Source organism: Lactuca serriola, chromosome 8 (assembly GCF_051521515.1).
Source record: "Lactuca serriola cultivar US96UC23 chromosome 8, Lser_US96UC23_V15, whole genome shotgun sequence".
NCBI lineage: Eukaryota > Viridiplantae > Streptophyta > Magnoliopsida > Asterales > Asteraceae > Lactuca > Lactuca serriola.
Window position 1 is genome coordinate 309,536,387 of NC_136415.1, and position 72,089 is coordinate 309,608,475.

General features: G+C 33.9%; 1 long non-coding RNA gene and 1 pseudogene across 2 annotated transcripts; one reads left to right on the forward strand and one right to left on the reverse strand.

Annotated features, from left to right (window-relative positions):
• Window positions 1-40,822: 40,822 nt before the first annotated feature.
• Window positions 40,823-42,414, reverse strand: LOC145065672 (uncharacterized). Of its 2 annotated transcripts, XR_013688508.1 has the most exons (3): window positions 42,183-42,414; window positions 41,341-42,102; window positions 40,823-41,247 (listed from the first exon to the last, which is right to left on the reverse strand). It is a non-coding gene; the product is annotated as an uncharacterized LOC145065672 (long non-coding RNA). The 2 variants fall into 2 exon arrangements; XR_013688507.1 differs by lacking the exon at window positions 42,183-42,414 and having other exon boundaries at window positions 41,341-42,176.
• A 7,606-nt stretch (window positions 42,415-50,020) lies between these two features.
• On the forward strand, window positions 50,021-51,467 carry LOC145068241 (uncharacterized; annotated as a pseudogene).
• Window positions 51,468-72,089: the final 20,622 nt, after the last annotated feature.

The following is a 72,089-nucleotide window of genomic DNA, read 5'->3' on the forward strand; positions in this document are numbered from 1 at the left end:
CTCTACTAATTTATCATTTCCATTGGTATATAAGGTAGTCAAAAGAACATTCCATAAAAAATTTCTTGGGTATCGTTAGTTTGTTACTAGTGTAATTCCACATACTCATAACAAGTTTGTTAATAGTTTATGCAGGTGATGCAGGGGCATTCTTGCTCTAAACATGATAAAACTGGATACTCAACGCATGTAATTCCTTCTCTACTTCTCCTCCCGGTTCTCTCGCGTAGTGGTAATCATGTCATCCTATTTTAGCGAGTCTTTTTTTGCAGAAAAATACCCTGATGCCCAAGTGGATGTACGGAGATAAGATTCAACATCAACAACATCTCTCTAAGTTCCACTAACTTATGATCTAACAAGTCGCGAAACCTTGCAGGAACTTGCCTCTCGATGTCCAACTCCATGTCTAAAGTGCTATTGATTGATTGCGGAATCACAAAGCTAGTGTCCATATTTTTGTTTGCTATATTTAAAATGGCCTTGGGAGGGGTACCTGGAACACTACTATTGTAACCAGAATTCATTGGATCCATAATTGCTTTTAAAGTGTGGGAATGACTCCAAATGCCGGAAAGGCCTCTGAATACCTTAATAAGTAGCTGCTTGTATAGTGCAATTAGTTCAGAAGGTACAATCCTACTGAATGACTTAAAGCCTCCAACGGTGATTTTTTCTCTCGAAATGCAAGGTAGAGATATCCAAGCTGCTGGTCAAAGTCAAGACAGTCTTCGGATCTCTAATCCAGTCCCTCAATCTAGCCGTATTTTTCAGCAATTTTTTCCTAGAATCGTTCTTCATTAGGTAACCCCATAATTGTGTCAGAACCATAGCAAACTTCTGACAAAATTGTCAACAAAAGGCACAACGGATGAATTCATCTACACAGTAGAAGTCAAAATGACAAATTGGCTTTATCAAATATTTTAAGTCATAGACTCCCTACTAAAATACCATGGGTGAATCGATGATTCCATATGTTGAACGAATCAAGCAGTTCCATTTCTGCTGATCATTATAAGAAGGATTGTTTATGTCTTACTATATAGGTCATCTTTAAAAACATCATATGACCAAAAGATGATCCATCTTTAGAAAAAAAACTTATCATTGTCCTTTTATCTTGATAAAATATTATTTATTTTAGTTAATGTGTTTATAAATCTTATTTCTATCAAGATAAATTGCCGAATCACAGTTTTCCTTATTCCAATCTTTTGGAAACCTAAAATCCGTTTAAAACAAACCGCCCAACCAAAGACGACCTTAATATACATTCAAGCACCTAACTCTCCTTCTCCAATAAGAGGTTTGTAAAACAGCGACAATTTATGTCAGTCATACGAATTACATAAAATAAAATACATGGAACAGATGGAAGCACATTGTTATTTCTTACATTTAGAAAGACGAAGAAATAGCAACGTACTTTGTATGTTTGTGTGTATTTATATGACAAAATGAGTATAATAGCCTAAAAGTTTATAAAATAGGGACAATTTATGTTAGTCATGAATTACATAATTTGTCCTGTGTCTTTGTTAGACATAAAAATACATAATTTGTCCAGGTTTAAAGATGAAGAAATAGCAACGTACTTTCAAAAACTTAATAAACCAAATGGAAGTCAATTGTTATTTCTTACACTTAGCGTCTGATTGAGAAAAGACGAAGAAATAGCAATATACTTTGTATGTTTGTGTGTATATATGACAAAATGAATATAATGGCTAAAAAGTTTTTAATGTGTCCCTGTTTAAAGATGAAGAAATAGCAACAGACTTTGAAAAACTTAGTGAAACAAATGGAAGTACATTGCTTTGATTACATAATATTTATTTCTTTGGATTTTTTATTATAGTTTTAGTAGACATGGAGTTCCAAGTATTTGAGTAGGAAATCAGGAGGTATATCATATATTTGTGTTCAAAATGTAGTAATGTTTATAGTCAAACAAAATCAATATTAATACAGACAAAAACCTACAAAATCACCTAAATGAGCATTTGTAATGTTAAGTGATCTTTTAATGTTTATGTTTTTTGTTTCCATTTTTAAGATGTTTTTGTTTTCACTTTAAGATGTCAAGTGATCCTTCAAAGTTTGAAGATGTAAAGTAATCTAGAAAATAAATCAAAGAATCATAACTAGGAATCCATTTCCAAAAAATATTGTACTAAAAACAATATGAAATTTATATACCTCCTTATTAAAATTACCTAGAAGTTTATTAGAAATTAATTTCGTATACCTACTAAAGCGTATAAAAAAGAACACAAAAATTACTAACCGTAATTTACAAGATGATAAAACCGGAATTGTGATATATGGTATGCATCTTGATTTCGAACACAAATATATGGTATACCTCCTGATTTCCAACTCAAATACTTGGAACTCCAAGTCTACTAAAACTGTAATAAAAAAATCCAAACAAATAAATATTATGTAATCAAAGCAATGTACTTCCATTTGTTTCACTAAGTTTTTGAAAGTCTATTGCTATTTCTTCATCTTTAAATAGGGACAAATCACAAACTTTGTAGCCATTATACTCATTTTGTTATATATACACACAAACATACAAAGTATATTGCTATTTCTTCATCTTTTCTCAATCAGGTGCTAAATGTAAGAAATAGCAATTTACTTCCATTTGTTTTATTATGTTTTTGAAAGTACGTTGATATTTCTTCATCTTTAAACAGGGACAAGTTATGTATTTTTATGTCTAACAAAGACATAAGGACAAATTATGTATTTGTATGTCAAACAAGGACCAATTATGTAATTCATGACTAACATAACTTGTCCCTGTTTTATAAACTTTTAGGCTATTATACTCATTTTGTCATATAAATACACACAAACACACAAAGTACGTTGCTATTTCATCGTCTTTCTCAATCAGGTGCTAAATATAAGAAATAACAATGTACTCTATCTGTTCCATGTATTTACTTTAAGTAATTCGTATAACTGACATTAATTGTCCCTGTTTTACAAGATTTTGATTGGAATAGGAGTTAGGTGCTTGAATGTATACTAAGGTCGTCTTTGGATGGGCGGTTTGTTTTAAACGGATTTTAGTTTTTTCAAAAGATTGGAATAAGGAAAACTGTGATGTAGGTATTTATCTAGATAGAAATAAGATTTATAAACACATTAACTAAAACAGATCTTATTTCTATCAAGATAAAAGGACAATGATAAGTTGTTTTCTAAAGATGGCCATATGTTGCTTCTAAAGATGACTTATACAAAGAGACAGAAACAATCCCTCTTACAACAATCAACAGAAATGGAACTGCTTGATTCGTTCAACATGTGAAATCATAGATTCACCCATAGTATTTTAGTAGGGATTCTATGACTTAAAATATTTGATAAAGCTAATTTGTCATTTTGACTTGTATTGTGTAGATGAATTCAACCGTTGTGCCTTTTTTGACAATTTTGTCAGAAGTTTGTTGTGGTTTGGACACAAGCATGGGGTTACCTAATGAAGGATTCGGGGAAAAATTTGCTGAAAAATACAGCCAGATTGAGGGAGTGAAATGGACAGCCGAGGACTGTCTTGACTTTGCCCAGCGGCTCAAAAATCTTTACCTTGCATTTCGAGAGAAAAAATCATCACTGGAGGCTTCTAAGTCATTCAGTAGGATTGTACCTTTTGAACCAATTTCATAGTTAAGCAACTACTTATTAAGGTATTCGGAGGCCTTTCTGACATTGGAGGCCATTCCCACACTTTAAAACCAATTATGGATCTAATGAATTCTGATTACACCAGTAGTGTTCCAAACACCCCTCCCGAGTCCACTTTAAATATAGCGAACTACAATATGGCCACCAGCTTTGTGATTCCACAATCAAAAATAGCACTTTGGACCTAGAGTTGGAGAAGCGAGTTCCTGCAAGGTTTCGGGGCTTGTTAGATCATAAGTTAGTGGATCTCAGAGATGTTGGTGATGTAGAATCTTATCTATGTACATCCAAATGGGCATCAAGTATTTTTCTGCAAACAGAAGACTTGCTAAAACAGGTTGACATGATTACCATTATGCGAGAGAACCGGGAGGAGAAGTAGAGAATGAGAGATTTTGATTATTAATGGTTCATACCTGTTTTGGGCTTAAGAAATTTTTTTGTAATTGTATGGTGCTCGGTTTGGGCTTAAGACAATTTTTTTTAATTGTATGGTGTTCGGTTTGGGCTTAAGACATGTTTAATATTAATATTACTATTACTATTACTATTATTTACCTCGATTTACTATTTATGAGTATATTCAGTTGATTCAAAAACAGTAATAAACAATGGATTAAAAATCAGTTAATAGAAGAATATGAAGTACCAAAAAAAATTTGACCTTCTTAATAAATGGACTACTCCTAGTATCAACCCTAAATTCATATATGAATTAGGAACTTTTGAATAATTAGGTTTTATCCAAACTGTTAAAACTACAGAAGATAATTTAACTATGAACGAAGATGACATGACAGTTCAGTTAATAACTCCACAAGATATTGATAGATATAAATATATTTATAATTACTTGTATATTGGTTTGGTACAAATTGCTTTTAAACCATTAACAGTACAGGAATTACCTGAAAGTTTTTTAGCAGTTCTTAGGGATGCTAGAAATAAAAATTGGAAACAATATTTAATGGGTATAACATAATCTGGTTTATCTCATGGACCGATATATTTTAATGTTTACCCAAATTTACAACTTTCTTTGTCTGATAAAAATATTTTTCAAGCTTTAACATTAGATGTCAAAACTCATGGTTATAATAATTTACCATGATCAGAAGTAATATGTATATGTTATTGTATATATTTTAAACCATTAAAAACTATGAATCCTAAATGTAAAAGATTTAATAAACCTATAAATAAAATGATTTTAATAGAAAGTAATTTTGATATGTCAAAAATTACAACTAGAAAAGCTATAAAATGGGATGAAATAAAATTTCCCCAACACTGGATTTTAGAAAATAATATACCACCCACATCTTTAATAAATAATAATATAGAAAGTATTATACAAACTTCTGATGGTGTCGTTACTATTGAGTTTAACAAAGAAACAGAGTATGAACACGACCTAATAAAACGAACAACATCTGCAAGATCTTCATATTCATACATATCACCACTAGATTATATGGTAAAAGTCCCCTCTACTCGTGCTTCTACTGATATTAGAAAGATAAACAATTTAAATATACATGATGAAATTGTGTATGAGGCGGAGGCATCTACTCCTTCTGAAATGAATTTTACAGTGCAATGGATTTAAAAGAAAAAATATATTTTAGCCCTGGTTCTCAGGCAAGAAAAATTATTTCAGAAGAATTTTATTCAACAAAATGGACATTTTTTAAAGAATGGTTATTTAAAAATTATTCTAAAGAGGAGTTACAAGAAATACAAAATAAATTTTATGAATATTTATCCTCTATAAATCAGATTATACATTTTAGTCCTTGGTTTACTTATACTTTTTTACATAATATTCACAACATGGAAAGAGATTATACTCTATCAGGAGACAAGATAATAACAAGTATATTTCCACCTCAAATCCCTTTTACAATCACATATAAGAAGGCTTTATGAAAACTTTCAATATAATCCCAGTATGTAAATTTCATCAGTATCTTCAAAGGAGGGAGTATAAACTCTTTTTCTTTGAGGGTGGTTATAATAAAGGTTGTGGAAATCCTACGACTTCAAGCAGTTCTTATAGAACTGGAAATTCGTCACAAGCAAATGATCAGTCTCTTCCAGTTCCTGGAAGCCCATCATATGAGGCGTTTAAAGCATTTTTAGATTAAAAATGGGCAAATACTCCTAGTTTCGCCCAAATCATCACAGATGGTGAAACAACGATAATTTTGAATACAAAGAATCATCTCATGAAGATAATATTATTATTTTAGAACATAAAGATATAATGATTTATTTTGAAAACAATTATGATCCCTGGTTTTTAATGACCAGATACTTGGATACAACGACATACGCTGGATATTCTTATAAACAAACATTATAATATGAGAATATTTTAAAAATAACCGGATCAGTTGAATTTTCTTATTTTACGTCTGGAGGTAATACCAGTGTTTACAATTTCAGCAAAGCCATTATCAAAAAGATCATATCACCTAGGGAATGGGGTTTAAGTACCCTCAAAGAAAAAGAGTTTATACTCCCTCCTTCGAAGATACTGATGAAATTTACTTACTAGGATTATATTGAAAGTTTTCATAAAGCCTTCTTATATGAGAACCCTCACAGAAAACATACTTGGTTCTTTAAAGTATGTGAAAAGGTTTATAACCAAAGTAAAGATATACCAAATTGGTTCACGAATTGGTGGATCTCATATGGCCCAAGTATAGATATTCTCCCTGAGGAACCATTCAGGAATTATATGGGGAATGGTTACCTGTCTCTCCAAGATACCGAAACCAAGCCATTCCTTTGAAATCAGAAGGATTGGAAGAAATATCTTCTATGCATTTTTTTCATGGAATTTTCTATTCCTTGGATTTGGAAATGGCCCTGTCATGTGGATTATACTCCCTCTAAATTTCCTTCTCTACAAAGGTCATACTTTACCAAATTCTGGCCTAAAATGCTTCATAAGAATCCAGAAACAAAAATTCTTAATGCCCAGGAAACAATTGATCATATCAATCAGCAAATTAAGAAATACCAAGACCAGAAAATTTTCTCGGAAATAGCCTCCTCAACTCCTCAAAAAGTTAATCTAACTAAAGAAGAAATGATCAAGTCATTTAGGTTATACTGTTCTGAATTGAAAGAAAACCTTAAACGGTTTACAAAACATGAAAACGTAAAACATGAAGGTTCAAGTGAAGATATTTCAGAAAATATGTCCGTTGATAACCAAAGCCAATCACAAGGTTTAGCTGGGGAATCCCAGCCAGATGATGATGAAATTCTAGATGGAGACCTCTCCATTGATTGCATGATTGATATGATTGAGGAGTCAATCACTCAAAGAAAGAATCTTTCCAAAACCAAAAGGACATCACCACAATAGACTCAAGGTGACAAGTGGGTGAACGAAAAGAAAAGAGGATGATATTCTTCAGGAATTATTGAAGACAAAGAATAATATTCATCAGATATTATTAAAGCCAGAAGAATCAAACAAAGAGTCATTTCTACTTTTCTTAAAGCTGTTTGCCAAATGCTAAATTTAATAATTTAGGTTTTGTTTGTTTTTGAGGCCTCCCGATCTATTTAAGAAGCCTCTTTCTTATGTTTTAGACAGGCTTGAAGCCATTTTATCTTTCTCTCTTGTAATCTTTCTGCAATAAATAGTTTGAAATAAGAGTGAAAGATAAAATGGCTTCAAGCCTATCTAAAACATAAGAAAGAGGCTTCATAAATAGATCGGGAGGCCTCAAAAACAAACAAAACCTAAATTATTACATTTAGCATTGGCAAACAGCTTTAAGAAAAGTAGAAATGACTCTTAGTTTGATTCTTCTGGATTTAATAATATCTGACGAATATTATTCTTTGTCTTCAATAATTCCTGAAGAATATCATCCTCTTTTATTTTGGTTCACCCACTTGTCACCTTGAGTCTATTGTGGTGATGTCCTTTTGGTTTTGGAAAGATTCTTTCTTTGAGTGATTGACTCCTCAATCATGTCAATCATGCAATCAATGGGGAGGTCTCCATCTGGAATTTGTTCATCATCTAGCTGGGATTCCCCCGCTAAACCTTATGATTGGCTTTGGTTATCAACAAACATATTATCTGAAATATCTTCATTTGAACCTTCATGTTTTACATTTTCATGTTTTGTAAACCGTTTAAGGTTTTTTCAATTCAGAACAGTATAACCTAAATGACTTTATCATTTCTTCTTTAGTTAGATTAACTTTTTGAGGAGTTGAGGAGGCTATTTCTGTTGAGGAGGCTATTTCCGAGAAATTTTTCTAGTCTTGGTATTTCTTAATTTGCTGATTGATATGATCAATTGTTTCCTGTGCATTAAGAATTTTTGTTTCTTGATTCTTATGAAGCATTTTAGGCCAGAATTTGGTGAAGTATGAGCTTTGTAGAGAAGGAAATTTAGAGGGAGTATAATCCACATGAGGGGGCCATTTCCAAATCCAAGGAATAGAAAATTCCATGAAAAAAATACAAAGAAGATATTTCTTCCAATCCTTCTGATTTCAAAGGAATGGCTTGGTTTCGGTATCTTGGAGAGACAGGTAACCATTCCCCATATAATTCCTGAATGGTTCCTCAGGGAGAATATCTACACTCGGGCCATATGAGATCCACCAATTCGTGAACCAAATTGGTATATCTTTACTTTGGTTATAAACCTTTTCACATACTTTAAAGAACCAAGTATGTTTTCTGTGAGGGTTCTCATATAAGAAGGCTTTATGAAAACTTTCAATATAATCCCAGTAAGTAAATTTCATCAATATCTTCGAAGAAGGGACTATAAAATCTTTTTCTTTGAGGGTACTTAAACCCCATTCCTCAGGTGATATGATCTTTTTGATAATGGCTTTGCTGAAATTGTAAACACTGGTATTACCTCCGGATGTAAAATAAGAAAATTCAACTGAACCGGTTATTTTTAAAATATTCTCATAATATAATCTTTGTTTATAAGAATATCCAACGTATGTCGTTGTATCCAAGTATCTGGTCATTAAAAATCATGGATCATCATTGTTTTCAAAATAAAACATTATATCTTTATGTTCTAAAATAATAATATTATCTTTATGAGATGATTCTTTGTATTCAAAATTATCGTTGATGGTTGCACCATCTGTGATCATTTGGGCGAAACTAGGAGTATTTTCCCCTTTTGATGCTAAAAATGCTTTAAACTCCTCATATAATGTACTTCCAGGAATTGAAAGAGACTGATCATTTGCTTTAGCTTGTGACGAATTTCCAGTTCTATAAGTACTGCATGAAGCCGTAGGATTTCCTCGACCTCTATTATAACGACCCCTGTATGAAGGATGGCCTCTTCCACGATTGGAATTCATCCTGTAGATTAGCATGTGGTTTCTGAGATTTTCTTATGAAAATACTTAAACATAATGTTATATCGTTGCATGTCATTTCTTGTTATTGGTCTATCTTTTTTATTTCGTTTGATAAACGATTCTAAGACCCTGATATGTTTACAATGAAGATTATTCTTTACTTGTAATCTTGAGTCACTTATAAGAATTTTACCTGAAAATGTCAATTTAAGAGAAATATAAGTTTGTCATCAAGATTCTTGAGCTGAATTCTTAATCCAATCAGCCTTAATTTAATTACTGTTCTCCTAAAATATGGTTCATTTGTTAAGTTGGTTGATTCAATTTCTGTTCATTAATTAAATTTTTTATATTAATGATATCATGAGATAATTGTCTTACCCGGTTACAACTCATTTAGAAATTCTCTAGTTAAAAATCCGGGAAGACTATTATCACCTCCTTTTTGTATTGAATTTTAAAATCAAAACATGCTAATGTAGCTTGCCACCTAGTAAACATTTATTTAGAAACATCATGTTTAAAGTCTTGATTAAACATGAATTTAGCTGCCTGACAATATGTTTTTATAATGAAATGTTGATTATATAAATCGTCTAGAAATTTAAGAATACATTTTACTAATGCCAAAATTTCTTTAGCAGTAGTAGAATAATTCTTTTGACTAGGAGTCCATTTTCCATAATGAAATCTGAGTAAGAATTCTTGCTTACTGTTAGTGTGAATTTGTTTTAAAATTCCTCCAAACCCTATTTCAGAGGCATCTGTTTCAACTATCTTTTCCCAATTAGGATTAGCCAAAGATAAACATGGTAGATTTTTTACTTTATCTTTGATTCCTTTAACTGCTTGGATATGATTATCAGTCCAAGCACCAGGGTTCTTTTTTAATCTGTCATATAGAATTGCACTATTGGTTGATAAATCTTCATAAAACGGTAATATATAATTAAGACTACCTAAAAACCTTTGTAGCTGAGTTTTATCTTTTATCTCATCTGGGAATTTTGCAGCAAAATCTATACTTCTTTGTATAGGGATGACTTGTCCCTTTTCAATATTATGACCTAAAAAATCTTACATTTGTTTGAAATAAAGACATTTTAGATTGTGATATTACTAGACCATTGTTTATTATTATTTTTTCAAAAGTATGCAAATAATCAAAACGATCTTGAATATTTTTCGAAAATACTAAAATATCATCTATACAAAACAATAATAAAATTGCTATAAGGATTAAAAATATCATTCATTATATTTTCAAATTCTAAAGGGACATTTTTTAGGCCGAATGGCATAACATTCCATTCGTATTGTCCAAAAGGAACATTAGAGGCAGTCTTATATCTATCTTTGTTATCAATCTGAATTTGCCAATATCCTGATTTTAAGTCGAATTTTGAAAATATCAAAGAGTCATGTAAACGATCTAATAAATCCTTTTTATTAGGAATAGGATATCTAATCCATTTTAAAACCTTATTAAGTGGTTTATAATTTATAACTAGTCTCGGTACTCCTTTTTCTTGTTCTTGATGTTTGTTAACATAAAATGCAATACATGACCATGGAGATTTAGAAGGTTGTATTAATTTTTTATCTAATAAGGAAGTTATTTCTTTTTTACATATATTTAAATATTCAAAATTCATTTGACATGGTCTTGCCTTGGTAGAAATTTGTTTTTCATTGAAATCTTCCTCATAGGGAAGCATAACTATGTGTTTTTTCCTTTCCCAAAAACCATTAGGATGATCATTACAAATGTTTAATGAAAATTGGTTTGTTAGAATTTTAATTTTTCCTGTAATTTAGGTTGTTCTAATTGTTCATCTATCTGAACAATCCTAATTTCTTCTTTAAGAAAATTTATTTGGTTTTTCTTTAAATTCAACTCATTGACCCAGATAGAATAAGGGTCAGAGACAAAATTTAATATAACAGGTTGATTTTTATAAGATCATATAATTTTATTTTTATCAATAATTAGTGGTAATATCATTTCCAAAAAAGGATTTCCTAGAATCATTGTATTACTAGTCATATTTTTACTTATTGTGAAATCAATAGGTATGCAAACCTTTTCTGTATAAAATTTTGTATCTGTTAATTTATATCTAATATCCAATTTAGAACCTGATACTTCCCTTAACGTATGTGTCGATTTTTGAAAATATTTAGTAGGTATTAATCCTTCTCGTATGCAATTTAGATATGCTCCGCTGTTTATTAGGGCAACAAATTTTCTTTGATGATTGTAAGTAATAAATAAATTAATTGTAACATGCCATTTTCTAGAGATTACTAGTTCCATAGACTGAAGAAAATTATTATCAGTATTATTGCTAGTACCAATATCTTGGTTGTTTTGTAGTTTTTCTAATTTATTAATCCGTTGATTGTTTACTAATTGATCATTTTTTATCTTAGATATATCATTTTTTAAAGTTTGAATTTCAACCTGTAAATCATGTACTGTAGGTATATTAGTAGAATTTTTATTTCTTCTTTCTTTTAACATATCATGTATATTTTTCATTAATTAAATCCCTTCTTCTTTTATACTTTGTTTTTTGGTATTTAAATTTTCTATTATTTTTTGTCTTATTTCTAGATCATTAATTTCTTTTAATAAGTTTGCAATATCATTACTGATTACATTGACGGTTAAATCTTCTTTAAATTGAGGCTGAATTAAGTATAATTGATCGTCTATGTCACATGAACATTGTTCTAAATTATCACAATTACATTCAACTTCTTTAGAATCCGACTCGTAATGAGAGTAGTAATCTATCATATTAATATCAGAATTATTGTCTGAGTTTGCCTCCTCGTCTAACAAATTATCTATTAAATTTATTAATTGAAGTTTTATATCCTCACTTATATCCATATTATTAATTTCTTTTATTTTTTTATTTCTGCATTTATTAGCATAATGACCGATTTTTCCACATGAAAAGCAAGTAGAAGGTTTTTTATTTTCCTTTTTAATAAATTTCTTTTTTATGTGTTTATCTTTTCTATTAAAATCATTATGTTTTCTTTTATAAACATTTTTCTTCTGTTGAAACTCTTTTTTCTGTTTCTTCTTATTTCTACTAGTCTCTATTCCGAACTGATCAAAAGATTCTCCTAATTGTCTTTTTTTTATTAAGATGTTGGGTTTTAATTTGATGGTTGAGTTTTATCTCACTAATAGGGCCAAACCTTCCTGTATACAAGTTTCTATTAATTTTCCATATGTATATTCTTCGTAAGGAATTGTATTATCTATTCTTAGTTGGTTTTTAACTCTTTCATCAAAAAGATTTGGCAAACCATCTATGAATTTGGATTTCCAATAAACACTATTACAATCATTAAGCTCCATTACTCTGCTTAAAAAAGTATCCTTATACCACCGAAAGGATGTAAGAGTTTTACAAAATAATCCATTTAATAAAGTATGAATGTTTTCAGAATTATCTGACCATCATCCTGTAAAATGTTCTCTTATAGTACAAGTAAGAGTATAAACCACATTGGGAGTAGTTATTCCATTTTCTGTTTTAACTGTATTAAGAATAGCTTGTTGAGTTTTTTCATCGATATAGTTATCCCACCAACCTTTTAATTGGCCAGTAAATCTAGCAATTAAGGAAAAGTCATGTTTTAGCCCGCTTTTGTAGCCACAGTGCTGTTTTAGGGTGTTTTACTCATTGACTCGCCTAACCCACCTGACTCTTTTTTTTTTTAAATTTAAATAACTTTAAAGTTTACTCATATCCCGTTATGGTCCTGTATGGTTATGGAAAAAAAAGAGTCTGGAGAAAAAGGCAAATTCATGTTTTAGCCCGCTTCTGTAGCCACAGTGCTGTTTTAGGGTGTTTTACTCATTGACTCGCCTAACCCACCTGACTCTTTTGTTTAAAAATTTAAATATCTTTAAAGTTTACTCATATCCCATTATGGTCCTACATGGTTATGGTAACAGAGCCATGGAACACTATGTGATATTACCTCGATTTACTGTTTATGAGTATATTCAGTAGATTCAAAAACAGTAGTAAACAATTGATTAAAAATCAATTAGCAGAAGAATATGAAGTACCAAAAAATTTAGACCTTCTTAATAAATGGACTATTCCTAGTATCAACCCTAAATTCATATATGAATTAGGAACTTTTGAAGAATGTAAGCCCCTAATTTGCCTGTGTATCAATCAGATACGTTTGATGGTGCAGAATCTCAATCAAACGGATGATGTCAGATCAAATAGAAGAGAATGAGAAGAAGAATAATATGAATCTCTGTATAAATTGATTAGAATTAAAGTTCCAGATACAAAAGATTCACACACACAAAATGCTCTCTAGTTTCTCTCTTCTCTCGTTCATCAATCTCTACTACTCATCCTAACACCTATATATATACTAGGGAATATGGGCTTGGTGAACATGGGCCGTAAATGGGTTTATGGCCGTAAACACAGCCGTAAACACCTTACGGCCGTAAGCACCAAGTTGTTTACGGTCCAAGACACAAAAATACATTTTTCTAGAAAAATAAAGTATAAACCATATTTTTTACCCAACAATCTCCCCCTTGGTTTATAACTTTCTTTTCTTAATTGACCCAACAAGCTCCCCTAAAAAGTAGATGGCTTTTCTTGTTAATCTTTAATGGGAGCTTTGGCTTCAGCTTTAATCTTCGAATTCTTCACAACTTCAAGATGTACTTGATGAATCTTCAATGAATCACTTCATCTTGAGCACTTGAGCTTTTCTTCAAGATTTGACTCTTAACGCACATTGGGTGAGGAGGCTTCTTGTACTGATTCTTGAAAGATGGCGCTTTCAGCTTGAGAATCTTCGGAGAGAACATCAGAGAGAACAAGTCTTCTGGATCACTTTAGCAAGTACAACAATAAAAACAGACCGATTAAGGAGGCTTCAATGCAATCCGTCACATAATCTTCAATTTCAGCTTCACCTTGCTTCTAGCGTTGAAAGATTGAATTTCAAAGAATAATCCTCATTTCTTGTTCCTTCGAATGAGAATTCTTCTATGATCACGGATGAAGCATTGGCTTAGAAATCTTCAACACAAACTCCATGAGTCTTATCTATACCTGAATTCACTTTTCAAGACAAAACAAAACTAAAAAAAAAAACTTAGAACAAAAAGTAAAACAGAAATAACACTATTTTTTATTTTGATTTTTTTTTTATTTTTGTTTGATTTTTTTTTTTAATTTTAATTCTCCCCTAATATTTAAATTAGAAGAACACTATGAACAAACTTAACAAAAACAAAAATAATAGCTAACTTTAAGAGTGATTTGGGATCAAAGTTTTTAACCAGCCTTTATCCGTTTATCAGTACCTTCTATCTTCACATCTTTGTCTGGTCGATCGCCGGTATTATGGTCCACTTAAACACGAAAAATTGTGACAATTTTTAGGACATACCAATAATTGTAAGACAAAGTGATCCTAAGTTCCTATAAACTATTTCTTAAGGACCATTCAGCTAACGACGACCAAAAATATTGTTGTCCACCTAAATTGAGCAGCGAGATCTACAGACAATTTGTATGTGTTCAATTTTAATTGTACTAGAACGTGTTTCCCACTTCCTGATATGCCCCAGCCATCAAGGACTTCGAGAATACTCCTTACACCGGGTGAGCAGACAATTATTAAGAGATAAGATAGATTTAGAATGCATATGCTATACATCCGGGTCGGATCTCTTCCAATCACGTAAAGGATGAAACATATGACTAACTGAAGTTTTAGAGGGATTGAGAAGAGAACGTTGCATTTACTGTGTACCAGGTCGGATTTTGAGTCACGCAAAGGAGACAGTATATGGCTAACATATAGAAAGAATTGCATAGATAGAAGATGCAGAGAGATAGAGTTGCATATGTTACAGTCTAGGTCGGATCTTTCGATCACGCAAAGGAAGCAACATATGTCTAACAGAAAGAAAGAAAGAAAATAACCTTCTACAGACCTAGCTTATTAGAATTCCCCAGTCACCCCATCCAACCGGAATTAAGGAAAAAATCCGCACATCGAGGAAAAGTGAATCCACAGTTCTAGATACGGGTTCATTAGTGTGACCGGTAGATTCTCATGTATATCTCCCTGCTCAACCTATCCGAGCGTCATATTGTCAGGCTAAACGGATCTAACTAGGTCAATGTTTATCAGTCCTTGAATTTCTTAAATTTTAACTCCTCCTAGTCAAGTCCATTTAAAATCTTTCATGCCTACCAGCGCATCGAACACAAAGCCTAGACAATTCAGATTCAATCCCTTACACAGATTCATATTGCCTGTTATCACATGATTATATCACTTCCCAAAACATCTCCTGCAAGCACATTCCATTAACACCATATTTTTTATTTTCTGATTTTCTAATGTTTTGGATTTTTTTTTAAATTAAAATTTTCAAATTTTTGTTTTGTTTTTATTTCTCCCCCTAAATTTGTGCATAGGAGAGAAACAAAAGTAAATGCGCAAATTTAAACTATCCTAAAACAAAAATTAGTCTATAAAGCGAATCAGCTTAAGAAAAACTCAGGAGTATAGAGAAGAAAATTCAAACCGTAAGTCACCGATTGAATTTGCAACTAGAAGGTCTGAGAACAGCACGCGTAATCTCAGAACAGATCCAAAAATTCTTCACATCTTTAAGTACTAACCCCATGAGTGATCCCTTCCTTTCTTCCCTTCCCGCAAAGGACACATACTCTCAAGTAATGTTCTGAGTGTTGTACAGTTAAGAGATGTCCCCAATCATATGCCAGGAGCAGCCACTACCAACAAATCAAAGTCTGATGATATGCCTCCATAGTTGCTCCGACACAGAGCGGGATCAGTTGGTCTTTGGAACCCAGTCCATCTTGAAACTGGGTCGACCTTTGTCATCAACGCACGATACCCTCTCCCATGACATATCCTGCTTGTCACAAATAGAAGACGATGAAATATTAGAGTCATTAGAAGATTTAGGAGATTGAGCCTTTGGTACCCATTGGTAGTTGGGTTTAACCCATTTCTTTTTCGATATGATGGGTGCCTCGACACTTGATTTGGAACTTGAAGCCGATCTTCGAGATGACTTTGAATTAGCCGGTCTTTGTTTCACTGGAGCATCTCTTGGATTTGGCTTTTTAGCATGCATTCCCTTCTTGCCATTGGGATTCAGATTCTTTTCCTTGTGGGTTTGACTCTTGGCCTTCTGCGCGTTTCAGTCACCATTGTCCGAATGTGACCTGGAAGGGTTTCTTTTGAAGTATCTCCCACTTGACGCGTTTTGCCATCCTTGTGTGCAGTAGGGAACGTATGCGCGATTTGGACAGTTTCGGGCAATGTGTCCAGGAGTTCCACAGTGAAAACATGTCTTTTTTCTTCACTGTGAAGTTGTTTCTTCCTGCCTCTGGTGGCGTATCCTTGTCTTGTCTCTTATTGTTCCCACAAGCACAATTGCAACAGACACTCTGTATCACTAGAATTGGTGGCCTGTATTTCTCAACGACAGGTTTGTTAGGAGTAACAGAATTCAAAGCAACAGATTCTGAGTTCAAGGAGCCATTGGTTTGTTCAGTAGTGTTCTCCTTATTCTCATCTTCTGCTACTTTACCTGCACACGAAGTAGAAACATTAATATTTTCAACATTAATAAATCCTCCTGAAACAAAACCAGATGGCTTATCATAAACCATGAATGGTTCGTTGGCAATCTCCTCTTTAGACAAAGGTTGATATTGATATGTATGATTAAAAAGAGGAGGTACATTATCATATCCTAAACCCTTTTGTTGGTTTTGTTTGAACTGCAGGCAATGGTCAATCATATTGGAAACTACCTCGCTTGATACATCAAACTTTTTAAAATCAAAATTGGCAGTTTCAAATTTCCCTTTTAATGTATCAATCTCAGTAAGTAACTCAGCATTCTGTCTCTTGATGTAGTCATAATTTTCACATTTATTACTATAGTCTTCATAAAGTTTCCTAAAGTCCTTAGTTTTTGCTTCTAATTCAGCCTTCAGGGGTTTCTGTCCTTTCCTGAGTTGATATCCTTCATATCTTAGGTCCTCAACTTCTCTTTTTAATAAATCAATTTGTTCACTAAAAAGTTTAATCGTAGCTTCACATGATTGAGAGCATGAAACTTCATTGACCGAGATGTTTGCAGAACTCATTGTATTTCCACACTTCAAAGCATCAAGCTCTTCAATTACATCAGCAATACTAAGACGATAGAGATCTTTTGTCTTCTTGATGATAGCCACGTTCATATCCCACGATTTTTGAAGTGAATTCAATAGCTTTTTGTTTATCTCAGATTTCGACAAGAAGATCCCAGCTATATTCATCTCAGTAGTGAGTGTGGTAAATCGTTGCAACTGAGTTTCGAAGGTTTCTCCAGGGATATAATCGAAATGTTGAAATTTTGTCTTAACATATCTTGACGACTCTCTTTCATGTTTTCAACTCCTCGTAGACCTTAAAAGCCATTAAAAAGCACAACTAGAAGCTAAAATAAAACTTAAAAGTCAAATTTAAAAAGTCAAACTCAAAAGTCAAACTTGAAAAATTCAAACTCAAAAGTCAAACCAAAAAGCTAAATTTGAAAATTTAAAAGTTAAACGAAAAAGTCAAAGTTTAAAGTCAAAGATCAAACTTGGAAGTCAAAGTCAAAATTTAAGGTCAAAAGTTAAAAAATAAAAGTCAAAAATTTAAATATAATTTTATTTATTAATTTTAATTTAATTTATTTTTATTTATTTATTATTATTTTTTTTTTGTTTATATAATTTTTTTTTTAAATTTTGGATGAAAAAAGAATTTAAAATTTAAAAGGAATTGAATTTTGGGTTAAAAGTGTCAAAATAGGAAAACTTGTTGCGAGAAAGATAGGTTATAGTTTAAATTTCGAAGGAAAGGAACAAGGATTCGGCTAGTTGAGTTGGATAAGGCGCTGATATGTTGAGCTGGAGGTTGCGGGTTCGATCCCCGGCACCCTCAAAATCGCGTCCTATTTTTTAAATGCGAAGTGAGGCTGCAATTGCAAGGACTCCTTCTGGCCGCGAACTTCGGACATGCTGCTGACCGCAACCTCGGACCGGCCGTAAACTCCGAGGCCGCAAGCTCAGACCATGAACTTCGGGCAGCAAACTCCGGACCATGAACCTCGGGCCGTGAACTCTGAAACCCTAGCCGCCGGCCGCAAACTCCGCCACACCCTCGCAGATTTCGACCAAAAACATCGACTTTGAAGCTCCAAAACTCGATCAAAAACCTTTTTTTATGAAAAACACGAAGAACAAATCCCCCTTATTTTTTAGAGATCTATCCAAAAACGCAAGAATATTTCGAAAATAAGATCAAATAATGTTCCAAATCTGACAAAATTGACTGATACAACCAAGCTCTAATACCGATTGTAAGCCCCTAATTTGCCTGTGTATCAATCAGATCCGTTTGATGGTGCGGAATCCCAATCAAACGGATGATGTCAGATTAAATAGAAGAGAAGGAGAAGAAGAATAATATGAATCTCTGTATGAATTGATTAGAATTAAAGTTCCAGATACAAAAGATTCACACACACAAAATGCTCTCTAGTTTCTCTCTTCTCTCATTCACCAATCTCTACTCCTCACCCTAACACCTATATATATACTAGAGAATATCGGCTTGGTGAACATGGGTCGTAAATGGGTTTACGATCGTAAACCTGTTTACGGCCATAAACACAGCCTTAAACACCAAGTTGTTTACGGTCCAAAACACAATAATACATTTTTCTAGAAAAGTAAAATATAAACCATATTTTTAACCCAACAAAGAATTAGGTTTTATCCAAACTGTTAAAAATTTAGACCGGTATATTTTAATGTTTACCCAAATTTACAGCTTTCTTTGTCTGAAAAAAAATATTTTTCAAGCTTTAACATTAAATGTCAAAACTCATGGTTATAATTACTTACTAGGATCAGAAGTAATATGTATATGTTATCGTATATATTTTAAACCATTAAAAACTATGAATCCTAAATGTAAGAGAGTTAATAAACCTATAAATGAAACGATTTTAATAGAAAGTAATTTTGATATGTCAAAAATTACAACTAGAAAAGCTATAAAATCAGATGAAATAAAATTTCCCCAACACTGGATTTTAGAAAATAATATACCACCCACATCTTTAATAAATAATAATATAGAAAGTTTTATACAAACTTCTGATGGTGTCGTTACTATTGAGTTTAACAAAGAAACAGAGCATGAACACGACCTTATAAAACGAACAAGATCTGCAAGGTCTTCACATCCATACATATCACCACTAGATTATAAGGTAGAAGTCCTCTCTACTCGTGCTTCTGTTGATATTAGAAAGATAAATAATTTAAATATACATTATGATATTATGTATAAGGCGGAGGCATCTACTCCTTCTGAAATGAATTTTACAGTTTAATAGATTTAAAAGAAAAAATAGATTTTAGCCCTGGTTCTCAAACAAGAAAAATTATTTCAAAAGAATTTTATTCAACTAAATGAACGTTTTTTAAAGAATGGTTATTTAAAAATTATTCTAAAGAGGAGTTATAAGAAATACAAAATAAATTTTATGAATATTTATCCTGTATGAATCAGATTATACATTTTATTCCTTGGTTTACTTATACTTTTTTACATAATATTCACAACATGGAAAGAGATTATACTGTATCAGGGGACAAGATAATAACAAGTATATTTCCACCTCAAATCACTTTTACAATCACAAATAATAATGTTACTATAAAATTTTCAGCTTATCAAAAGCTTTTTGAAGAAAAGAGTCTTACAGTAGAAGTAAATCATATTAACAGTATGATTCAACAATTAAATTTCCATAATTTACATTATATGATATTAGGAGAACAATTAATGGATTTACATAAAAAAATAGAAAAAATAAATAGTCAAAAAGATATAATAATACAGAAAAAAAAAACAAAGAAAAACAAATAAATGCTACTATTCAACCACCACCAAATATTACTGGTTATAAATTAAAAAATTACGATTATATGCTAGACATTGTACAAGAACAAATGAAAAAATTACATATTAATACCATAAATAAAGACTCGTATGATGACTCAGATATAAATGATGCCCAAATAAATAAATTTAATAATTACGACAGTAAATTTGCTAGGAAGCCAGTTCAAAGATTATATTATTATCCAAGACCAAGCCCTCAAGATGTCCTACACGAGGAACAAGAATATGAAATTAATAATAGTTACAGTGGTAAAAATGTTTATGAGTGGAATCTAGATGGATATACCGAAAGACAAATATATAATATGATTCATAGAATATTAATGTATAACACAATTGCTAAAAATACAGGAAATAGTGACAAACACTGGCCAATTAAAAGGCTGGTGAGACAACTATGTCGATGAAAAAACTCAACAAGCTATTCTTAATACAGTTAAAACAGAAAATGGAATAACTACTCCCATTCTGGTTTATACTCTTACTTGTACTATAATAGAATATTTTATAGGACGATGGTCAAACAATTCTGAAAACATTCGTACTTTATTAAATGGATTATTTCGTCAAATTCTTACATCCTTTCGGTGGTATAAGGATACTTTTTTAAGCAAAATAATGGAGCTTAATGATTGTAATAGTGTTTATTGGAAATCCAAATTCATAGATGGTTTGCCAAATCTTTTTGCTGAAAGAGTTAAAAACCAACTAAGAATAGATAATACAATTCCTTACGAAGAATATACATATGAAAAATTAATAGAAACTTGAATACAGGAAGGTTTGGCCCTATGTAGTGAGATAAAACTCAACCATCAAATTAAAACCCAACATCTTAATGAAAAAAAGACAATTACGAGAATTTTGTGATCAGTTCGGAATAGAGACTAGTAGAAATAAGAAGAAACAGAAAAAAGAGTTTCAACAGAAGAAAATTTTTTATAATAGAAAACATAATGATTTTAATAGAAAAGATAAACACATAAAAAAGAAATTATGCTAATAAATGCATAAATAAAAAAAAAATAAAAAAACAAATTAATAATATGGATATAAGTGAAGATATAAAACTTTAATTAATAAATTTAATAGATAATTCGTCAGACGAGGAGGAAAACTCAGACAATATTTCTGATATTAATAGGATAGATTACGACTCTCATTACGAGTCAGATTCTGAAGAAGTTGAATGTAATTATGATAATTTAGAACAATGTTCATGTAACATAGATCATCAATTATACTTAATTCAGTCTCAATTTAAAGAAGATTTAACCATAAATGCAATCAGTAATGATATTGCAAACTTATTAAAAGAAATTAATGATCCAGAAATAAGGCAAAAAATAATGGAAAATTTAAATACCAAAAAACAAAGTATAAAAGAAGAAGGGATTTATTCAATGAAAAATGTACATGATATGTTAAAAGAAAGGAGAAATAAAAATTCTATTAATATACCTATAGTACAGGATTTACAAGTTGAAATTCAATCTTTAAAACATGATATATCTATGATAAAAAAAAATGATCAATTAGTAACAATCAACGAATTAATAAATTAGAAAAACTACAAAACAACCAAGATATTGGTACTAGCAATAATACTGATAATAATTTTCTTTACTCTATGGAACTAGTAATCTCTAGAAAATGGAATGTTACAATTAATTTATTTATTACTTACAATTATCAAAGAAATTTTGTTGCCCCAATAGACAGCGGAGCAGATCTAAATTGCATACGAGAAGGATTAACACCTACTAAATATTTTCAAAAATCGACACATACGTTAAGGGAAGTATCAGGTTCTAAATTGGATATTAGATATAAATTAACAGATGCAAAATTTTATACAGAAAAGGTTTGCATACCAATTAATTTCACAATAATTAAAAATATGACTAGTAATACAATGATTCTAGGAAATCCTTTTTTGGAAATGATATTACCACTAATTATTGATAAAAATAAAATTATAGGATCTTCTAAAAATCAACCTGTTATATTAAATTTTGTCTCTGACCCTTATTCTATCTGGGTCAATGAGTTGAATTTAAAGAAAAACCAAATAAATTTTCTTAAAGAAGAAATTAGGACTGTTCAAATAGATGAACAATTAGAACAACCTAAATTACAGGAAAAAAGTAAACTTCTAACAAACCAATTTTCCTTAAACATTTGTAATGATCATCCTAATGCTTTTTTGGAAAGGAAAACACATATGGTTATGCTTCCCTATGAGGAAGATTTCAATGAAAAACAAATTTCTACCAAGGCAAGACCATGTCACATGAATTTTGAATATTTAAATATATGTAAAAAAGAAATAACTCCCTTATTAGCTAAAAAATTAATACAACTTTCTAAATCTCCATGGTCATGTACTGCATTTTATGTTAACAAACATTCAGAACAAGAAAGAGGAGTACCTAGACTAGTTATAAATTATAAGGGTTTTAAAATGGATTAGATATCCTATTCCTAATAAAAAAGATTTATTAGATCGTTTATATGACTCTTTGATATTTTCAAAATTCGATTTAAAATCAGGATATTAGCAAATTCAGATTGATAACAAAGATAGATATTAGACTGCCTCTAATGTTCGTTTTGGACAATACGAATGGAATGTTATGCCATTCCGCCTAAAAAATGCCCCTTCAGAATTTCAAAATATAATGAATGATATATTTAATCCTTATAGCAGTTTTATTATTGTTTTGTATAGATGATATTTTAGTATTTTCGAAAAATACTCAAGATCGTTTTGATCATTTGCATACTTTTGAAAAAATAATAATAAACAATGGTCTAGTAATATCACAATCTAAAATGTCTTTATTTCAAACAAAGGTAAGATTTTTAGGTCATAATATTGAAAAGGGACAAGTCATTCCTATACAAAGAAGTATAGATTTTGCTGCAAAATTCCAAGATGAGATAAAAGATAAAACTCAGCTACAAAGGTTTTTAGGTAGTCTGAATTATATATCACCTTTTTATAAAGATTTATCAACCGATAGTGCAATTCTATATGACAGATTAAAAAAGAACCCTGGTGCTTGGACTGATAATCATATCCAAGCAGTTAAAAGAATCAAAGATAAAGTCAAAAATCTACCATGTTTATCTTTGGCTAATCCTAATTGGGAAAAACTAGTTGAAACAGATGCCTCTGAAATAGGGTTTGGAGGAATTTTAAAACAAATTCACACTAACTGTAAGCAAGAATTCAAGTCAGATTTCATTATGGAAAATTGACTCCTAGTCAAAAGAATTATTCTATTACTGCTAAAGAAATTTTGGCATTAGTAAAATGTATTCTTAAATTTCAAGACGATTTATATAATCAACATTTCATTATAAAAACAGATTGTCAGGCAGCTAAATTCATGTTTAATAAAGACATTAAACATGATGTTTGTAAACAAAAGTTTACTAGGTGGCAAGCTACATTAGCATGTTTTGATTTTGAAATTCAATACAAAAAAAGAAGTGATAATAGTCTTCCCGATTTTTTAACTAGAGAATTTCTAAATGAGTTGTAACCGACTAAGACAATTATCTAATGATATCATTAATATAAAAAATTTAATTAATGAAGCAAAAGTTGAATCAACCAACTTAACAAATAAACCATATTTTAGGAGAACATTAATTAAATTAAGGCTGATTGGATTAAAATTCAACTCAAGAATCGTGAGAACAAACTTATATTACTCTTAAATTGACATTTTAAGGTAAAATTCTTATGAGTGACTCAAGATTACAATTAAAGAATAATCTTCATTGTAAACATATCAAGGTCTTAGAATCCTTTATCAAACGAAATAAAAAAGATAGACCAATAACAAGAATTGACATGCAACGATATAACATTATGTTCAAGTATCTTCATAAGAAAATCTCAGAAACCACATGCTAATTTACAGGATGAATTCCAATCGTGGAAGAGGCCATCCTTCATACAGGGGTGGTTATGATAGAGGTCGAGGAAATCCTACGGCTTCAAGCAGTTCTTATAGAATTGGAACTTCGTCACAAGCAAATGATCAGTCTCTTCCAGTTCCTGGAAGTCCATTAAATGAGGAGTTTAAAACATATTTAGAATCAAAAGGGGAAAATACTCATAGTTTCACCCAAATGGTCACAGATGGTGAAACCATCAACGATAATTTTGAATACAAAGAATCATCTCATAAAGATAATATTATTATTTTAGAACATAAAGGTATAATGTTTTATTTTGAACGCAATGATGATCCCTGGTTTTTAATGACCAGATACTTAGATACAACGACATATGCTGGATATTCTTATAAACAAACATTATAATATGAGAATATTTTAAAAATAACCGGATCAGTTGAATTTTCTTATTTTAGGTCTAGAGGTAATACCAGTGTTTACAATTTCAGCAAAGCCATTATCAAAAAGATCATATCACCTGAGGAATGGGGTTTAAGTACCCTCAAAGAAAAAGAGTTTATACTCCCCCTCCTTCGAAGACATTGATGAAATTTACTTACTGGGATTATAATGAAAGTTTTCATAAAGCCTTTTTATATGAGAACCCTCACAGAAAACATACTTGGTTCTTTAAAGTATGTGCAAAGGTTTATAACCAAAGTAAAGATATACCAAATTGGTTCACGAATTGGTGGATCTCATATGGCCCAAGTATAGATATTCTCCCTGAGGAACCATTCAGGAATTATATAGGGAATGGTTACCTGTCTCTCCAAGATACCGAAACCAAGCCATTCCTTTGAAATCAGAAGGATTGGAAGAAATATCTTCTATGCATTTTTTTCATGGAATTTTCTATTCCTTGGATTTGGAAATGGTTCCCTCATGTGGATTATATTCCCTGTAAATTTCCTTCTCTACAAAGGTCATACTTTACCAAATTCTGGCCTAAAATGCTTCATAAGAATCCAGAAACAAAAATTCTTAATGCCCAGGAAACAATTGATCATATCAATCAGCAAATTAAGAAATACCAAGACCAGAAAAATTTCTCGGAAATAGCCTCCTCAACAGAACTAGTCTCCTCAACTCCTCAAAAAGTTAATCTAACTAAAGAAGAAATGATCAAGTCATTTAGGTTATACTGTTCTGAATTGAAAGAAAACCTTAAACGGTTTACAGAACATGAAAATGTAAAACATGAAGGTTCAAGTGAAGATATTTCAGATAATATGTCTGTGGATAACCAAAGCCAATCACAAGGTTTAGCTGGGGAATCCCAGCCAGATGATGAACAAATTCCAGATGGAGACCTCTCCATTGGTTGCATGATTGACATGATTGAGGAGTCAATCACTCAAAGAAAGAATCTTTCCAAAACCAAAAGGACATCACCACAATAGACTCAAGGTGACAAGTGGGTGAACCAAAATAAAAGAGGATGATATTCTTCAGGAATTATTGAAGACAAAGAATAATATTCGTCAGACATTATTAAAGAAAGAAGAATCAAAGAAAGAGTCATTTCTACTTTTCTTAAAGCTGTTTGCCAATGCTAAATGTAATAATTTAGGTTTTGTTTGTTTTTCAGGCCTCCCGATCTATTTAAGAAGCCTATTTCTTATGTTTTAGACAGGCTTGAAGCCATTTTATCTTTCTCTCTTGTAATCTCCCCCATGTAAAAAATCTTTCTGCAATAAATAGTTTGAAATAAGTGTGGAGTATCAAAGTTTTACTATACAGCAATCTTGGATTCACCTTTCTGGTTAGTCTACTTTCCTATACTTCATTTTATTTTTAAGCCTAATGCAAGGCTAATTTGTTAATATCACATAGTATTCTTATGGAAGTAGTATTATGATCAGCAAATCATAATCAGATATGAGTAAAAAAAAGAGTGGAGAAAAAGACAAAGTCATGTTTTAGCCCGCTTTTGTAGCCACGGTGTTGTTTTAGGGCGTTTTACTCATTGACTCGCCTAACCCACCTGACTCTTTCGTTTAAAAATTTAAATAACTTTAAAGTTTACTCAGATCCCTTTATGGTCCTGTATGGTTATGGTATCATAACCATACAGGACCATAACGGGATATGAGTAAACTTTAAAGTTGTTTAAATTTTTAAACAAAAGAGTTAGGTGGGTTAGGCGAGTCAATGAGTAAAACGCCCTAAAACAGCACTGTGGACTCAAAAGCGGGCTAAAACATGACTTTGCCTTTTTCTCCAGACTTTTTTTTACTCATATCTGATTATGATTTGCTTATCATAATCCTGCTTCCATAAGAATACTATGTGATATTAACGAATTAGCCTTACATTAGGCTCAAAAATAAAATTAGGTATAGGAAAGTAGACTATCCAGAAAGGTGAATCCACGATTGTTGTATAGTAAAACTTTGATACTCCAAACTTATTTCAAACTAGTTATTGCAAAAAGATTTTTTACACGGGGAGATTACAAGAGAGAACGATAAAATGGCTTCAAGCCTGTCTAAAACAAAAAAAAAAAAAAAAAAAAAAAAAAAAAAAAAAAAGAGGCTTCTTAAATAGATCAGGAGACCTCAAAAACAAACAAAACCTAAATTATTACATTTAGCATTGGCAAACAGCTTTAAGAAAAGTAGAAATGACTCTTTGTTTGATTCTTCTGGATTTAATAATATCTGACGAATATTATTCTTTGTCTTCAATAATTCCTGAAGAATATCATCCTCTTTTATTTTGGTTCACCCACTTGTCACCTTGAGTCTATTGTGGTGATGTCCTTTTGGTTTTGGAAAGATTCTTTCTTTGAGTGATTGACTCCTCAATCATGTCAATCATGCAATCAATGGGGAGGTCTCCATCTGGAATTTGTTCATCATCTGGCTGGGATTCCCCCGCTAAACCTTGTGATTGGCTTTGGTTATCAACAAACATATTATCTCAAATATCTTCACTTGAACCTTCATGTTTTACATTTTCATGTTTTGTAAATCGTTTAAGGTTTTCTTTCAATTCAGAACAGTATAACCCAAATGACTTGATCATTTCTTCTTTAGTTAGATTAACTTTTTGAGGAGTTGAGGAGGCTATTTCCGAGAAATTTTTCTAGTCTTGGTATTTCTTAATTTGCTGATTGATATGATCAATTGTTTCCTGGGCATTAAGAATTTTTGTTTCTGGATTCTTATGAAGCATTTTAGGCCAGAATTTGGTAAAGTATGACCTTTGTAGAGAAGGAAATTTAGAGGGAGTATAATCCACATGAGGGGACCATTTCCAAATCCAAGCAATAAAAAATTCCATGAAAAAATGCATAGAAGATATTTCTTCCAATCCTTCTGATTTCAAAGGAATGGCTTGGTTTCGGTATCCTGGAGACACAGGAAACCATTCCCCATATAATTTCCTGAATGGTTCCTCAGAGAGAATATATATACTTGGGACATATGAGATCCACCAATTGGTGAACCAATTTGGTATATCTTTACTTTGGTTATAAACTTTTTCACATACTTTAAAGAACCAAGTACGTTTTCTGTGAGGGTTCTCATATAAAAAGGCTTTATGAAAACTTTCAATATAATCCCAGTATGTAAATTTCATCGGTATCTTCGAAGGAGGGAGTATAAACTCTTTTTCTTTGAGGGTACTAAAACCTCATTCCTCAGGTGATATGATCTTTTTGATAATGGCTTTGCTGAAATTGTAAACACTAGTATTACCTCCGGATGTAAAATGAGAAAATTCAACTGATCCGGTTATTTTTAAAATATTCTCATAATATAATCTTTTTTATAAGAATATCCAGCGTATGTCGATGTATCCAAGTATCTGGTCATTAAAAACCATGGATCATCATTGTTTTCAAAATAAAACATTATATCTTTATGTTCTAAAATAATAATATTATCTTTATGAGATGATTCTTTGTATTCAAAATTATCGTTGATGGTTTCACCATCTGTGACCATTTGGGTGAAACTAGGAGTACTTTCCCTTTTTTATTCTAAAAATGCTTTAAACGCCTCATATGATGGGCTTCCAGGAACTGGAAGAGACTGATCATTTGCTTGTGACGAATTTCCAGTTTTATAAGAATTGCTTGAAGTCGTAGGATTTACACGACCTCTATTATAACCACCCCTGTATGAATGATGGCCTCATCCAGGATCGGAATTCATCTTACAAATTAGCAAGTGGTTTCTTACTTAAACATAATGTTATATCGTTGCATGTCAATTCTTGTTATTGGTCTATCTTTTTTATTTCGTTTGATAAACGATTCTAAGACCCTGATATGTTTACAATGAAGATTATTCTTTACTTGTAATCTTGAGTCACTCATAAGAATTTTACCTGAAAATGTCAATTTAAGAGAAATATAAGTTTGTCATCAAGATTCTTGAGCTGAATTCTTAATCCAATCAGCCTTAATTTAATTACTGTTCTCCTAAAATATGGTTCATTTGTTAAGTTGGTTGATTCAATTTCTGTTCATTAATTAAATTTTTTATATTAATGATATCATGAGATAATTGTCTTAGCCGGTTACAACTCATTTAGAAATTCTCTAGTTAAAAATCCGGGAAGACTATTATCACTTTCTTTTTGTATTGAATTTTAAAATCAAAACATGCTAATGTAGCTTGCCACCTAGTAAACATTTATTTAGAAACATCATGTTTAAAGTCTTGATTAAACATGAATTTAGCTGCCTGACAATATGTTTTTATAATGAAATGTTGATTATATAAATCGTCTTGAAATTTAAGAATACATTTTACTAATGCCAAAATTTCTTTAGCAGTAGTAGAATAATTCTTTTGACTAGGAGTCCATTTTCCATAATGAAATCTGACTAAGAATTCTTGCTTACTGTTAGTGTGAATTTGTTTTAAAATTCCTCCAAACCCTATTTCAGAGGCATCTGTTTCAACTATCTTTTCCCAATTCGGATTAGCCAAAGATAAACATGGTAGATTTTTGACTTTATCTTTGATTCTTTTAACTGCTTGGATATGATTATCAGTCCAAGCACCAGGGTTCTTTTTTAATCTGTCATATAGAATTGCACTATTGGTTGATAAATCTTCATAAAACGGTAATATATAATTCAGACTACCTAAAAACCTTTGTAGCTGAGTTTTATCTTTTATCTCATCATGGAATTTTGCAGCAAAATCTATACTTCTTTGTATAGGAATGACTTGTCCCTTTTCAATATTATGACCTAAAAATCTTACCTTTGTTTGAAATAAAGACATTTTAGATTGTGATATTACTAGACCATTGTTTATTATTATTTTTTCAAAAGTATGCAAATGATCAAAACGATCTTGAGTATTTTTCGAAAATACTAAAATATCATCTATACAAAACAATAATAAAATTGCTATAAGGATTAAATATATCATTCATTATATTTTGAAATTCTGAAGGGGCTTTTTTTAGGCCGAATGGCATAACATTCCATTTGTATTGTCCAAAACGAACATTAGAGGCAGTCTTATATCTATCTTTGTTATCAATCTGAATTTGCTAATATCCTGATTTTAAGTCGAATTTTGAAAATATCAAAGAGTCATGTAAACGATCTAATAAATCTTTTTTATTAGGAATAGGATATCTAATCCATTTTAAAACCCTTATAATTTATAACAAGTCTCGATACTCCTCTTTCTTGTTCTGAATGTTTGTTAACATAAAATGCAGTACATGACCATGGAGATTTAGAAGGTTGTATTAATTTTTTAGCTAATAAGGAAGTTATTTCTTTTTTACATATATTTAAATATTCAAAATTCATTTGACACGGTCTTACCTTGGTAGAAATTTGTTTTTCATTGAAATCTTCGTCATATGGAAACATAACTATATGTTTTTTCCTTTCCCAAAAAGCAATAGGATGATCATTACAAATGTTTAAGAAAAATTGGTTTGTTAAAGTTTAATTTTTTCCTGTAATTTAGGTTGTTCTAATTGTTCATCTATCTGAACAGTCCTAATTTCTTCTTTAAGAAAATTTATTTGGTTTTTCTTTAAACTCAACTCATTGACCCAGATAGAATAAGGGTCAGAGACAAAATTTAATATAACAGGTTGATTTTTATAAGATCGTATAATTTTATTTTTATCAATAATTAGTGGTAATATCATTTCCAAAAAAGTATTTCCTAGAATCATTGTATTACTAGTCATATTTTTACTTATTGTGAAATCAATAGGTATGCAAACCTTTTCTTTATAAAATTTTGCATGTATTAATTTATATCTAATATCCAATTTAGAACTTGATACTTCCCTTAACGTATGTGTTGATTTTTGAAAATATTTAGTAGCTATTAATCCTTCTCGTATGCAATTTAGATCTGCTCTGCTGTCTATTAGGGCAACAAATTTTCTTTGATAGTTGTAAGTAATAAATAAATTAATTGTAACATGCCATTTTCTAAAGATTACTAGTTCCATAGACTGAAGAAAATAATTATCAGTATTATTGCTAGTACCAGTATCTTGGTTGTTTTGTAGTTTTTCTAATTTATTAATTCGTTGATTGTTTACTAATTGATCATTTTTTATCTTAGATATATCCTGTTTTAAAGATTGAATTTCAACCTGTAAATCCTGTACTGTAGGTATATTAGTAGAATTTTTATTTCTCCTTTCTTTTAACATATCATGTACATTTTTCATTGAATAAATTCCTTCTTTTATACTTTGTTTTTTGGTATTTAAATTTTCTATTATTTTTTGCCTTATTTCTGGATCATTAATTTCCTTTAATAAGTTTGCAATATCATTACTGATTACATTTATGGTTAAATCTTTAAATTGAGACTGAATTAAGTATAATTGATGATCTATGTTACATGAACATTGTTCTAAATTATAACAATTATATTCAACTTCTTCAGAATCTGACTCGTAATGAGAGTCGTAATCTATCATATTAATATCGGAATTATTGTCTGAGTTTTCCTCTTCGTCTGACGAATTATCTATTAAATTTATTAATTGAAGTTTTATATCCTCACTTATATCGATATTATTAATTTGTTTTTTATTTTTTATTTCTGCATTTATTAGCATAATGACCGGTTTTTCCACTTGAAAAGCAAGTAGGAGGTTTTTTATTTTCCTTTTTAATAAATTTCTTTTTTATGTGTTTATCTTTTCTATTAAAATCATTATGTTTTCTTTTATAAAAAATTTTATTCTGTTGAAACTCTTTTTTCTGTTTCTTCTTATTTCTACTAGTCTCTATTCCGAACTGTTCACAAAATTCTCCTAATTGTCTTTTTTCATTAAGATGTTGGGCTTTAATTTGATGGTTGAGTTTTATCTCACTAAATAGGGCCAAACCTTCCTATATACAACTTTCTATTAATTTTCCATATGTATATTCTTTGTAAGGAACTGTATTATCTATTATTAGTTGGTTTTTAACTCTTTTATTAAAAAGATTTGGCAAACCATCTATAAATTTGGATTTCCAATAAACACTATTACAATCATTAAACTTCATTACTCTGCTTAAAAAAGTATCCTTATACCACCGAAAGGATGTATGAGTTTTACAAAATAATCCATTTAATAAAGTACGAATGTTTTCAGAATTATCTGACCATCGTCCTGTAAAATGTTCTATTATAGTACAAGTAAGAGTATAAACCACATTGGGAGTAGTTATTCCATTTTCTGTTTTAACTGTATTAAGAATAGATTGTTGAGTTTTTTCATCGACATAGTTGTCCCACCAGCCTTTTAATTGGCCAGTAAATCTGGCAATTAAGGAAAAGTAATGTTTTAGCCCGCTTTTGTAGCCACAGTGCTGTTTTAGGGCGTTTTACTCATTGACTCGCCTAACCCGCCTGACTCTTTTGTTTAAAAATTTAAATAACTTTAAAGTTTACTCATATCCCGTTATGGTCCTGTATGGTTATGGAAAAAAGAAGAGTCTGGAGAAAAAGGCAAAGTCATGTTTTAGCCCGCTTTTGTAGCCACAGTGCTGTTTTAGGGCGTTTTACTCATTGACTCGCCTAACCCACCTGACTCTTTAATTTAAAAATTTAAATATCTTTAAAGTTCACTCATATCCCGTTATGGTCCTGTATGGTTATGGTAACAGAGCCATGTAACACTATGTGATATTACTTCGATTTACTGTTTATGAGTATATTCAGTAGATTCAAAAACAATAATAAACAATTGATTAAAAATCAATTAGCAGAAGAATATGAAATACCAAAAAATTTAGACCTTCTTAATAAATGGACTATTCCTAGTATCAACCCTAAATTCATATATGAATTAGGAACTTTTAAAGAATTAGGTTTTATCCAAACTGTTAAAAATTTAGACCGGTATATTTTAATGTTTACCCAAATTTACAGCTTTCTTTGTCTGATAAAAATACTTTTCAAGCTTTAACATTATATGTCAAAACTCATGGTTATAATTATTTACAAGGACCAAAAGTAATAAGTATATGTTATCATATATATTTTAAACCATTAAAAACTATGAAACCTAAATGTAAGAGAGAGTTAATAAACCTATATATAAAACAATTTTAATAGAAAGTAATTTTGATATGTCAAAAATTACAACTATAAAAGCTATAAAATGGGATGAAATAAAATTTCCCTAACACTGGATTTTAGAAAATAATATACCACCCACATCTTTAATAAATAATAATATATAAAGTATTATACAAACTTATGATGGTGTCGTTACTATTGAGTTTAACAAAGAAACAGAGTATGAACACAACCTAATAAAACGAACAAGATCTACAAGATCTTCACATCCATACATATCACCACTAGATTATAAGGTAAAAGTCTTCTCTACTCGTGCTTCTGTTGATATTAGAAAGATAAACAATTTAAATATACATGATGATATTATGTATGAGGCGGAGGCATCTACTCCTTCTGAAATGAATTTTATAGTTTAATGGATTTAAAAGAAAAAATAGATTTTAGCCTTGGTTCTCAGTTAAGAAAAATTATTTCAGAAGAATTTTATTCAACTAAATGAACATTTTTTTAAAGAATGGTTATTTAAAAATTATTCTAAAGAGGAGTTATAAGAAATACAAAATAAATTTTATGAATATTTATCCTCTATAAATCAGATTATACATTGTATTCCTTCGTTTACTTATACTTTTTTACATAATATTCACAACATGGAAACAGATTATACTCTATCAGGAGACAAGATAATAACAAGTATATTTCCACCTCAAATCACTTTTAAAATCACAAATAATAATGTTACTATAAAATTTTCGGCTTATCAAAAGCTTTTTGAAGAAAAGAGTCTTACAGTAGATGTAAAATCATATTAACAGTATGATTCAACAATTAAATTTCTATAATTTATATTCTATAATATTAGGAGAACAATTAATGGATTTACATAAAAAAATAGAAAAAATAAATAGTCAAAAAGATATAATAATACACAAAAAAAAAACAAAGAAAAACAAATAAATGCTACTATTCACCACCAAATATTACTGGTTATAAATTAAAAAATTACGATTATATGCTAGACATTATACAAAAACAAATGAAAAAATTACATATTAATACCATAAATAAAGACTCGGATGATGACTCAGATATAAATGATGCCTAAATAAATAAAATTAATAATTACGACAGTAAATTTGCTAGGAAGTCTGTTCAAAGATTATATTATTATCCAAGACCAAGCCCTCAAGATGTCCTACATGAGGAACAAGAATATGAAATTAATAATAGTTAAGATGGTAAAAATGTTTATGAATGGAATCTAGATGGATATACCGAAAGACAAATATATAATATGATTCATAGAATGTTAATGTATAACACAATTGCTAAAAATACAGGAAATAGTGATAAACAAGTAGCTAATATGCTTATTGCCGGATTTACTGACCAATTAAAAGGCTGGTGGGACAACTATGTCGATGAAAAAACTCAACAAGCTATTCTTAATACAGTTAAAACAGAAAATGGAATAACTACTCCCAATGTGGTTTATACTCTTACTTGTACTATAATAGAACATTTTACAAGACGATGGTCAGATAATTCTGAAAACATTCGTACTTTATTAAATGGATTATTTTGTAAAACTCTTACATCCTTTCGGTGGTATAAGGATACTTTTTTAAGCAGAGTAATGGAGCTTAATGATTGTAATAGTGTTTATTGGAAATCCAAATTCATAGATGGTTTGCCAAATCTTTTTGTTGAAAGAGTTAAAAAGCAACTAAGAATAGATAATACAATTCCTTACGAAGAATATACATATGGAAAATTAATAGGAACTTGTAGGGGTGTCAAAAAACACCAAACCCGATCAACCCGACCCAACCCGAACCCGAATAAGGTAATTAGGGTCGGGTTTAATAGGGTTAGAACTCTTAATTGGGTTATTCGGGTTAACCCGACTAACTCGAATTATTATTAGGGTCGGGTTTAAGGTTGATTTTTTCAAAACAATTCGGGATTCGGGTCAACCCGAATAACTCGATTAAGAATTTATTACCAAATTTTTTTTACTGCGTTGAATGACATTAATTCAAGATCCCATGATATTTTACAACTAATACATATTTCTTATTTAAACAAACCAGATAGTAAAATTACTATGTATAGAGATATATAAAATGACATAACTTTTCTCTCTTCTTAATGCAATACGGTTGTGTTGTAACGGTTTTACGAATTTTATTCACTGTTTACATTACTAATATGGTAAAAGAAACTCCAAAAATTCATATGGTATACCAACTTTACAATTTAAGTCCCTATACATGTGGACTATGTATTAAAATAGCACAACATAAATTCATCTTACATTTCAACCCGACTAACCCGATTAACCCGACCCTACAAACCCAAAACCCGATTAACCCAAACCGACTAACCCATACCTTATTAGGGTCGGGTTTCGGGTGAATATTTTATCTAAAAAAACTCAACTAACCCGACCCGTTTAACCCAAAACCCGATCGGGTTAACCCGATTAACAACCTTAGGAACTTGTATACAGGAAGGTTTGGCCCTGTGTAGTGAGATAAAACCCAACCATCAAATTAAAACCCAACATCTTAATGAAAAAAGACAATTAGGAGAATTTTGTGATCAGTTCGGAATAGAGACTAGTAGAAATAAGAAGAAACAAAAAAAAGAGTTTCAACGGAACAAAAAATTTTATAAAAGAAAACATAATGATTTTAATAGAAAAGATAAACACATAAAAAAGAAATTTATTAAAAAGGAAAATAAAAAACCTCCTACTTGCTTTTCAAATGGAAAAACCGATCATTATGCTAATAAATGCATAAATAAAAAATAAAAAAAAAATAATAATATCTATATAAGTGAGGATATAAAACTTCAATTAATAAATTTAATAGATAATTCGTCAAATGAAGAGGAAAACTCAGACAATAATTCCGATATTAATATGATAGATTACGACTCTCATTACGAGTCAGATTCTGAAGAAGTTGAATGTAATTGTTATAATTTAGAACAATGTTCATGTAACATAGATCATCAATTATACTTAATTCAGTCTCAATTTAAAGATTTAACCATAAATGTAATCAGTAATGATATTGCAAACTTATTAAAGGAAATTAATGATCCAGAAATAAGGCAAAAAAATAATAGAAAATTTAAATACCAAAAAACAAAGTATAAAAGAAGGGATTTATTCAATGAAAAATGTACATGATATGTTAAAAGAAAGGAGAAATAAAAATTCTACTAATATACCTATAGTACAGGATTTACAAGTTGAAATTCAATCTTTAAAACAGGATATATCTAAGATAAAAAATGATCAATTAGTAAACTACAAATTAATTTTCTTCAGTCTATGGAACTAGTAATCTCTAGAAAAGGGCATATTACAATTAATTTATTTATTACTTACAATTATCAAAGAAATTTTGTTGCCCTAATAGACAGCGGAGCAGATCTAAATTGCATACGAGAAAGATTAATACCTACTAAATATTTTCGAAAATCGACACATACGTTAAGGGAAGTATCAGGTTCTAAATTGGATATTAGATATAAATTAACAGATGCAAAATTTTATACAGAAAAGGTTTGCATACATATTAATTTCACAATAATTAAAAATATGACTAGTAATACAATGATTCTAGGAAATCCTTTTTGGAAATGATATTACCACTAATTAGTGATAAAAATAAAATTATAGGATCTTATAAAAATCAACATGTTATATTAAATTTTGTCTCTGACCCTTATTCTATCTGGGTTAATGAGTTAAATTTAAAGAAAAACCAAATAAATTTTCTTAAAGAAGAAATTAGGACTGTTCAGATAGATGAACAATTAGAACAACCTAAATTACAGGAAAAAATTAAACTTCTAACAAACCAATTTTTCTTAAACATTTGTAATGATCATCCTAATGCTTTTTGGGAAAGGAAAAAACATATAGTTATGTTTCCATATGAGGAAAATTTCAATGAAAAACAAATTTCTACCAAGGTAAGACCGTGTCAAATGAATTTTGAATATTTAAATATATGTAAAAAAGAAATAACTTCCTTATTAGCTAAAAAATTAATACAACCTTCTAAATCTCCATGGTTATGTACTGCATTTTATGTTAACAAACATTCAGAACAAGAAAGAGGAGTACCAAGACTAGTTATAAATTATAAGCCACTTAATAAGGTTTTAAATTGGATTAGATATCATATTCCTAATAAAAAGGATTTATTAGATCGTTTACATGACTTTTTGATATTTTCAAAATTCGACTTAAGATCAGGATATTGGCAAATTCAGATTGATAACAAAGATAGATATATGACTGCCTTTAATGTTCCTTTTGCACAATACGAATGGAATGTTATGCCATTCGGCCTAAAAAATGCCCCTTCAGAATTTCAAAATATAATGAATGATATATTTAATCCTTATAGCATATTTATTATTGTTTATATAGATGATATTTTAGCATTTTCGAAAAATATTCAAGATCATTTTGATCATTTGCACACTTTTGAAAAAATAATAATAAACAATGGTCTAGTAATATCACAATCTAAAATGTCTTTATTTCAAACAAAGGTAAGATTTTTAGGTCATAATATTGAAAAGAGACAAGTCATTCCTATACAAAGAAGTATAGATTTTGCTGCAAAATTCGCAGATGAGATAAAAGATAAACTCAGCTACAAAGGTTTTTAGGTAGTCTGAATTATATATCACCTTTTTATAAAGGTTCTCCTAATTGTCTTTTTTCATTAAGATGTTGGGTTTTAATTTGATGGTTGAGTTTTATCTCACTACATAGGGCCAAACCTTCCTGTATACAAGTTCCTATTAATTTTTCATATGTATATTCTTCGTAAGGAATTGTATTATCTACTCTTAGTTGGTTTTTAACTCTTTCAGCAAAAAGATTTGGCAAACCATCTATGAATTTGGATTTCCAATAAACACTATTACAATCATTAAGCTTCATTACTTTGCTTAAAAAAGTATCCTATAATCGTCCTGTAAAATGTTCTGTTATAGTATAAGTAAGAGTATAAACCACATTGGGAGTAGTTATTCCATTTTATGTTTTAACTGTATTAAGAATAGCTTGTTGAGTTTTTTCATCGACATAGTTGTCCCACCAGCCGTTTAATTGGCCAGTTAATCCGGCAATAAGCATATTCGCTACTTGTTTATCACTATTTCCTGTATTTTTAGCAATTGTGTTATACATTAACATTCTATGAATTATATTATATATTTGTCTTTCGGTATATCCATCTATATTCCATTCATAAACATTTTTACCACTGTAACTATTATTAATTTCATATTCTTGTTCCTTGTGTAGGACATCTTGAGGGCTTGGTCTTGGATAATAATATAATCTTTGAATAGGCTTCCTAGCAAATTTACTGTCGTAACTATTAATTTTATTTATTTGGGCATCATTTATATCTGAGTTATCATCCAAGTCTTTATTTATGGTATTAATATGAAATTTTTTCATTTGTTCTTGTATAATGTCTAGCATATAAGCGTAATTTTTTAATTTATAACCAGTAATATTTGGTGGTGGTTGAATAGTCGCATTTATTTTTTTTTCTTTGTTTTTTTTCTGTATTATTATATCTTTGTGACTATTTATTTTTTCTATTTTTTTTATTTAAATCCATTAATTGTTCTCCTAATATTATAAATTATACTGTTAATATGATTTACATCTACTGTAAGAATCTTTTCTTCAAAAAGCTTTTGATAAGCCAAAAATTTTATAGTAACATTGTTATTTGTGATTGTAAAAGGGATTTGAGGTGGAAATATACTTGTTATTATCTTGTCTCCTGATAGAGTATAATCTTTTTCCATGTTGTGAATACTATGTAAAAAAGTATAAGTAAACCAAGGAATAAAATGTATATGATCTGATTTATAGAGGATAATTATTCATAAAATTTATTTTGTATTTCTTGTAACTCCTCTTTAGAATAATTTTTAAATAACCATTTCTAAAAAATGTCCATTTAGTTGAATAAAATTCTTCTGAAATAATTTTTCTTGCCTGAGAACCAAGGCTAAAATCTATTTTTTCTTTTAAATCCATTAAACTGTAAAATTCATTTCAGAAGGAGTAGATGCCTCCGCCTCATACACAATATCATCATGTATATTTAAATTGTTTATCTTTCTAAACAGAAGCACGAGTAGAGGAGACTTCTACCTTATAATCTAGTGGTGATATATATGGATGTGAAGATCTTGCAGATCTTGTTCGTTTTATTAGGTCATGTTCATACTTTGTTTCTTTGTTAAACTCAATAGTAACGACACCATTAGAGGTTTGTATAATACTTTCTATATTATTATTTATTAAAGATGTGGGTGGTATATTATTTTCTAAAATTCAGTGTCGGGGAAATTTTATTTCATCCCATTTTATAGCTTTTCTAGTTGTAATTTTTGACATATCAAAATTACTTTCTATTAAAATCGTTTCATTTATAGGTTTATTAACTCTCTTACATTTAGGATTCATAGTTTTTAATGTTTTAAAATATATACGATAACATATACAGATTACTTCTGATCCAGGTAAATAATTATAACCATAAGTTTTGACATTTAATGTTAAAGCTTAAAAAATATTTTTATCAGACAAAGAAAGTTGTAATTTGGGTAAACATTAAAATATACCGGTCAATGAGACAAACTAGATTCTATTATACCCATTAAAGATTGTTTCCAATTTTTATTTTTAGCATCCCTAAGAACTGCTAAAAAACTTTCAGGTAACCCCTGTAATGTTAATGGTTTAAAAGCAATTTGTACCAAACCAATATGCAAGTAATTATAAATATATTTATATCTATCAATATCTTGTGGAATTATTAACTGAACTGTCATGTCATCTTCGTTCATAGTTAAATTTGCTTCTGTAGTTTTAACAGTTTAGATAAAACCTAATTCTTCAAAAGTTCCTAATTCATATATAAATTTGGGGTTGATACTATGAATAGTCCATTTATTAAGAAGGTCTAAATTTTTTGGTACTTCATATTCTTCTATTAACTGATTTTTAATCAATTGTTTATTACGGTTTTTGAATCTACTGAATATACTCATAAACAGTAAATCGAGGTAATATCACATAGTGTTCCATGGCTCTGAATATATTATTATTATTATTATTATTATTATTATTATTATTATGTTCGTGTCAAATGTAAAAACTATCGTGTCGTGTCGGATTGTTTTTTCTTATCAAGAATTCTTCATTCCTATTTATAAAAATCTTCACTACAAGTTAGTAACCATCAACATCAAAGAAGAGATGGTGGAGGAGTGCGACTCAGCCCTTGGTATTAGGACGGATGTTGATACCGAGTTATTAAAAGAAAGCTTCTGAAGAAATGATAAGCAAATTTTGTTTTGACAAATGCAAGAAGATTGTGTCTATGGAGATTATCAAGAAAATACTAAAAGCTAACAAAAATCATGATGATGTTAAGCGAGCCTTTGCTCTTATGGCCCTAATATATATAGTTTCTCCTCCATCTCAGGAGAAGTTAGATGCATTGATGTTAAACTATGTTGAAGATGTCAATAGTCTTCAAACGAAGCCATGGGCAAATTTAGCCATGTATAGTTTGATTAAAGGAATCAGAACCTACCAAACCAAACTGGAAAAAGTGAATGCTATTTAGGCTTTTCTATGATTTTTTTATATTTTTTACTGGTTAGTTTTTTAATTAAAGTGCGATGCTAGATTTAGTGGTTGTCAGTTTAATTTATGTTTATGTAGTTATATTATCTGAATAAAGTGAAGTGCATTTTGTCTGATCATTCAATTGCCCTTGGAAAGAAAAACACTAAATAATTACTTAAATTTGATGAGGTTAATGAATCATTAATGTTAATTTTACTTCACTTTGCATTTTTTAAATATTGTATTGTTAAATAAATGTTAACTATTCTGATTTATTAGTTCGATTTACGTTGGACTAGGTTAACTATGTATCATATATAGTGTCTCCGTGTAATCATTCTAAAGTTGTTTACGTGATTTCATCATAGACTTGACATAATCATCTCAAGTCTGATTTGCTTTTGTTTATGAACTTCATGCAAAAAATTGTATAGACCATGTAAAAGAGATCAAACAGTAAATGTAAAGAAATAGCAATGTACTTTCATGTGTTTCAATAAGTTTTTGAAAGTGCGTTGCAATTTCTTCTTCTTTTCTCAATCAGTTGCTAAATGTAAGAAATAGCAATGTACATTCATGTGTTTCAAGAAGTTTTTGAAAGTACGTTGCATTTTCTTCGGCTATTTTCTATCAGGTGCTAAATTTAAGAAATAACAATGTATTTTCATTTGTTTTAAGAAGTTTTTGAAAGTTCGTTGCAATTTCCTCGTCTTTTCTCAATCAGGTGCTAAATGTAAGAAATTGCAATCAAACCTTTGATTTTGGAGGAACTGATGCAAGAGCTACGGTTAGATTTATTTCTTCTTCCTCTCCTTTGATAAACCTTTTGTTTCTCGTTTTTCTTCTCATTTCTTCTTCAATATCATAACATTTTTTCCTTGTTCTCATCTGAATTAATCGTTTTTCTTTTTTTATGCAAGAGAAACATAAATCATATAAATTGGATCTAAAGCATGAAGAAAAGAAAAGTAAACAACAAACCAGACGGTGTTGTGCACGGGGCGGGGCGGGTACCTACCAAAATGTAACCTGCACACACGGGGCGGGTACCCTGTTTTGTTAACTGAAACCGAACCGTCGTCACAGGGTACCTGAATCGTGTAATAGCGGGTATCCGTAGGTTGGGTCACGGGTACCCGAAATCAAGACATGAATAATGAAATTAGCAAACTTTAATATCAGAAATCAAGACAGGAAACTAGAATCATGGACAATGAGTTGTGGTTGTACGTCTATTTCAAAAATTGCTAAATCAAGTTTTGTTAATATAGCTAGCTATCTGTAGGAATTAGGGGTGTTCAAAATCGGAAGGCTAGCAACAACTAGTAACTGAACAAGAAACTAGTAACTAAACACTTAACAGAAGGCTAGTAGCAACTAATAACTAAAAAAAAACAATCCATGTCAATCACCCACCATTAGTGCTAACCTGCTGTGACTGAAACTAACAAGTGAAATTAATGAAACTAAAATTAACATGTTAATATACTACTAAATCAGTTAAATTCATGTGGGTTTTCCAAAAGTAAATGAAGTCTTTAGTTACAGATTTACAGTCAGTCAGTTTCAAACAGACACAAAACAATCTTTGAAGAGGTTGAGTGGTAGTTTATCACAAACGCAATAGAATTTCCTACATAGGAGGAACTATAATTTTTCGTATTTTAAATACAAAAAAGTGACTAAATATCGATTTGAAAGTAATCTAGCCCCTTTGAATTTCTGATTTTTGTTTCTCAATGTCTACAATCAAGTAATCAACATTCACAAATCAATAATCAACATCTATTTTGAAGAATGAAGTGAAGTGAATGAAAACTTACTAGAAATTTCTGAAATTTCTCGATGTCAGTCCAACCCTAAGCCCCTAACCCTTAGATTTTGATTTCGGGAACTGGAAATGAAATAACGATGCATGGCCGGTGGTTTCGACGGTCAGTGGTTGCTTTCGATTTTGTGAATGTGGACCAGAGGAGGAAGAACGATGAGTCGAGGGGTTTCAAAGTTCGATTTGGGGGATGTTTGGGATTGCTTATCTAAGTCAGCAAGTATGTTAGGTATAAATGCTTATTATAACTTATGACTTTTCAAAAAAAAAATGAGTTTTAATAAAGTGTTTGAATTATTTATTAATAGTTATAAATTGATAAGTTGTTTTTAAAAGAATGTTTGGATTGACTTATAACCTATCTAAGTGTATTTGAGGAGAAGTTGAATGTTATAAGTTAATAAGTAAGGACCTTCTTACCTATGACTTATAATTTATCATAGTTTATTTGAGAAAGTTTTAAAAACTACTTATTGACTTTTATATATTTCTCAAACATATTTTTAACTTATTGACTTTTTTAAAAACCAATAAGTTAATAAGTCAAATCTCAAACTCAATTTCGACTCCGTTCATCGCCCGGTTCAATTTCGCTTTTCCTTTTTTCCTTCGCTCCTAGACACAGCTCCCACTTCACCGATGATGGATCAAAAGTTACAAAATACAAATGGGCTTAGGGCATAGGAGTTTCTTGGTTGGGCTTGGGGTAACGATTAAGTTGGTTTTAAAACCATCATCCACTAGTTTCAAAATCATTATAATAATACTAAAGTGAAGTATGACTCAAAACGAAATGTCTGATGGGAATTTGTGATTAGGCTTCATTCGATGAACGTGGTTTGTAACTCTAATAGTTCAAAATCATATGAGGTGAGTACAAGGGTGGGTTTTAAGGTGGGTAGGGGTGGGTCCCAAATTACCTTGTAACCAACAATCCAAGACAGCACAGTTCATAAAAGTGAACTCTAACTCCAAGGGTAAGATAGGAAATACATTTAAAATAACTAGAAAGGTAGTAACTAAGATTAGCCAATTGATGCTTATGGTTGGTATTTCTAGATTAGCTAATCAATGTTGATCTTGGTTTTAAAAAGCATGTTTGATGCGATGATGCGACCGTTGCGTTGCGTTGCGTTGCGATGGGTTATGGGCAACAAACTTGTGGGGCGATGCGACCTACATGTTGCCAGGCAATGCACCCACTTCCATGCGCATTCGGTGCATCATGCATTGGCACATCATAGTCTGGCCCATTTACTTGAATAATGTTTAAAAAACGAAAAAGCACATGCAACTATTAAATAATTTTGGCCGACCCAACTTCTACCCTAGAGATCTACGTACCAGAATACATAGAGGCACGACACATTGATCACACAACAATCTTGTTCTCTCTTTCTCTATCTATTAGTCTTCCACAGTTCCACTCTTTTTTTCCCTCATTCTTGATCGGTAGTTAACCTTCTCCTCTCTTTTTCTCTGTTATTCTTTCTACTCTCATTCATGGATACTAACAATAGAGTTAATGCTTCATCCGACTTCAAAATAGATTCTGTAAGAAGGTATAGTGTGCAAGACCCTAACATTAGAAATAATTTTACATGCACCTTTTATTTGAAAGTAACTAAGGGAGGTGCAAGCCGTATGAAACAACACCTTGTTAGAGGTTTTCCGAATGTTACCGAGTGCCCACAATGTTCTGATCATGTTCGGAAAGAAATGATAGATTATATGAAAATGAAACAAGAAGCAAAGGATAACATTCAGATTGTATCAAGGATACAGGACCTTGATGATGACTATTATGAAGATGAAGAAGAAGAAGATTGTATTGAAATAACAGGAAGTAGCAAACTACCTCCCAAAAAGAAACCAAAACATAAAGGGCCAATTGATATGTTTTTCATTCCAAAACCCGAAGATACAATTAAAGGTATAAAGGAGGGAAACAAACGATAAATGAGGTGTGTCGGAAAGAACTACGGGATAAAGCATGCCAGGAAATAGCAAAATGGTTCTATGATGCAGGTAATGTATTCCTTTAAGAAGCTGTTTTTTTTTTTTTTTGATAAACTTGTTACATGTTTATGAGTTTTAGTCTTACTCTTATAGAAGTTGTTTTATGATGTAATTGTTGTGTGCTTGTGTAGGCATTCCTTTCAATGCTGCAACATATGATAGTTTCCATATTATGATAGAAGCAATTGGTCAGTTTGGCCCTGGTATGAAACCACCAAGCATGTATGACTTAAGGGTTCAGTTGCTGAGAAAAGATGTAGCCAACATTACAAAAAAAAAAGGAAGAACACAAGATAGAGTGGACTCAAAAAGGTTGTTCAATCATGTCAGATGGGTGGCGTGATTCAGTTGTGCAAAAATATATAATCAACTTTTTGGTGAATACTCCATGTCGGATGGGTGGCGTGATTCAGTCATGTCAGATGGATGGCGTGATGCATGGATGTATCCGAAGTTTCAAAGGATGCAAACCTGTTGTTTGACTTTGACATTCTTGATGACATGGTTTAGGAGGTGGGAGAGGAAAATGTTATACAAGTTATCACAAATAACGCCTCGGCTTATGTTAAAGTAGGTAAATAATGTATTTTTTCTATCTTTGTACTTTGTTTTATTTTATTCACTTTATGTTTCAATGTTAATGAAATTTGCTTTGTTGTCATCTTTTTAGGAAAGTTATTGGAAGCCAAAAGACCACACCTCTATTAGACTCCATGTGCGACGCATTGTATTGATCTTATGTTAGAGGACATTGGCAAACAAATTGGCACAACCCCAAACCGGAACGGCGGAAACATTCGAGGGCGGAGGTTGTCATGTACAGTATCACAACAATTGCATAATAGTAATCAAAGTACAATAATTATGTATTACAACAATTACATAATAGTAATCAAACTACAACAATTATGTATTAATAAAGCATAAGTTTTTTTTACATAAGTGTTCAAGTCATTGTATATATGACTCCAAAATGTATAGCAAAAGTTAAAAGACATGAGCCTATGAAGCTCCGTATTCTCAAAATCTATGGATACCTGTTTACTGATTTCCTGAGAATACAAGTAGTTTTGAAAGGAGTGTCAACAATTAAGTTGGTGAGTTCATAAGCATGTTTGTCACAGAAATCTGATATTTGTTCCTTGAAAATGTAAGTATGTTTTCCCAGAAAATCCTATATTTTCTGTTGTAATATGTTGTAATCAAACATGTAATTGTTATTGTACTCTGAGATAGTAAAATGTAGTTTTAACTCGCATAAAACCATGAAAAAGTATGTTCTCTCTAAACCGAAATAGTATTATGTATGTGTACTTGTATGAAAACTATGTAATTTTAAATATTTGGATTCACCGGTTATGCTTGTAAAATATTGTATTATAGTTTTACTAGTTAATAAAACTATGTGGAGTTTACTTATTCATACATTAATCGTATTGCTCAATACTGAATTGTGAGTTATTATAACCATGCTTGATCACCTAAGACGGCCTAAACACGACGTTCTTCAGGCGTTGAAATCGGTACGATATTTGTCACCTCAGGCCTGCCGGCCTAGCTGTTGCAAGCAGCTCAGGTGTGGGATTGTCAGTCCCGTACAGATCTATACATAAGTGTCACACTCTCCCACCAGGAGGTTTTGGTTATAATTTCAGGACTTGATTGGTACTTAGATAAGTACTTGAAGTGTGTCTCAAAAATGCTATATTGACGGTTATGTGTAGAATAATGAAAAGTTACTTTGTAATAGATAAACTGTAAATATATCTCATAGACTACATTTATGATAGTTTATATGTTTGTTTTCCGTAATGTATTCTGAACTTGAAAAGCAATATGTAAGTTCCATAAACTATACCTATTATAGTTTATATGTTTGTGTTTTACTGACACGAAAACTTTTGTATTGTTAATAATTCGGCATGTTTAAAATGTAAAATCTGTGATACGGTTTTTCTGTGAAATTCAATATTTATGTCCAAATGGTACTAAAACAGTTTACAAAAATTATATTTTTGTTTAACAAGTTTAAAATCATTTTATACTTATATAAATATAATACTTATGTTATTATGATTAAATAGACAATCGAATAAATAATTCTACCCCAAGCAAAGAACCAAACAAGAAACGGGAAATGGAGTCAAATTATCAATTATAAGTCTGTTGAACTCTAATTATATGATTTATACATATATAAATATATATATTTTTAATAACGGAAACAGTTAATAAACTGGCTCCTTGAAGTTGATTGAAGAGGTTGTCTATTTGTGGCAAAGGGTATCAGTTTTTAATGGTAAGCTTGTTTAGTTCGCGGTAGTCTATGCACATTCGGAACGATCAATCCTTCTTTTTCACGAACAGGACCGGTGCTCCCCAGGGTGAGAAGTTCGGTCTAATGAAGCCTTTGCTTAGAAGTTTGTTCAATTGGCTGGATAGTTCCTACATCTCTGATGGTGCAAGACGATACGGGGATTTGGCTACAGGGGTAGCTCTGGGGATCAAGTCGATTCGGAATTCGACTTGGCGTTCAGGAGTAACTCCTGAGAGATCTTCGGGGAATACATCAGGGAAATCACAGACTTCAGGGATATCCTTGATGCTTTTTACTTTTTGTGTCTTATCTACCACGTGAGCTAAGAAGGCACAGTAATCTTTACGAAGATATTTCTGGGCATTGACGCAGGAAATGATTTGAAGATTCGTACCGAGTTTATCGCCATAGATAACGAGAAATTCGTTACTTAGCAGATTAAGACGAATGGATTTTTCATAACATAGGATATCAGCACAGTGAAGGCTTAACCAATCCATGTCGATGATAATGTTAAATCTTTTAATTGAGACCAACATAAGGTCAATTTGAAATGAATGGTTGTTTAGAGTAAGTGTGCATCCTATGTATATGTCATTTATGTTCTCGGTTTTTCAGTTTGTCATCTCTACAATAAATGTGTCTTTTAATGTTTTGGGTTTTGTTTTAGTAGATGTTTGAATTTATGGTTTACAAATCTTTTCTCCGCACCACTATCAAAAAGAATGCATGCGTAAGAATTGTTGAGAAGAAACGTACCGGTAACCACGATAGGATCTGCTATCGCTTCCTCATGGCCAATTGCCAAAATTCTTCCTACACCGTCAGCATTCTGTCTTTGGACGGTTTCTCTTGAGGTGCCCGATTTCGCCACACTCATAACAAGCTTGACTTACTCCCGCTGCGGGGACTTGAGACATAGGTTGTGCTGGCGCTTTACAGAAACGGGTGGTATGTCCCTTCTTGTTGCAGCTTCTGCAGTGCATTTCCCTACAAACTCCCGTGTGATGGAAGTTGCACTTATTACACTTTGGCAAAGTTCCAGCATATCGACTCGGGGGTGTTGGAGTAGCAGAAATAGTGGTAGGAGTAGAAGTAGCAACAGCAGCAGGAACAATAGTAGTGTGTACTGCCACAGTTTTTTGTGTCTTAGAAAGCTCTTGTGATGATTGCGCCTTTCGTTTATTCCAGAATTTCTTTTTGCTGCCTCCTTCTTTGGGCTTTTCAGGAACAGCTGGCATGGAGCCTTGACGAACTCCATGATCTACAAGTGTCTGAGCCAGACGCTTGGCACTGTCGAATGTAAGTGGATTGGCAGCAATAACGTTTCCTTGAATCGGGGGAGTTAATCCCCATATATACCTCTCCACCTTTTTACTCTCCGGGGTGACTATCTCAGGACACAGTAGAGCCAGGTCACTGAATCTAGCAGTACAAGCAGCAATATCGGAGTCCTTCATCGTCAGACTCCAGAGTTCCCGCTCTAACTTTTGTATTTCGCCTCGAGGAGAATATTTTGCCCGCATCAGAACCTTTAAGTCTTCCCAACTCATGGCATTAGCTACTAGGAGAGATAACGACTTGACATAGCTGTTCCACCAAGAAAGAGCTCTATCCAAGAAAGTGTATGTTGCAAATTTTACTTTGCTAGCTTTCGGGCACGCACAGATTTCAAACACTGATTCAGTTTTCTCGAACCAACGAGTTAGAGCAATGACACCTCCGGTGCCATCAAAAGATTTGGGTTTAGCATTTGAGAAATCTTTATAAGAACACTCCCTTAGGTGTCCAAGACTTTCCCCGTGATTAGAGTTGTGAGCACCATTGTCGACCCCACTAGTACCACTGGCATTTATTTGCGTTATGGCAGCAGCCACGGCGGCGGTTACTGCTGCTTGGAAGACAGCAGGATCATATTGTGGAGGTGGTGGCGGTGGTGGAATTGATGGATTGTTATTGAAACGCCTACTTGATTTACGTAGCAGCATCTTTTTCTACAAAGTTTAAAGAGAAAAAGATGTTAAGTTCTCTATAATAGTTACGAGTCAGGTGATATTGAACAAGATATATCTTAGTTCTAAATGTATTATATCCTGACTTTCATAGTGTTCTGCGATTTACAATAAAAGTCTACTAATATAAGTAAACAATCGTTGATGCCATTATAGCAATACTTGTAATAAATTTGTATAGCGAGTTCCATACCATGTCTTTCTAAAATTAAAATAAATAATCATAGATTACCATAAGTAAGTAAATTGAAATCACAAAGTCATGAAATAAGTGTTAACTAAAATGCTTGTCAATTTCTTTGATATATTTGATACATAGTGTTTTGGAAAATTTGACATCGGTACAGGTCTATAATACATCAAAGTTTAAAGGAAAAATGGAGCCCACAACCAAACAAGGAACGGGAAATGGAGCCAAATTATCAATTATAAGCGTATTGAACCCTAATTATATAGTTTATACATATATAAATATATATTTTTAATAACGACAACAGTTAATAGAATATTGAAAACATTTAGATATTAACACAAATTTTATTGTGTTATACTTGTACTTCCCCCCTAAAACAGTGAAAAATTATGAAAAGGTACGGGTATGAACTCACCTCAAATGTGACAACGGTTTCGATAATGGGGTACAAAACGGTGACTTCGGGCTAGAACACAGAAAGGATATCGTTATCCTAACGGTTTTAAACACATAATCATGTGTGATTTAGATGATACAAGTAATATATATATATATATATATATATATATATACGTGTGTGTGTTTGTGTGTGTATGTTGTTTAACATAAGTTTTATAATTAAAACTTACCAAAACTTGTAAAATCAATGGAAGTAGAATGCTTCTTGAAGTTGTTTTAGCTATTGAAAATGAAAGGAATTTGAGAGAGAATGGGTGAAATCTCGTTTACTGGAAGTAGAAATGACAAGGATCCCTTTTTGGATGCTTAAGTATGAAGGAAACATGAGGTAGTTAAGTGATAAATATCTAGATATTTGATGTTTCCGGCCATGAACATAATTCGAGAAAAAGGAGTTTTCGGCCGAAATCACCCTGATTTCGGTCAGGGTCTTCGGTGTGGAACTCTACCCAAGAAAGAGGGATTTCGGTGTAGACCGAAATCGAATTTCGGTCCGAAGCAATGAGCAGCTGCGAGGGTTTTCGGTCGGTGATTTCGGTCTGAGGTGATAGCTTCATGCGAACGTTTTCGGTTTTGTGACTTTATTTTCAATTTTTGCAACACTTAACTAATAAAAAGTGTGTGTGTGTGTGTGTATATATATATATATATATAATTTAGCCTTATTAAATTAACTCAAAATTTTTTACTTTTATTTAGTACGTTTTGAATTTTGTTACTTTGGTTGACTTTTATAGACTGGAATATAACGGGTTGCTACACAAATCCCTAAGGTGAAAAGCTCTTTGAAGAGATGAATGTTGGCAAATGATACCCATGTTCTTGTTGTAAACATGATGAGGAACTTTACCAAGCAAAGAAACTTGCATAGACCTACTATTACTCGGTTTGTGACTCTTAATACTTAACTTATAATTTGTATAATTGTATCTATTATTTTGTTATGATGTTATCTAACATTCCATTGTTACATCTGATAGGTTTGAAACATCATTCATCACTTTGTCGCAATTTCATAAGCAAAAAGACAATTTAAGGAAAACGGTTTTGTCAAAAGAATGGGAAAAAACCAAGTGGGTTAATGCTAATGACCCAATAGCAAACAAGATTAAAGGCTATTTTATATCACACTCGTTTTGGAGAAATATTCTTTATTCTCTTAAGTTGACTGGACCGCTTGTTAAGGTCCTTAAAATGGTGGGCGGGGAAAAAAAGCCACCTATGGGTTACATTTATGAGGCGATGGATTGAGCCAAGGAGACTATTCAGAAATCATTTCTCAACAAAAAAGAGGAGTACAAAAAAGCTTTTCAGATTATTGATCAAATGTGGGAATGTCAACTTCACCGACCCTTGCATGCAGCTGGACATTACTTAAATCCAAGAATCTTTTATGATAACAAAATTAACGCTTCTTGTGAAGAAGTTGTGGTTGGATTATATGCTTGCATTGAGAGACTGGTTCCAAATTCTAGTATCCAAGACAAGATAACCACCGAATTAGCTACATATCAAAATGCAGAAGCTTTATTTAGTAATAAAATGGCAATCAGGCAAAGGAAGACAAAAGCACCAGGTTAAATTTTTTCTTACTTAAAGTTCTTATATAGTTATATGTTTAAATGTTAATTATATATTAATATTGTAGATTTATAATTATGAAGTTAGATTATCTTTTTTTTTTCAAACGTTGGTTCTTGTAGCTGAGTGGTGGATATCATATGGATCTTCAACCCCTAACTTGCAACACTTTGTTGTACATGTGCTTAGCCTCACATGTAGTGCAACAAGTTGTGAAAGAAATTGGGGAGTCTTTCAACAGGTATGTTATATGACATTTCATTTATTTTATTTTATTTCATTGTAGCTTCACACAAAAAAACGGAATACATTGGCACAAAGTAGACTAAATGATATGGTTTATGTGAAGTTCAATCGTTCCTTGAATCGTAGAACCAACCAAAAGGACAGTGTTATCCTATCCTTCTGAATGAAATAGATGAGAGCAATGAGTGGTTGTTGGGGAGATTAGAGGAGGATAAAGATAATAATTTAGTGTTTGAGGTTGATGATTTGACTTGGGATGATGTGGAAAAAGCCTTAGGGGTAAATGAGCCTTTTTCTGCAACTAGAGCATCAAGAGATGATAGAGGAAAAGGAGTAGTCGAATCTAGTGGACTTCGGTTGGTTGATGAAGAGATAGAAGAAGATATTGGCATGGTTGGTGACGAGGAGGGAGATATGGATATGGAGCTTGGGTTTAACTTGGATGATGATTGATGACTTAGGGTCTATACTTTTTTGGTTTCATTTTGCTGTTTGCATGACTATTAGATTTGGTTTCATTTTGCATGACATTAGATTTGGTTTCATCTTGCATGACTATGGTAAACATGCATTTTTCATTTTGTTTAACTAATTACCTTTACATTTAGTTGCATGACTTTTATATTTGGTTTTCGTTTTATATCTTTATGGCTTTTTTAGTATATTTTAAACATATATTGGTAATTACTGCTTGTGCGCCACACCTATTGCCCATTTTTAAACCAAGATGTCGATGCATACTAAAACTTTACCAACACTTAGAATCTTATGTAGCCTGATGGCAAATATTACAGAGAAGGTCTATGTGGCATAAAACTTTAACAAAAAAGTCCCTATGGCTTGAAATTATTACAAAAAAAATATGGTGGCTAATTTAACACCAATTTCAATTCCACCTTCTGTAAAAATCGATTTCACCCCCCACCTTGTGTAAAATCGATCTCAAACTTGGAATTATTAAAATATTTGTAATCCTACTGACATCGGATATATATATATATATATATATATATATATATATATATATATATATATATATATATATATTGAAATCTATGCCTCTATGGACTACAATCCAATATATAAAAACTTACCTTAAGTTGTATTCTCCTGTTAATAGCTTCATCATCAATGCGTATTCCTAGTTCGGCCGCACGCTGGATTCTTCGCCTTTTTAGATGTTCCCTCTGTAAAAAGGGAAAAATAAATGTTTATTAGAAATGTTAAGTTCTTCAATTCGTGCATAAGATTTGGACAATATGGATTATTCTAGGGCTTGCTTTTCAACATAATAATTCTAGGGCTAGGGGTGGATTGAAGAACAAGAACAAATTTGATAATCTTACGTTTGAGATTGATTGACCAGAGTTAGTGGATTGAAGAACAGGGCTTGTATTTGATGAAGAACATGAAAAAATTGACTCCGATTTTTCCCCCTCTTTCTTCATGAAGACTTAAGGAGAGCGTACACGGTGTAGCATGTGTTTTAATATGAGAAATACGCAAAATAATGGAGCTAAGAAAGCTTTTGATATGGGAAAATAGAACAACTTAGAAAGTCAAAAAAGTTAAAAACCATCTCCAGCTAAGAAAGATATAACGATTCTGCTTTCTGCGAAAAATTAATGGGGGGTGAAATGACAACAATTTAATATTTGGCAGAACAAGCCCTGTGAGCCATTTTGGTTTTCACTTTGACCCCTCATTTTAAAATATTAAATAGTTGCCTAAAACATATATCTAATTTTAGATTAAGATTGTGCTTGTGCTCTAAGAAAGACGCCATATTCCACGAATTTGTATTTCATGGTTCTTATTAGCTGTGAGACCTATTTATTATAGGGGTTTATTAAAAATAAAATTTTAATATAATATTTAAACATTAAATATTATATAAAATAACATTTTTACATAACATAATGTAATCTTTTTGAACATTTACTAAAAAAATCAAATATTTTTAAAGCATTTATAAGGCTTTATTATCAAATTAATAGAATTATTCTTTTTCCTTATAAAACTGTTAGAATTTTGTGGAATTTTATTTTAAAAAATAGAAGTAGAAAATAATAATTTTAAAACTCCCAGAAAATTACATGTGGCAAAACTTTTGAGAATTTGACAAGTGGCAAAAAAAACTTTCATTTATTTGAGAGAATAAAATTTTAATATTAATATTTAAACATTAAATATTATATAAAATAACACTTTTACATAACATAATGTAATTTTTTGGAACATTTATAAAGAAAATCAAATAATCTTTAGAGCATTTATGAGACTTTATTATCAAATTAATAGAATGATTCTCTTTTCTTATAAAACTCGTTAGAATTTTGTGGAATTTTATTTTAAAAATGGAAATTCCTAAAAAAATGACAAGTGAAAAATAATAATTTTAAAACTCTCACAAAATTACATGTGGCAAAACTTTTGAAAATTTGACAAATAGAAAAAAAAACCTTCATTTATTAGAGAGGATTTGTTTACAAAGCAATTTACCAACTGTACCACTCTGACCTCTTCCCTGTTATGTTTTTTTTTAAATATGGTCCACTGTGTGTATATGTATGTATGTATGTATGTATCCTAATGTTAAGTGATTGATTGATGTATGGGTTAAGTCTAAATCATTATGTTTCAATTTATTTAAGTGAAACCGTGGTCTTACACAAGTATCCATGAGAACCATGCCAAACATGAGGAAAAAAAACCTTCATTTATTAGAAAGGATTTGTTTACAAAGCAATTTATCAACTGTACCACTTTGATCTCTTCCCTATTATGTTTTTTTTTAAATATGGTCCACTGTGTGTATATGTATGTATGTATGTATGTATGTATGTATCTTAATGTTAAGTGATTGATTGATGTATGGGTTAAGTTTAAATCATTATGTTTCAATTTATTTAAGTGAAACCGTGGTCTTACACAAGTATCCATGAGAACCATGCCAAACTTGAGGATATTTGTAAGAGCAACCACATCGGTGGTAGTCTTGCAATATATTGTAAATGCCACCTATATTGTGTTTGCAAGACACATGGATTAGATATTATTACTTTATTATAAAGATAATATAATATATCAATTCAATTGTTTTTAATATCTACATATGACTATTTGACCAAATGCATGAACAACTCCCTCAAAAAAACACAATTTTAACAAAAAGTATAAATACAAAGTTCTAACTTATTAGGATGAAATGTGAAAGTCATATTTTGAAGAAGATTCTTCATTTTTAGAAAAAGGGAATGATGTCTCCTTTTTTATGTTATCAATGTTTTTTGCCTAACAAGAAGGTTTCTAATCTAACAACTATGGAGGTCCTGGGTTCAATCCCAGACAGAAGAGATATTTACATTATTTGTCATTTCAAAAAATGACTACTTAATTAAAATACTAATATAATACTGTTGCAAGCCTTTCAAGTTTTGAAAGACACACGCCTATGTGGCATTAAATAATGGAAAGACACACGCCTATGTGGCATTAAATAATGGCCTACCTGGCCTTGCAAACCATTTACAAGCCATCGATGTAGATGGTCTAACTTTAGTGAAATCACACTTGCATTTACTATCATTATTTTTTTGATTATTCATTGGAATTTGAATCGGATATTAACCTTTTTGTTACATTAACACTTTAACCCGCATGCGGGTTACTCATACATGAAAATCTAAATCACTTCACTTGTTTAATCTCAAATAATTTTCCATTTCTATATCGCACTCGTAAACCTAGTTCAATGTGCTTCGTTTTGGTAGAATCTCAAAATTGTTATAGAGTTTTATGGAATCCATTTAGGTTGGAATTCAGCTGATATATTAAAATGACTTTCTTTCCACGATTTTTTTTTATTTCGCAAAAAATGTATTTTGCGAAATGAGTGGTCATCTTGTGATAAGCTTTAAAAAGGTGGTCAAATGGTGATAAAACCACCCCATTTTTGGTCATTTTGGGATTATCCCAAAAATAAACATAATAAAAGCTCATTAAAACCCTACTAGGATTATAATAAAAAACTTCTCTCTACATAGTTTCAAAATTTAATTTTTTTTTACTAAAATCATGTGACAACCCGAAATTTTCATCCGTACAAACCCTACAGTCAAGCACTTCAATTAAAAATCAAATTCATTTCTGCTAAATTTTAGCTCGGTTTAAAGTTCGTTTGGGTATTTTTAAATATTTATTCTTCGAAAGAATAAACGAAAGGAAGTATGCTTTAGGATTAATTTTACAACATTTAAGTCACAAAACTCCAAGAGTTAGGAGTTTTCGGCCCAAATAGTGTTTGGACCGAAAACCCTAAAGGGTATATAAATGACACTTAGTCATTGTTACCATTCTTTTTCCATTTCCAAGTCAAGAACCGAAATCCTCTCAAGTATCGTCCGATTTTTCCTTCTAAATCTTTCAAATGTAAGTGTTTCTTACCCTATCTAGTTGATTCCTTCCATATTCAAGTGTTTTTACATGATTTCATCCATGAAATCATTCCATTTATGTAGATCTTCAAGTGTTCTTAGTTACACCAAGAACACACATTAGTGTTTTGGGCCGAAAAACACCTTCTTTGCTTCCATATTGTAAGTATCTATCTCCTATACTTGTTATCTAGTAAGGATACTTAATTTAGAGCCTTGAAAACATCCATTTATCCAAGAACAAAGGTGTTTTCGGTCTAGTGCATCTCCTTAAACCGAAAACCCTTATGAAAGGTGCAAAATGACCTTAAGCCTTTCCTAATGCTTAGTATTGAGTCTAGAACACTTCTTGCTTGTTGGAAGACCCTGGAAATCACCTTATGCATCAAAGAACAAGAGTTTTCGGCCAACCTCTTGGACCGAAAACCATATGGACCGAAATCCATATGGACCGAAAACCACAAGAAGCATACCACTTGGACCGAAAACTCCCTTAAGTGGCCATACAACCCTGAGATGCAACCCTTGTTACTTTTAGCACTTGATGCAAAGTGTTTCCCTGTCCTAAGGTGTCTTAACTTGGTTAATTAATTGTTAAATGATTAATTGGTTACATATATGTGTTATTATATGTTATATAGGATCCGTGTGTGTTCAAGTCTTCACCTGACACTTAGCATCCTATACCATCCATTCATCCAAACCACTCACTACAGGTGAGTTCATACCCCTTAATTAAACTTTAAATGTTCTAAATGTTTATAAATGCTTTTATGGGGGGGGGAATACAAGTTGAATCATGCTAGTTAGTACATTAATCATAAGTGATTAATAACTAGCATACAAATGGATTTACTACACTTTTAGCTGTTTTACCAAACAGATTACTTCAAATAGCTTTCTCAAATATTTTTACATGTTTAAAACTCCTTATCAAATTGTCTTACATATTGTATGTTTTCCTTTCAAACTTTATTACAATTGTGTTTCAAATAAAGGTTTCCTTATACTTAAAAATGTTCTTATCAAACAAACTGATTTCAAATCGTTTTACAAACTGACATCAAGTCATCATTCTTAGTTATTAAACTTTTCAACGGTTATACAAAATGTAACAACCGAAAAATTCCAACCAATTTAAACTTTTAAAAAACACCCCGATTTCATTAATTTATTACAAAAAGGTTTTCATTATAGTTAAATTAAAGTATTCCCAAAATCTCATCACAACATAAACATGAGGAGCGGTACGATCACGCCTTTGCCTTGCCTCGGTCTCTTGAAGAACCTAAAAAACATAAAACCACAACTGTAAGCCCGAAAGCTTAGTGAGATATCCCCAAAATACCAACCACATATACCATACACGCATAACATGCCATAACATATCCGATCACAGAACAGCCATGCACTTCGGGTCTACTGTGTGACTGGTCCGTCGCACAGGCCAATAGTCCACCTGGTCCACCTTCCGAGTCTAGCCATATACATTGAGTCTACAGTGTGATTGGTCCGCCCGCACCGGGCCTTCAATCCACCCAGTCCACTCTCTGAGTCTACAGTATGACTGGTCCGCCTGCGTCAGGCCTTCAGTCGGCCTGGTCCACTCTCCGAGTCTACAGTATGACTGGTCCGCCCACGCCGGGCCTTCAGTCGGCCTGGTCCACTCTCCGAGCCTCGGCACGTCTGGTCCGCCCTCTTGGGGCCTACAGCCTATCCGGACCGCTCGCTGGGCCTTCGGAACAACCGGTCCGCCCTGGGTATCTTGGCCTACAACACAAAGCAGGACCCGCCTCAACCCAACTGCAGTCCAAACAACCATGTGCACATAAGCATACAATCATATAACAATTCACAGTCAACAAACCGATCAAACAGATCACATAACATATCATCATCCAAACTAGGATACCGACCTAACCGGTCACTAGCATAGCATCACCCTACATCTCAGGATACGGACCTCAACCAGGTCTCTAACATATACCATCCTAGCTACCATGATGCAACATATCAAAGCAATAACATACAACAAATACCCGGATCTCAATACGATAAAGGGCCGGCCTTGGTGCCTTAGACCCTGTTGATATAGTGAGGATAACTCACCTCGAAACTGTCGACTGAACAGATAACCCAAGCTGCTCCAAACACGAACTCCTCCACTGAACAACACCAAAGCACTGAACTCAATACTCACCAATAATTACCAAAATACCCCTGGAAGACAACAGGTCAACCCTTGGTCAAAGTCAAAGTCAACCCCTGACTGACTCTACTCGCCGAGTCAACCCGATGACTCGCTGAGTCCCCATGCGCAACATTTCCTTCAATCCGCGACCCAACTCGCCGAGTCACCCCGAGACTCGCCGAGTCCAACAATTCTGAGTCCACTCGCACACAACTCACCGAGTCATCCCTTGGCTCACCGATTCTCGGCTCAACCAGAAAAGATTGGGACTTCTCGACAAGACTCGCCGAGTCCAAGAACAGACTCGTCGAGTTTAAGACTATCTTCAACCTACTCGCCGAGTTGTTCTTCCAACTCGTCGAGTTCCAGGCCATCTTCATCCAACTCGCCGAGTTGTTCTTCCAACTCGTCGAGTTCCAGCCTATCTTCAAGAAACTCGCCGAGTCTACCCATGTGACTCACCGAGTACCACCGGATCTGAATCCATATCAAGGCTTTCCAAGCCATGCAAATGATCCAAACTATAGATCTACCCTTCCTAAGGCCATCCATCACGTAAAGTGGCAAACTTTATGTGAATCCAAGGAGATCTAGGCATTTTCACTCTAGGGTTTGGGTTTGGGTTTGGGACAAGATAGCTCCTTCAATCACTCATAAACAGGGACTTTTATGCATTCCAACCCTTCTCCATTCCAGATCTGAGGTAGCAACCTCAGATCTAACCTCTAAACTCCAATACACCAAAGGATATGATCTCAAACACCTCCAAAAATGATGAATCTAGATAATAGCAGCTCAAACAATGAAATAATACCTCAAAAGGAAGCTCCAAGAGAAGATTAATCCGGATCCTTGCAAAGCCCTTTGATTCAAGTCTCATCTCCTTCAAGATTTCTTCAACAACCACTTCTCCAAGCTCCAATTGCACTCTAATCCCTCACAATCACGCCTCAGGGCTTTCTAGACTTCTACAGGGGGGTAAAGAGGCTGGGGAGAGGGTATAATGTTCTTTATATTGGGCTCATCCTCCGGATTTAGGGTTTTCTCCACTCAGCACCTACTCGCCGAGTCCATCCGCTGACTCGCCGAGTCGGCCACTTAACATGCGACCAAAGTCGCGATCCTACTCGCCGAGTCCACCCATGGACTCGGCGAGTTCCCCTTCCCAATTTACTCTTTTAGCCCTTCAACTTTACTCTTGATATTCCGGGATGTTACAATTCTCCCCCACTTAAATTAGGCTTCACCCTCGAAGCTTACGGGAACTCAACTCTAGAAATACTCCCGCAACCCGCCACCTGGCATTAACCAGACCAGGTTCCTCAAGGCACCACCATCGAAACTGGAACTCACTTTCTCCTTTCTTGCGGTGTACTGACCACCGCCTCAAGCTAGCCACTAGCTCCACCCTCTGATAACCCCACTTAACAACTGATTACTACTCATGATGCAACACTGCTCCAAATCGCAACCATCACTCGACCCATATGAGCTAGAAATAACCGTGCACCACCGGATTCCCGATCCGGGTCCAACTCTATCCATTCCGCTGACAAAAAGACACATTCTTCAGAGCAACTCCCATGAGTTCTCCTCTTGCAATCACATATACATGCTGAACTAGCTCTAGCACCCTCGGGTTGGGAAAACCCGTTACACTGACGACATCTCCAAACATCCCCCAGGATGAACCACTACTACATACACAATTCCCTGATCAGAATCACACTGAGAGCCCAAGAATCCCTCCCTGCATCCCTTCCGAGCCTCTTGGCTCTACACCCGCGGAATTCCTTCCGCGACCTCAGCAGACATCCCAAACAGGATGTGATTTCATTCCACTGCCGCAAACACGCTGCTCAATGACAATACTTGGATTACTCCAAACATAACTCTGCGATGCTGCTTTCACTTCCGTGAATTTGCATTCCCTCTCGGAGTTACACTACTCTCTCTTTCCTTTACCAGGGAAATCCACTTGGCCGCCTTGTCACTACCATAAGTGCTCTGGTGCTCACCCAATGCTACACCACTCCTTCATAGCATAACCGCTATCCATCCAACACACATGCTCTGACTCTACTCGCAAGGACTCTCGAGTCCATGCACCATCTCCACTAATCAAGATCAATACCCGGGGCCAGACCTTCTAATGCTAACACATCGCAACATACTCAATCCATTTCCTCGAACCGATCTAACAATACCTGCAGAGTCATCAGCATGACTGGACCGCCTTAACAGGCCTTCAGCCAATCTGGACCACTCTCAGAACCTTCAGCCAATCTGGACCGCCATCCAGTGCCTTCAGTCTGGCTGGACCGTTCTCCGAGCCTTCGGCCCGACTGGTACGCCTACCGGCCTTCAGTCTATCCGGACCGCTCAACTAACGTTCATCATTCCGAGTTATCTCTCCGAGAAATCCTCCCATGCATACTATTCTAGCCCTCTAGGGGTTCCGAACTCTATCTCCATCACACATAATCGATACCGGCCTGATCCCAGGCCCTCCACAATCAAATGCCCTAGGTCTGTATCCCGCCCCGCATGCCCGAAACTTACTCATACCAGCCTACACTTTGGGCTAACAGATCACTGCGGAATCCCAAACAGATAAGCAACCTCACATGATCATCGATCTTCTAGAGAATTTTCCAATTCTCCCCCACTTATAGCACTGATTATCAACCACCGGTCGCTATCACCGACCTCTCAAAACAACCCTGCACAAAACCAACACATACACGCGGACCGATTCCCACTATCACTAACAACCTTCACAAAAATCCCATTTCCACATTGATCATCCTGCTCAAAAGAAACTCAATCTGCAGCTAACCACTCCTCACAAGGCAGATGCTACCCGACATTCAGACCAACGCCAGATTCCCACTAAAAACCCCATGAATGATAACCAACGAAATTTCTAACACTAACCCATAACCATACCATAATTCTCAAAGAACAACGAATACCACACCGAAAACCACACAATGAGACTAGCAGATAAACAATACCCACAATAATCACAAGATAATCAAGACATCAAGAAAGAAACATACCCGCGACTGCCTCCGGCACTACTCCGACCTCCTCTGCTGTAAGCTGAAAAGCACGACCCTGAGCCCTTGGGGGCTCCGCTCCACCCTGACCTCCACCCGTGATCCTCAAAGTGGCCGGTGCTGGAGCTTGCACCGATCCTGCAGCAAGCTGTGGACACTTGACCCTCAAATGTCCAACCTGAAGACAATGATAACAAATCCTCAAATCCCGAACCGGCGCTGACTGCCGACAATCCCTCGCATAGTGCCCCTCCTTTCCGCACTTGCGACATGAACCACCGGACCTACAAACTACAGTGTGACTCCTCCCACACTTCCCACAAGTGTGGCTACTCATATCTCCCATCCTAGAATCAACGGTCTTGGACCGTTTTGGCGCCGACTGTGACTGCACCGGAGCATGCCTCAGCTCACGCAACTGCAACTCAATCTCTAACTCACGCCGCCTGGCGGCCTCCTGCAACTCCAACAAAGTCTCGCACCTCTGCGTAGACACAAACTGTCTGATATCCCTCTTGAGCATGCTCAGATATCGAGACATCTGAGCCTGCTCCGAAGCGAACTCAGGGCAGAACATCGCCCTCTCAATGAACATCCTGGTGATCTCAATCACCGACTCCGAACCCTGCTTCAGCTCAAGGAACTCCTGAGCGAATCTCTCTCTATCAACTCGCGGAACATAACGAGTGTTGAACATCTCTCTGAACTGATCCCACGAAACCGCAGCCCTCTGCGCATCCGAGTATGACCCCGTGGTCAATCTCCACCAATCCTTCGCCCCGAGCCTCAACAGGTTCAGAGCACACCTCACTCTCTGATCAGCAGGGCATGAACACGTGAAGAAATACCCCTCCACGTCCGATAACCATCTCATAGCAAAAATCGGGTCCTGAACTCCATCAAAGGTGGGAGGCTTCGTATTATCGAAGTACCGATACTGAAAACCCCGACCAGCTCCTCCCTCTGCCGCTGCTACAGCCGTTGTAGCCGCCGCGGCAGCCGTCTCTATGAGAGTTGCATAACGCTCATCAAAATACTCAACCATGGCGGTCTTGATCGACCCAAACAGTTCCGGCAACTCGGCCCGGAACAACGCAACAACCTCATCATGCAGGATCTCACGAATCCTCGCATCCAACTCGCACGTGCTCGTCTGACCAATAACCTCGGGCGGTACTGACCCGCCCGGAACTCCCTCTCCTGCTCCCGATCCTGATCCGGATCCACTCCCAGCATGTCTCGGAATCTCCATACTGAAATAACACCACAAAATCTCAGACACTTCCCACTAACCCAGGAACCAACTCTCAACCCCACCCTAGAGGTCATGGTTTCCCTGATACGCGTATGGGTCCTGTGCTTTTAGTAGTACGGGCCCATGCTACCTTCCACACCTACCCATATTTGTATGAAGTACTACCACAACGCCCTAGAGAAAACATACAAACAAGCACTCAACCCTCACCACTAGAGGAACATTGGAAATCTCCCACAAGGAAACCCTAGGCTATAGGCATCACAAATCAGGCAACATTATCTTGAAATCCAGAAGATCCCTAGCCTAGCACTAGCATGCTGTTCTAACAAAGCTAAAAAACAAATATCATGTATGGTATTTTGGGGTTACTTACTGGCTCCGGCTGATCGTACCTCCGCGTCCTCCTTTACTCATTTTGAAAACCATTTTAAATTCTCTTTTGAAAACTCTCCTCAATTTGAGACTGGAGTCACACGAGTGTTCCTCCAATTCACTCAAACCAAGGCTCTGATACCAACTTGTAACGACGGAAAAATTCCAACCAATTTAAACTTTTCAAAAACACCCCGATTTCATTAATTTATTACAAAAAGGTTTTCATTATAGTTAAATTAAAGTATTCCCAGAATCTCATCACAACATAAACATGAGGAGCGGTACGATCACGCCTTTGCCTTGCCTCGGTCTCCTGAAGAACCTGAAAAACATAAAACCACAACTGTAAGCCCGAAAGCTTAGTGAGATATCCACAAAATACCAACCACATATACCATACACGCATAACATGCCATAACATATCCGATCACAGAACAGCCATGCACTTCGGGTCTACTGTGAGACTGGTCCGCCGCACCAGCCAACAGTCCACCTGGTCCACCCTCCGAGTCTAGCCATATACATCGAGTCTACAGTGTGATTGGTCCGCCCGCACCGGGCCTTCAATCCACCCGGTCCACTCTCGGAGTCTACAGTATGACTGGTCCGCCCGCGCTGGGCCTTCAGTCAGCCTGGTCCACTCTCTGAGTCTACAGTATGACTGGTCCGCCCATGCCGGGCCTTCAGTCGGCCTGGTCCACTCTCCGAGCCTCGGCACATCTGGTCCGCCCTCTTGGGGCCTACAGCCTATCCGGACCGCTCGCTGGGCCTTCGAAACAACCGGTCCGCCCTGGGTATCTTGGCCTACAACACAAAGCAGGACCCGCCTTAACCCAACTCCAGTCCAAACAACCATGTGCACATAAACATACAATCATATAACAATTCACAGTCAACAAACCGATCAAACATATCACATAACATATCATCATCCTAACCAGGATACCGACCTAACCGGTCACTAGCATAGCATCACCCTATATCTCAGGATACCGACCTCAACCAGGTCTCTAACATATACCATCCTAGCTACCAGGATGCAACATATCAAAGCAATAACATACAACAAATACCCGGATCTCAATACGATAAAGGGCCGGCCTTGGTGCCTTAGACCCTGTTGATATAGTGAGGATAACTCACCTCGAAACTGCCGACTGAACAGATAACCCAAGCTGCTCCAAACATGAACTCCTCCACTGAACAACACCAAAGCACTAAACGCAATAATCACCAATAATTACCAAAATACCCCTGGAAGACAACAGGTCAACCCTTGGTCAAAGTCAAAGTCAACCCCTGACTGACTCTACTCGCCGAGTCAACCCGATGACTCGCCGAGTCCCCATGCCCAACATTTCCTTCAATCCGCGACCCAACTCGCCGATTCACCCAGAGACTCGCCGAGTCCAACAATTCTGAGTCCACTCGCACACAACTCACCGAGTCATCCCCTGACTCAACGATTCTCGGCTCAACCAGAAAAGATTGGGACTTCTCGACAAGACTCGCTGAGTCCAAGAACTAACTCGTCGAGTTTAAGGCTATCTTCAACCTACTCGCCGAGTTGTTCTTCCAACTCGTCGAGTTCCAGGCCATCTTCATCCAACTCGCCGAGTTCCAGCCTATCTTCAAGCAACTCGCCGAGTCTACCCATGTGACTCGCCGAGTACCACCGGGTCTGAATCCATACCGAGGCTTTCCAAGCCATGCAGATGATCCAAACTGTAAATCTACCCTTCCTAAGGCCATCCATCACGTAAAGTGGCAAACTTTATGTGAATCCAAGGAGATCTAGGCATTTTCACTCTAGGGTTTGGGTTTGGGTTTGGGACAAGATAGCTCCTTCAATCACTCATAAACAGGGACTTTTATGCATTCCAACCCTTCTCCATTCTAGATCTGAGGTAGCAACCTCAGATCTAACCTCTAAACTCCAATACACCAAAGGATATGATCTCAAACACCTCCAAAAATGATGAATCTAGATAATAGCAGCTTAAACAATGAAATAATACCTCAAAAGGAATCTCCAAGAGAAGATTAATCTGGATCCTTGCAAAGCCCTTTGATTCAAGTCTCATCTCCTTCAAGATTTCTTCAACAACCACTTCTCCAAGCTCCAATTGCACTCTAATCCCTCACAATCACGCCTCAGGGCTTTCTGGACTTCTACAGGGGGGTAAAGAGGTTGGGGAGAGGGTATAATGTTCTTTATATAGGGCTCATCCTCCGGATTTAGGGTTTTCTCCACTCAGCACCTACTCGTTGAGTCCATCCGCTGACTCGCCGAGTCGGCCACTTAACATGCGACCAAAGTTGCGATCCTACTCGCCGAGTTCCTCTTCCCAATTTACTCTTTTAGCCCTTCAACTTTACTCTTGATATTCTGGGATGTTACACAAAACTTCTTTTATACTTTTATATTGTCAAATGCATGCCTATATATGTATAGTTATATAAGTAATCTTTAAAGGACTTAGGACGGCTAGCTCGTTTTATTTCCTTTTCCTTGTTGGGATGTGGCCTTAGAGCACCAGTTATTCGTCCGAATGTCGTCTAAATATTAGTTATATATGATGTATACATATATAGACATAAAAGTTCCACCAGTCAGTTCAGTACCTTTGGGTAGCAAAGGCATACTTTCGGTTATACACGTACATTAATAGTAACTATAATAGGTATGGTTAGGAGATGCTACTTACTATGCCAAGTACAAGGAATCACACAAGAGTCAGTTCATTCATGAGTCTCTACTAATACATTACATACTATATGAAGAGATATGATTACTTACAATTACAAAGATACATTTACATAGATACGTTTACATAGATACGTTTACATAAATACATTTACATAGATACGTTTACATAGATACGGTTACATGAATACGTTTACATAAATACATTTAAATAGATACTATTACATAGAATCTATTATATACGTTTCAGGACTTACCATTCCACACCCAAGGCTGTTAGCTACAGTAGGGAAAATGCTCATCGACGGGTGTCTACGGTTGTACTGTTCGGCAAGTTTCCATGTCGCGAATATCCTAGTGCAAAAGGACACAGTTTTAGTTATTATATTATTTTCCTTCTTACCTTTACTTTGCGACACATTCACATGAATGACAAGGTAGTATATATTTGATATAGATAGACTATTTTCCTTATTACCTTTATATTCTGACACATACACATAAACGATGAGGTAGACTATAGTTTTATAATAATAGTTATATAGGGGAAAACCATCACATTTACAGTGATGCTTACTTTCAAAACAGTTGGGTCTTGGTAGAAGACTACTTTCAAAACAGTTGGGTCTTGGTAGAACACTACTTTCAAAACAGTCGGGTCTTGGTAGAAGGTTACTTTCAAAACAGTTGGGTCTTGGTAGAAGACTACTTTGTCAAACGCTTATAATTACTTATAAATATGTTCATTGATACAAACTTTTCTTCAAACATTTACAAGTCTTTCTTTACAGTTTTACAAATCAAAGATACATTAATACTTATGAATTCACCAGCTTTATTGCTGATACTCGCTTTCAAAATAACTTATATTCTCAGGTCACAAATTGATAGGTACAACGTCCAGGTTTTGTGAAGACGGAGCGGTCAAGACTCGCCTTTTATTTTGAATATTCATTATGTTGTTTTATACTATGAAAGAAAAACTTGTATTTAAAATTATACTATTAATGCAATGGATGATGTTGTTATTTGTTTACTAATTTACATTGTTGTGATACTTTACATGACGTCCTCCGCCCCATAATGTTTCCATCGTTCTCGGTTTTGGGGTGTGACAGATTGGTATCAGAGTTTTGTTTATAGTGAATTAAGTATATCAACCCATAAAAGATATACTAACTATAAATACAATGGGATTAAAATACTCTGACCAAGAGTTATACTTTTAAATATTAAAATATTTAACTAAGTATACATACCTGCATTCATACTAAAATCAGTGTCACAATGACAAGAACAAAAGTATTACGATTGTTGAATATCACAAGTAAGCTCGGGGATGTATCGTCAGTCTTGGGAATAGCATAGCCTGATCAACTATGCTGGTCCGAGGAGTGATTAGCATATGCCCAAGAATGGTTGTGATGTGGCAACAAGTCTAAAAACTTACCAACACTACCACAATGAGAGCTCTAGAGCAGAACATAAGTCTAAAAATACTATGGGAGTATTTTGTGTTACTATAATTACTTACTTGAGAAATAAAAAGATCTTCATTACTAGGTCAATAGTTGCCAAGTGGATACACTAAGGTTATATGTAACTAGGATGATATAGACTTAGAATCTGTGAATTTTTGCTTTACTCCTGTTCCTTGTGAATTTGGAGTTAAGGTCACTTATTCGAAGGGCTATCCTGTTTTGATTACATATAACTGGTATGCACTTTACAAATAGTGAGGTGACTAATGAAGATTATCTAATAATTATCTAGTTAGTTCGTCTAATAATTATTTCCTTACCCCAATTCTCGCGTAGATAACATGGCTGGACTCCATCCCCACGACAACCTGTACCTTCCGAACGAAGGCAATGCTGGATGGGTTGGAGAATAACCAGAGAATGATCATCCAATGCCTTTGAATGATCACCATACTGAAGACCTTTATGATGATGATAACTCCGAGCCCGAGGTTGAGAACCTACCTCCGGTAGCTCCCATTCCAAATCCTAACCCTCGTCCGGCTTTTCATGGCCCGGCGCCTCCTTGGGTAGAATGTGTGGAGACATGGAGCGAAGAGCAAGATCAGCCTATGCCATTTAATGGAGACCGAAGCTTCTACAACGTAAGAGAAGGAAGCTCAGTAGACAGAATTCTTCCAATTCTGGTTCGTAGAGTTGCCCGAAACGAGATTCAGGGCAGGACAACTCTCCATCGTATCGCAGAGGTTGATGTCAATGCAGGAATGCATACCATCCACACCAATAGCCTTGAACACACTCATGAGAGATCTGAGAGAGACCATGAGACCCTGCTACAAGCACTAGCTGAAACACGAGCCGAAGTCATAGAGCTATGAGTACGCCAAAGGGTGTACGAAAGACACCTGCTTGATACGGAACGTCAACTAGTTGAACTAAGGGTTCACCATAGAGGTGACCGTCACCAGTAGGAGATGCTTTACTTTCCTTCTTTGTTTCAAAGAATCATTTTCCTATCTATGCCCTATGTGGCACTTTTCTATGTAACTATCTTGTACTGTAGGTACTTTTAGTAAGGCCTTTATGCGACCAAAACTTTTCTAATCTGGATCAGATGTAAGACCTACTCCAAGGTCATTTTTCCCAAACTTATTACGTCATAAGTGTCAATGATATTGAAAGTCGGCTAACTTCTGTGTCATTCTTTGTTCAAATACTTTCATCATACTATCGTTGGAGTCGATCTGAAACCCACTCTAGTCAAGTTATTGGACTAGGGTAATTTAGCTCAGGGATCATTCCCAATTCTCTTTCAAAGGTTGGATCATGTTATTCACCAACCAATGGTACCCCAACTTGAACGACAAACGTCTTGAGACCATTCTACGAACTTACTTCTACTCTTTACTAGGACTGCATCATAGGGATGTAGGTCAAACCCACGAGAACATATTTCTATTCTTTACATGAACGATCGAACTACATCTAGGTTCAACCATACTCGCTCATGAATTCATTTTATTTCCGTGTAACAGAATCATGTCACCAAAGAAAAGTGATCAACCCATCAACTAAACACCAACTCTTCAGATTGATGCAGCTACCTTTCAAGCTGCAGTCTCAGCTGCCGTGACAGCTGTTCTGACTCACCTTAATGCTAACAACGCAAATGTTAGCGGGATTGTTAGCAATAATTCCAATCCAAGTAACAATCAAGTACCTCAACAAGTAACGAACTACCACAACACCCCGAATCTCAAGCCCAAGAATAACAAACAAAGGTTCTGGGCTAAAGCTAAATGCAAATCACCCCAAGGGGCAAGCAAAAGACAACAACCCGTGGCAACCTTCACAGCCACGACATCTGTACCTCCTACTACCATCCCTTCTGGTATTCCAATTGCCCCTAACCCAGCCAGACAGTATGTTGGAAACCTACCGAAGTGCAATAAGTGCAGCTTCCATCATCTAGGTAGTTGTCATCAGTTACACTGCTATAACTACAACAAGAACGGACATACTACCCACTTCTGCAAGACTCGGATTCAACACATTACTTCAACCACCAATGTCGAAATTTCTTGGATATGCCATCTAGGTGGCGTGATGGGACACTTCAAGAGGGACTGCCCAACAGAGAAGAACGACGGTGGAACAGGAGGAGTTTGACCTCAGAATGGAAAAAGGCAATGAAGGACCTTACTATAGTATAGGTTCACTTCAAATCGTCAGTATTAAGTATGCTTTTAAACTGTTTTAAAACTAGCGTAACTCGAGTCTTATCTTTTGCGAGATCCCGTCAGTAAAGGGACCCTCGTGCTGCGTATACTTGCCTTTTGTAGTATACTTTGTTCGCGGCAGTATTCCTGTAGTTACTCTAAAGTACTGTAACTCTGTTAAAAGTTGCACGGTTATGTTTTGTCTGTAACGCCTTTATGTTCAAATCTAATATCTTTATTTCTAGGTGAGTCCGATATTATCATACGACTTGAGTCAATTCAATACTCATAATACTAGTTTCGTGCGTAACCCTCTTTCTCTGAAATCGCCTTTCTAGCGAATCCGTCATTCCAGAACTCCGAAGTACTCATGCATAGAGTACCTCATGTTTCTTATCCTTTCCAAAGAAACCTCAGCAAACCTCTCAGGAGTACCACTCGTATAGTACATCAAGTTCAATCCAAGGACATGTACGGTTGATCTATCGCTGAAGAATGTATACACAGGGGTGGTATATAATCAAGGTTCTATAGGTTTAGAATTGATGATTCCACTTTAATTTCTTTTCCTCGTTGGGATGTGAGCTTAAAGAAGAATCCTTTATTTGACTACCTTTTCAATCTTAATTATATATGAATCGTATACACGAGACGGTTATTGATGAACCATGTATGACTTCTAATATGAACTTCAAGACAGAGACTGTCCAAGACTACGAGTAATCGCATCGTCATGCGAACAAACTTAGAGCCCAATACTGCCCCTGTAACCAGATCGCCCTGCAGTCACACACCCACGGAGATACAAGAACCATCTAGACAACAGAACGAACTACTCAGCAATGGAATGGGAAGACCAAGCTTCTCACCCTGGAGAACTCCAGTCTTATTCTCCAAGAAGATAGGCGGAATGTTTTGTAGGAGCATCGACTATCGGAGACCTCGACAAGATTTCCATTAGAAATCATTACCCTCTGCCTCGCATAGAAGAATTGGTTGACAAACCGCAAGGAACTATTTACCTTTCAGAAATAGACCTGAGATCTGAATATCACCAGTTACGAGTGTTAGTGAAGGATGTCCCGAGGACAATCTTCCAAACTCGATACGGACACTACGAGTCCGTAGTGATACCCCTCAGATAGGACCAATACGCCCGTAGTATTCATGAACTTAATGAATAGGGTGCACCATTCTTACTGGGATCGGTTCGTCATTGTCCTTGTAAAATGACTTACTTATCTATTCTCGTAGTAAGAAGGAAATCATAATAAGAATCTACAACAAACCATGGAAACATTACGATCAGAGAAGCTTTACGCGAAGTTCTCTAAATGCAAGTTTTTGAATTGAAGAGTCGAATTCCTAAGGCACATTATTAGTGATGTGGGAATTCTGGAGGACCCTTCTAAAATCAAAACCGTTGAGAATTTGTCAACACCGTAGACACCGACGACAATTCGCCAAATTCTAGGTCTCGCTGACCTACTGTCGTAATTCATTTAGAACTCCTCGCGAATTACGGAACCTCTTACGACTTTGACCCAGAAGGGAGCGACCCTTGACTGGGAAGAGAAGCAAGAGAAAGAACACCTTTGGAATTCCAAGTGAGAGACCATACTCTTTTGGGAAATCTCACTCTGGGAAGGCTGGATATGCTTCGGAAAGCGTGGAAAGCTAAATCCAAGATAGTTAGGACCTTCGAGATTCTAGCCGGAATCGGCCCTGTAACTTACAAATTCAACCTACTCGCGAACTCAGTAACGTACATTTTACCCTTCACGTCTCGAACTTGAAAAAGTGTCTGTCCGACGAGACTCTTGTAATCCCACTCGACAAGATAGAGATCAATAAGAGCCTCACCTTCGTGGAAGAACCGTAGTGACCATGGACCGAGAGGTCAAATGAACGAAGCAAAGTCACTTCCTATTAGTGAAGGTCCCCTGGAACGCCAAGCAAGGACCTGAAATCATTTGGGAGCGTGAGGATCAATTGAATCGGAAGTATCTTCATCTCTTTACTTGTGTATTCGTGCCCACTTCTTTGTCTAAACTCTAATTTCGGGACGAAATTCCTTCTAACGGGAGGATGATGTGACAACCCGAAATTGTCATCCGTACAAACCCTATAGTCAAGCACTTCAATTAAAAGTCAAATTCATTTCTGCTAAATTTTAGCTCGGTTTAAAGTCCGTTTGGGTATTTTTTAAATATTTATTCTTCGAAAGAATAAATGAAAGGAAGTATGCTTTAGGATTAATTTTACAACATTTAATTCACAAAACTCCAAGAGTTAGGAGTTGTCGGCCCAAATAGTGTTTGGACCGAAAACCCTAAAGGGTATATAAATGACACTTAGTCATTTTTACCATTCTTTTTCCATTTCCAAGTCAAGAACCAAAATCCTCTCAAGTATCATCCGATATTTCCTTCTAAATTTTTCAAATGTAAGTGTTTCTTACCCTATTTAGTTGATTCCTTCCATATTCAAGTGTTTTTAGATGATTTCATCCATGAAATCATTCCATTTATGTAGATCTTCAAGTGTTCTTAGTTACACCAAGAACACATACTAGTGTTTTGGGCCAAAAAACACCTTCTTTGCTTCCATATTGTAAGTATCTATCTCTTATACTTGTTATCTAGTAAGGATACATAATTTAGAGCCTTGAAAACATCCATTTATCCAAGAAAAAAGGTGTTTTCGGTCTAGTGCATCTCCTTAGACCGAAAACCCTTATGAAAGGTGCAAAATGGCCTTAAGCCTATCCTAATGCTTAGTATGGAGTCTAGAAGACTTCTTGCTTGTTGGAAGCCCTTGGAAATCACCTTATGCATCAAAGAACAAGAGTTTTCGGCCAACCTCTTGGACCGAAAACCATATGGACCGAAAACCACAAGAAGCATACCACTTGGACCGAAAACTCCCTTAAGTGGCCATAAAACCCTTAGATGCAACCCTTGTTACTTTTAGTACTTGATGCAAAGTGTTTCCCTGTCCTAAGGTGTCTTAACTTGGTTAATTAATTATTAAATGATTAATTGGTTACATATATGTGTTATTATATGTTATATAGGATCCGTGTGTGTTCAAGTCTTCACCTGACACTTAGCATCCTATACCATCCGTTCATCCAAACCACTCACTACAGGTGAGTTCATACCCCTTAATTAAACTTTAAATGTTCTAAATGTTTATAAATGCTTTTATGGGGGGGGGGGAATACAAGTTGAATCATGCTAGTTAGTACATCAATCACAAGTGATTAATAACTAGCATACAAATGGATTTACTACACTTTTTGCTGTTTTACCAAACAGATTACTTCAAATGGCTTTCTCAAATA